Source organism: Triticum aestivum, chromosome 3A (genome assembly GCF_018294505.1).
Source record: "Triticum aestivum cultivar Chinese Spring chromosome 3A, IWGSC CS RefSeq v2.1, whole genome shotgun sequence".
NCBI classification, from domain to species: Eukaryota; Viridiplantae; Streptophyta; class Magnoliopsida; order Poales; family Poaceae; genus Triticum; species Triticum aestivum.
The window spans coordinates 739,400,567-739,472,655 of NC_057800.1; the positions used below are offsets into that span (position 1 = coordinate 739,400,567).

At 44.9% G+C, this 72,089-nt stretch overlaps 2 protein-coding genes across 3 annotated transcripts; one reads left to right on the plus strand and one right to left on the minus strand.

Moving 5' to 3' along the window:
• Window positions 1–8,086: 8,086 nt before the first annotated feature.
• On the minus strand, window positions 8,087–12,233 carry LOC123059614 (uncharacterized). Its single transcript, XM_044482141.1, has 6 exons — window positions 12,108–12,233; window positions 11,277–11,341; window positions 10,867–10,975; window positions 10,481–10,539; window positions 10,284–10,357; window positions 8,087–10,029 (listed from the first exon to the last, which is right to left on the minus strand). Exons 2-6 carry the CDS (start codon window positions 11,327–11,329, stop codon window positions 9,992–9,994), a joined length of 333 nt encoding a protein of 110 aa, XP_044338076.1. The 5' UTR covers window positions 11,330–11,341; window positions 12,108–12,233; the 3' UTR covers window positions 8,087–9,991.
• A 12,245-nt stretch (window positions 12,234–24,478) lies between these two features.
• Window positions 24,479–33,787, plus strand: LOC123063635 (villin-3). 2 transcript variants are annotated; one of them, XM_044487510.1, is made up of 23 exons: window positions 24,479–24,715; window positions 26,304–26,425; window positions 26,731–26,830; window positions 27,149–27,217; window positions 27,311–27,553; window positions 27,668–27,845; window positions 27,929–28,061; window positions 28,193–28,355; window positions 28,613–28,760; window positions 28,861–28,961; window positions 29,135–29,290; window positions 29,683–29,751; window positions 29,836–29,904; window positions 30,005–30,142; window positions 30,284–30,412; window positions 31,200–31,347; window positions 31,472–31,482; window positions 31,566–31,706; window positions 31,799–31,924; window positions 32,016–32,081; window positions 32,382–32,700; window positions 32,787–33,019; window positions 33,110–33,787. In XM_044487510.1, exons 1-23 carry the CDS (start codon window positions 24,608–24,610, stop codon window positions 33,221–33,223), a joined length of 3,084 nt encoding a protein of 1,027 aa, XP_044343445.1. In that variant the 5' UTR covers window positions 24,479–24,607; the 3' UTR covers window positions 33,224–33,787. The 2 variants fall into 2 exon arrangements, with proteins under 2 accessions (XP_044343445.1, XP_044343446.1); XM_044487511.1 differs by lacking the exon at window positions 24,479–24,715 and adding an exon at window positions 24,765–24,984.
• Window positions 33,788–72,089: the final 38,302 nt, after the last annotated feature.

Below are 72,089 nucleotides of genomic sequence, written 5' to 3' on the forward strand. Positions count from 1 at the left end.
GGATAATAAACGATTAACATGAACAATGAAATATAATATAATAATAACTAATTTATTATTGCCTCTAGGGCATATTTCCAACAACAAATACCTTCGGAGACACCTGTAGAGCACCTTTATAATCACCCAGTTACGTTGTGATGTTTGGTAGCACACAAAGTGTTCCTCCGGTAAACGGGAGTTGTATAATCTCATAGTCATAGGAACATATATAAGTTATGAAGAAAGCAATAGCAACAAACTAAACGATCAAGTGCTAAGCTAATGGAATGGGTCAAGTCAATCACATCATTCTCCTAATGATTTGATCCCGTTAACCAAATAACAACTCATGTCTATGGTTAGGAAACATAACCATCTTTGATCAACGAGCTAGTCAAGTAGAGGCATACTAGTGACACTCTGTTTGTCTATGTATTCACACATGTATTATGTTTCTGGTTAATACAATTCTAGCATGAATAATAAACATTTATCATGATACAAGGAAGTAAATAATAACTTTATTATTGCCTCTAGGGCATATTTCCTTCACGGACGCCGCGTCGGACAACAACAGCGCGAGCTCATATGAATCTTTGGTCGACGCCCTCCTGCCGCCGCTCTCTGTGTTGGCACCGGTGCCGCACTCCGCATTTTCGTCGACAAAGGGAAGGATGAACACCGGCGCCAGCAAGGTTGTCATCCCCTCTCTCTCTAATTTCTTGTTTTATTTTTACACCCTTGTCACTGTATTGCTCTCTGTTGCTATTGTTTTCTGAATGAAGTGAGCTGCTGATTTTTGATAAAATTTACTTGTTTGCAGATTCTTGTATGGGCAGAAGAAAGATAGAATTGACCTTGTGTACTGACTGTTGTATGGATGTCGATGGCCGTCACCTGTCAAAGGAGGGTAACGCCAGATGTTATGGAGGTGACGCACTCGGCCGATGAGGAGCTCTGGGTCAAAGACGGCGGTGGCTGATGAGAAGAGTCTGCTCGTTGAGGAGGTCATCCACCGTCATGCACATTCTTGGCTTCGGAAGAACTTGGACTTTTTGATTTGGTTCAGTTTGATTTGACTTGGTAGTTGTGGTGCTGTTAAATTATCGGATGCAACATTTGTTTCGCAGGTCTTTACTCCTATGGAGTCGCTGAGGTTGAAGTAGGAGAGGAAGAAAAGACGTCATTGCATATTTGGGTTCAGTGATAAATGCTTCCATATGTTCTTGATCCCCAGATATGACTTGCTTCTATATGTACTTTTCTTGCTGGTGGAACATAACTAGAACTAATATTTTGTGTGGTTTTACCATGTTCTAATTGTTGAAAAATGTTAGAATAAATCCGAGGCATACCGTCGATCTACCGAGGACCAAGCAATCACACCAGCACGACACCGAGATTTGTTAACGAGGTTCATCATCATGGCTACATCCCCGGGGCCTGACTACGGGCGCTCCTCCCCGTGACACCGTCACAATACCGCACCCCAGGCGCCCGGGCGCCGGCACACGCCGCCGGCTCCCCCGCGTGCCCGTGCTATTATGTTGGCATAGGTTACATCGTGTGTCTACCCCCGCTATATATGAGAGGCCTAGGATACAAGTGTCCTACTTGGACACGACTCCTACTCTGTCTACGCACCGTACGACTCCAAGTCCAACTGTAACCTAACTTGTACAATAATATTCGACACAACTCTAACAAACTCCACCTTGGCGAATATTCTCCACCACCTTGAATTCGTCCGTGCGTCAAACCTCAATGTACATTGGACTTGAGATACAACATGAGCACCGCAACTACTCCCAGACTCCATGTGACTCCACCTGCAACTGTAGTTCCTTCTCGTCTTCTTCACAGTCAACACTCGAGCAAAATTAAGTTCCTCATTACTCAACCTTGTGCTTCCAACTTCCGGAGAATCCGTTCAATGACATCACACACCGACCACTGTCTGCGTGAAAAAAATGAACAACTCGCATATTGGACGTCACATATTAGAGTTACCTGAACTCAACATCACCGCTCTTTCTTGACCGCTTGTTTGAAACTTGAAGGAATTGCACCGTCGCCCTGTGTCACCCTGAGTCAAATTCGCAGTTGTCTCACCCTTCTTCCGGATAGTCTCTGACATGTCCCACCGCTATAGCACTCCGCCTCCTTCTGTATTTGTCATCCGCACTTTGCCATGTGCACTGAACACCACAGAATATACGGCCATGTACTCTCTCAGCTTTTGACAATTCCAGACTCTACGTCACTTTCTCAGATTCTCCATGGTCAACTCCTGTCCATCAATCGGCACCGATAGACCTAGTCACCAACTTGAATCTGGTACTCGTCAACACTGCTTCAGCACCCCTGCACACTTTGTCTGACCACGTGTCTTACCACCAGTGCCTTGGCCTGTCGCTGTGTCCCGTGCTTACCGCACGCCTCGCCGCTATCACCGTGTCGAGCCTCTGCTGTCCTGGTCGAGTCTCCCGGGTAGCTAGCCCCCACTGCCTCAACCCCCACTGCAGAGAACCACCGACCATCACCGACCGATGCCGAGTATCACGTCTCCATCAGACCACTGGTATCAAGTCAAATCCACGTGTCTCTCGCTATCCCATTGAAATAGGCTTCGACTCTCTGTCGACTTACGCCGTAGCCCCTCCATCAGCTCAGAGTGAAATCGTCCGTCAGACTCCAGCTCCACCTTCAACATGACTCCATGTAGCTGGCAGTGCTACCCTGCGCCCTGTCGACTTCAAGCTCTCTCTTGTGTACACCGCCTTGAATCAACACTGCGCCATAGTCTTGTCGAAGCTGCACAAGCCCTCAGACCTGCACCACGTGTTTCCACGCCCCAGAAGCCGGCCACCATCAGCATCACGCTTCTATGTCGTCATCGCTGAAATCACCGCCGTCTTCTGCTTTGACCGACATCCCCGCCGATCCGTCAGACAGTCCAGTCCGACCCAGCCGAAATTAACCGACTGCAATCATGCTCCACCCCGCATCTTGTCCGCCCGCACGTCTCAGTGCATTGCTTGACGCCCTGTGTCTGCATGATCCCTCATGACGCGCACCAGGCTCCACAAGCCTTATACGCACGTCGCCCTTGCCGCACACGCCATCTTCCATGGACCTGCGACCGCGCCTTTATTTTCTGTACCGTGCACTTCTACCATCCCGTACATACATGTACCTGTACCAAGCAAATAGAGCCAATTGAAGAATCCCTCCAGTAGCCTTCTCGTGCGCACAAGATCAAAAAATCCCCGTTCATCCTTGCTCACGTGCAGCCCCGAAGCTTCTCCTTTCCTACTTTTTCTTTGCTTCCCATAGAAATATACACACAGATACCTGACGCCTTTTTTCCTTTAACAAATCTCGCACGCACTTGCATCCTTCGGCTGCACCCCATACGTACTTGACCCTGAGTCACAGCTCCTGGCTGCACCAACGCCGTGGGCCACTTGCTCACGCCACGAGCCCTCCTGCGCGCATACTGTTGGGCAGTACCTGTGCGCAATACTCGATTCTGGCCAGCTTCGGCCTTGCCCCTACTGCAGCCACATCAGCCGCACCGCCATGGGCCCTCCACTGCTGCACGCACCAGCCGCCGTTACCGCACGCATCGTGCGCTAGGGCTACGCAGCCGCTGTAGCGTACTCCGCGCCTCGTGCCATGAGAACCTACGCGAATCGATCTGGCTCGCCTTCCGCGCTGTGCCGCCGCTTCCACATCTGATCTGATCCCGCCGAGGAACACGCACTAATGAGCGACAACCTGCTTCGGCCCATGCATCTGCTTCCGATCGCTTCAGTACTCGCTGACTTCTCTGCTCGCTTTCCTGTTGCACGTAGAGACTATACCGATCTATGTCCAACTTTCCTCCTCTAGATCAACACCACCGCCTCAAATCGAACCTTACTCATGATACCACTTGTTAGAATAAATCCGAGGCATACCGTCGATCTATCGAGGACCAAGCAATCACACCAGCACGACACCGAGATTTGTTAACGAGGTTCACCATCATGGCTACATCCACGGGGCCTGACTACGGGCGCTCCTCCCCGTGACACCGTCACAATACCGCACCCCGGCCGCCCGGGCGCCGGCACACGCCGCCGGCTCCCCCGCGTGCCCGTGCTATTATGTTGGCATAGATTACATCGTGTGTCTACCCCCGCTATATATGAGAGGCCTAGGATACAAGTGTCCTACTTGGACACGACTCCTACTCTGTCTACGCACCGTACGACTCCAAGTCCAACTGTAACCTAACTTGTACAATAATATTCGACACAACTCTAACAAAAAAAATAGAATTTGATGCCCCTCTTTTCCCTTAACGATTTACTATTTGTCCTTCATGTGATGCTCATGTTACATATTTCAACGAGTGCTTCAGGATTACAGGAAGAAGTTGGAGTAAATCCTTGTGGCGTAGAATTTGAGGCATTAGTGAAACAATAATGAAGGCAACAACAACTGAGAAGCTTTTGGTTTTTGTTCGCTATCGTCTTCAATTTTTGTAAGGGCATGTGATGTCGTCACCGCATGAGGTGGGTAGTGTCCCGGCCATTGGGGACACAGACGTGGTCACCGCCAAGATCGCCTCGTCCTAGACTGCTGGTCATCCACCTCTGACCCTCCCGCCGTACCAGTTGCTTCAATTCAGTCCCCATCTCGCTCATGGACATCTATTACTTAATCAACAACGATAGGCGGAAGCTCAGTCTCGAGCATCATCTCAGACACCGGCGCCACCCACACTCACTACATAGGATCATGACTCCACTGCTTCAGCGCTTCACTGGCCACCATGTCTGGTCTAGCGAGGTATGTTCTGCTCTCTATCCTTACTCTCCTTCCCGTTCCTGTCCACTCCCTTCCTCCGCTCTTTCTTTTTGCATGTGCAATGTTGTTAAGGTTCAACTGAGGGGAAAATATGATGGATAGTAAGGAGGAGGTGGGGGACCGGGAGGAAATTGCTGAAGCTGGCAAGAAAGCTTCATAGTTATGTCAATGTTCAAAATTTTGTAGCTAATGATTATTTACCCCTGTTTGTGTGATGTTATGTAAGTGATTCTCTCTCTCCTTTTCTTTCTTTTCCACATCTGAAAACTGCAGATATTGACTGTGAGATGAAATTGTCATTGTTCATAATTTAAAGGTTTGACACAAGGCTGGAGCCAAGAATGCTAGCTTCTTAATGCTACTTCACGGGTTGCCATGTCGATGTTCATAATTTAAAGGTTTGCCCCTTTTGGACAGAGATGGTCGCGTCAAAGGTGTCAATGGCACAGGTTCTTCGCCATGTCAGGCCTCTCCTGTGCCTACCTCATGAAGGTACGCCACCAATACATCGAGTTTCCACTAGTTATACTTCTTTACCAATGTAAAGTAGTTAACTGATGGGTTCATTGTATACTCTTTGGGAATCCATTGAGCTGGTACTACATAGACTGAGAACGAGCTGAAGAAAATGTGAGCCATGGGAGGAGAGATTTACTGGAGCAAGGTGAACAATGGTGGCAGCGACAAGATGGGAGATGTCGGAAATGCATGTTTTTCGTTCTTGGTGCCTTGGCTGTCATACACAAAAGTGGATGGGAAATCTGTAAGTTATAGTAAATATCATGGTATTCCTCTCATGCACCTAGTCATCGCATATACCCTCATAACCTTTGCGGCTCCGCCTTTACTATTCGTCGTCTTCTATGTTCCTGACAAGTAGTATTGACTTCTCTTTATTTTGAACCATGTCTGCCAACCATAGACGTAATCTAACTCGTTTGCTATTCTTTTCAATAGGCAAGTTACTTCTTTCAGCAATTACTTTTAGGAGTCAGCTACTGCCATTTCATGGTATGCTTTGCTTTTTGAAAATCGTCAAAGGAAACAAATGCAAAATCCAATTGCGCATGAATTAATGCTGCAAATGAAGGAAATGTGTCACTATGATGTTTAACTAGAAAGCACCCTCCTGGATGGGAATCCAACACCTCGAGTGAAAAAAATGTGACTTTGCTTACTCAGCGCATGAATTAATGCTGCAAATGAAGGAAATGTGTCACTATGATGTTGAACTGGAAAGCACCCTCCTGGATGGGAATCCAACACCTCGAGTTAAAATTTGCGACTTTGCTTACCCAAAGGTGCTAATAGTTATGTTTCCTGGATTGCTAGAATTGACCTGACTTTGACTACTTGATCAAGCTATCGCATCAAGGTTTCAAACTGATTTGCTGCATTCCAAACAAAAATCAATCGTTGGTACTCCAACATACATAGCGCCGTAAGTTTTTTCCGAGAAAAGAATAACAAGGTAAGTTCTGCGTGTTACAGTATGCGATTATTTTCTCTAAATTTGCAGCAAACTTTTTACTGATAAGAGAACAAGGTAAATAGTGTGTAGTAATATTAGTAATAATTGTAGATGTAACTCAAATTATGATGCAATTTAGAATTGAGTTGAAGGAGATTTTCAATTCTACAATTTTTATTCAAATATGAGTACCTAGATTGTTTACCATGTAGGCAATACACTTCTTTAGAAGATCATCATCATATATTTTTCCATTGAAAGAGAGCAGCATCCATTGGAGGATCCGCGACTCTAAAAGGAAAAGGTCTGAGTACACTTACTATTATCAAAAGAAATAGCTCCATTCACGGTGCTCTTGGGAACTAAAATAAACTTAATGCTAATGATTTTATTTCAATGGTGATGACACCTGCACATGTATGTCATGTTTCTTTAGAAGTTTTAAATTTCCATTTAATGCTTAGGATTAAAAAGAGAAATTTTAAGATACCTGACTACATTCAAATATTCATGAGTAAGCGCACAACAACTTAGCATTTCGTATTTTTTTTAATGAGAAACAAGGTCAACCTTGATTATTCAAAAAATAATAAGCATTGACTTTTTTTGCTTTGTTCAGCCTTCTCAATTAACACCTTGTATGATGACTTTTCTGGGTTATGTCTATGAATTGTTCTCGTCATTATCGATGCACAGTGCGATAAAGAAGCCGGTGGTGAGCCGGGGCTCGTGAATTTATTTTGTTTCCGTGTGGCAAGCTCCTTCTGTTGCGTTGCTCATGGGTGTGGAGCCATGGTGACCGAGGAGTTTATTGTTCAGGCCAGGCTTTGCCTCAAAGCTGAGGGTGCGACAGACTTCTGATGCTATTCAAGATCTTGAAAGAAGGTTCTTTGAAGATAGGTACATGTCCAAATCAATGTGAGCTGATGCTAGACATACATTTTATTATTGTTTCACCTAGCTTCTGGTGTAGTAGCATCGACATGATTTGCAATGATGTTCTTGCTTATATGGATTTGACAGTTGCATGTTTGTTATTCATTCATGCTGCACAATACCCCAGTGTTACTTTAGAATGAAAGGAAGCCTGAGCTTTATTCAATTGTCTACATGGACAGGTATTGAGCACATTTTGGATGAATAGTTGGATGCCTGGATGCATCACAATTAGATATCCCTAAAAGTATTTTATTTGGTAGGACAAGGTAGTTCTCTAGATTATGCAAGTTCTCAAGAAATAAAAAAGATGTTGCAACCATTTATGCATGTACAAGCAACATGAAGCGTATATTGCCTGTCACCTATAATGGTTCAATGTTTCTGTAGAACCTTGAAGTTTGAGCATGATTGGTTCGAACGATGAATGGAAATTGACCACATTTACTTGCTGGTCTGAAACTCTGAACATCAGTAAGGATGTGCTGGAACGAGTGTTCTTCAATGTGTGTATCCCCCTTAACTCCTTCAGGTGTCTCCTCTGGTGGTCCGTATTACCTGCGTTGCCATTCTCACCCAACAATGATGATGATGTTGACAACAACACACTCAGTTGGAACTCCATCATGGAGATTGATATGTGAGCTAATGTCCCCATTGCCATGGAGCTTTCCTACATTGATATGCACTAGTGATTGGGGCGCGCCCTTGGCGCGCCGCTTGAGCGGAAGTTCTGCGGTGCCAGGTGAGATAGCGCCCCTTTCAGTTTACTGTTTAGGCCATGCTTGGCATATGTTCATGTAACGGTTTTTTACAACACAAAAAGCTGACAACGAGCAAAATGAATCTTAAAGAATAGCTATGCAAATTATAACAGATCCAAGAGAGCAAGAAAACCGCGGTTTATCTATGTATTCAGATCTGGTAGGACCTGCGGCAACTATAAAGAAAATTAGATTACAGCTGAGCTGTGTCGTTTTATAACTAATCTGAGCAAATCTGAAAGCTAGCACAATTAACCCCGGCCAAGTATGCAGGGCACGGCTGCCCCTAAATTCGCAGCCATCGGCCAGACCTTGCCTGAACCGGCTGCTTCGCTCCACCTTCACTCCGAGTAGTCGCTGCAGCCGGCAAGCGTGGCTCCTCCTCCGCCACCACAAGCGCCCAACCCTCTCTCCAAGGCCACCACCCCCTGCTTCCTCCTCACACTCTAGGGTGTGAGTCGGGAGCTCCTCTCCCACAACAATGCACACCCTGACTAATCTGTACATAACAAAATAATAGTCCATAGCAATGCACACAATCTATGTGTAAATCATCAAGTTTACATCATCATCGTGAACCCGCTTAGTCTTCAGCACGCGCCAAATAGTCATCACAATTCTTGCAGGCATAATGATGAGCAAAGACAGAAAGGAGCCCAAACAGACAAAGAACCCTGCGACAATTAGCTGCAGCATTGATCACAATCAAACATCTCCCCGTTATTGCAGAACATGCTACATCTAGAGTTACTAAACCGAATCATTTAGCTCTTTTTTGAATATGGTAATCGAATTCATCCTTTTCAAGAAAAGTTCAAAGGAATTGTCTAATACATTATTTTTGTTAATTTATTAAGTACTGCCAAAATCATACCACTTGTATCTATAGGGCAGCCCCAGTGCATGTAGCTCCCGCTTGCGCAGGGTCTGGGGAAGGGTCCGACCACTTTGTACCACTTGTATCTATCCTTATCTTAAAAGGGATATGAATTTAATCATATTCATTTCAGTTAAAAAATGTGGTGATAACATGGTTCCAGAAATATTACAGTAACTTATGCATATTTGATTTGTCTCCAGCAATGCGGCAAACTATTCCAAATAATTTAAAATGGCCAAACATTTGAAATAATTAGTATGACCCTAAAATTACAAAAAAAATCTTATATATAGGGTACAATGAAGGGAGCATATTTGCAAGTATGAAGTATCTGAATGGTGAATTGTCACATCACTCGACTTCTGCAATATTATCACATAGTTGAAAAGAGGTGTAAACTCATACATTGAACTAATTCTGCGTGTAATTGGAAATCTGACTAAAAGTTGTTTTCATCTACAGCCACTACAAAGCAACAATGATTAGGAGCAGTTAAAAAGAAATGCAAATCCACATGCTGGTAATGATATCCTTTAAAAGTTTCCATAAAAATCATGAACGGATTACCTCATTGATTTTATTTATTTGCTTCGACTTTCTGACTTACTGTTGGTAATGATATCTTTTAAAGGTTTCCATAAAAATACATAAACAGAGTACCTCACTGGTTTTAATTATTTGGTTCGACTTTCTGAGTTACTATTTCCACCCATTTGTATCGTCTTGCACAAGTCGTTTGATGAGCTTATAGAGGATCAGTGCATCCTTATTTTCTTACTTACAAAATGCAGGTAATGATATGATTATCTTTAGGTTCTATGATAATTTTTATATATTCCGACTAAAACGATGATGCCGGTGTTCTTTCTAAACCACAATACACTTTATTTCTCATGATCCTCCAAATTTGGCAGGACGCAAAAACAGCAAAGTTCTAACCAACACTAATAATGAAACAACGTCACGACATGAAAGAGAAGTGCAAAAAACTAAGTACTATGTCCTGAAATCCAAACGAACAGAAATCTATACCTCCGGGAATGTTGTTGTTCTCCTTGATATACTTGTCCCAGTCCAGCGACTCGTCCTTCTCCAGTTTTTTCACAACACCGTTCGCCTTCCGTTGAGGTGATGCCTTCCTTTTCCATTGAGGTAAAGCTTATGAAATGTTAGATGGTCCAATTCAGTTGATATTGACAAACTACGGCACGTTAATTCCATATAAGAAAATGGTATTGACTGTAGGAACCAAATTGCAGTACCAAACTCTCACATAGATTCGAGATCATTAGATGAGACAAATCACAAGAACGGAAATTTATAAATCAACATCAAACAAATTTTGTAGCAACAGAGCCTACACCAGTATATCTTGAAAACAAAAGCAAATCACCTCGAGCCTTTTTCTTATAGGTACGTGCAGACCCATCACTCCTCCTTGTCTTCTTCTTAATTTTATAGCAGACCCTGCTCACCAAATAGAGGCCACACCTTTGATTTCAGTATCTTATCAAATTATTGCGAAGGACTAATGATCTATAGCAGCTACAGAACCATTTTATTAATCAACCTATAGAAGTACACGGTTACCTGATTTGTCCCTTGAGATCATCGGCGAGGGACGGTGACAACAAGGTCTTCAAGGACGCCTAAATATATTAACACTGCAGCAGTTCAGTTTCTGTAAGTGGAACAATGAAAAATCTTATTGTGTATGCCTAATTAATCTAGTCGCAATATGTAACCAGAAGTCTTTATCCACACAAAACAGGGAGGCACACTTTCTTTGGGTCCAATTTTCACAAAATGTTCTTAGTAATTATAGAATGCCACCAATTTAACTGAAGTAAAACTAAGCATGTATGTGCTCTGACTATCATAAGTGCTAGTAAAATCAGTAACTAACTACATATACCAAAGTGTACAATGCTCCAGGTTTGCTAGGGAGACAGGCACAATGGACAGAGGACATGCACCTGAAACATGTTGGGAGTTTGCTTCGGTCTCCCTCTCAACCCAGAAACATATTCAGCAAACCTCTGTGGCTCCTCCATGTTAAGCTTTCCACCTATATTTGACAAACACCTAAAACGATGGAATTAACATCAGAGATAAACCATAAGTTCTAGGCAAAGAAAAGAGAACTATGAATAAGACAGTGTTGTCAAATTCAGTTTGATAGCTCACATAACCTTTAAAATCATCAGAGTATCAGAATATGGCTACCTTCAAGAAACTGGAAGCAAAGAATTATACTCTTGAATATGACAACACAACAGAATTCAGGAAATTTTAGCCTATCGAATGCATCACTCACGTTACTGGGTTTAAACATATAATTATCCAGATTAACTATTACATATCTTGAGAAACACATTAGCCTTACATTCTCCCCAAAGAACACTTCTGGCTGTACAGGCTATGTACAATCAAATCCATCGATAAGCTAACCTGCACGACAGAAAGAGAATCTGCATAAACATCCAGTCCTAGAACTGACAAAATCTACACACAAACAAATTAGCAACAACCGCTCAATTTCATATCCTGCGATAAATGAAACACGAATGAGAAATGCAGAACAGCCTCCTAAATGCTGCAAATCCAAAATCCAATCAGATGTCTGATCGACGCAGGCAGAGTGGAACCATTGAACCAAGCAACCAAATCAGAGCCTCGATCGGACCCAACAGCGAGCAAGAAATGAACCTAGGGTGTCACAGCCTGACCCTTGATTCTGTGTTGTCGTTCTTTATCTCTACAGTTGAATCCAAATTACTACTATGACATGATAACGTATACTTGATCTAATGGAGGGTGTCAGAGCTTTTTTTGCGAATGAACTATATGAGCTTTCTGTAGAACATCACAAAAAATAGTGCAGCAGAAGAGATAACAATTCTTGCGAACAATATGAGCTTTCCGTAGAACACCACAAAAAATAGTACAACATAAGAAATAACAATTCTTGCGAACAATACTCAAAATCTTAACACATCAATCGATACAAGAATGCAACAGAACATGGCTGTATAGAAATTTGAATTAATTAATTACGAGAAAATAAAGGAGGAAACAAGATGGGACGGAGTGAACGGGATGGTAGAGGATGGAGTCCTTCGCTGTCTTGTAGTAGAGGAGGCTACTGGAGATTGGGCGTCTCCTCATCGCTCCTTGTCTGAGAAGAATAAAATAGGCAAAGGTGTGTGAATCTCACCTTGATCCCTCACCAAGCCACTCCCTCTGCATGTCTGACACTCGTCATCGCCGAGCCAGCGAGCCTTGCCGTCCCTCGACCAAACCGCTCCCTCTGTCTGTCCCGCGCTCGCGCCCAACCGCCGACCCCGCCTACATCAGCCCCTCCCCGACCCTTCCGCCTGTAGCCGCGGCGCCCGCCTCGCCCCTGTCGCCGCCATGGGAGCTGGTTTGCCGTGGTAACGAGGAAGGGAGATTGGAGGCGCGGCTGTGTTGACGAGGGAGAGATGAGGGAGGGATGTGGCGGCTGTCTGACGAGGGAGGGAGGGAAGGAGGAAGAAGTGCATGGGCTGTGGGATTTGGGGGGCTAGGGTTTGTGGGTGGAGGTGTTTTTTCATCCCTTTTTTCTCCTGCAGAAACGGTACCTACTGGTTGCACATATGGAAATTGTGTTTAATGTCATGGAGATTGTGTTTGTATTGCACATATGGAAAACGAATCTACTGGTTGTATTTCTCTCTGCCTTCTTCCAACGATGTTTTTGTTCTATTCTTTTTTTGAGAGAGAGAAATGTTTTTGTTCTATTCTGGTTGGAGCAAAGGACTATACCAAGTGAAATGATATGCAAATTTCTGGATTATATTGCTTCACCAATGTTGTGCACATGGTAACCTTTCAAAGTTTCATAAAGCTCTCATCCAAATATTTGTAAGACTTGTAGTGGAGAACACTCTTCTACGTTATTTCTTAAATAAACATAAGCGGTGCATTCTCTGTCTAGATCAAAGTCAGCACATCAAATATTGAGTACTATGATTTGATGTGTAAAATTGATTTTTTTTATTCCATGGCAACGCACGGGCATTAAGCTAGTGCAACCAATCTGCCATATTTTACGCGAAAAGGGAACTAATCTGCCATATTTTCTTCTTTTTGAATGCAAAAGTATACCATATTTTCGGTTACAACTGAGTGCGTACGTGCCCTATATACCAGGACGACTGGACGGATCGTGTGCTTTAGTTTACGGCCAGCCACCACAAAGCATCCAGTCCACGGTTGAGAATTAGTCAATCATGGACGGCGCCGGCGGCGAACGGCGGTGGGCCGACCTCCCCGGCGACCTCCTCGCGGCCGTGCACCTCAGAGCCGCCTCCGCTTACGACCGCGCGCGCTTCGCCGCAGTCTGCACACCGTGGCGCGCCGCCGCGACCAGGCACCGGCCGCTGCCCGCGCTGCCGCTGCTGCTCCTGTCCACGGGCGACGGGAGGCGCGACCGGGAGGCGCGGGCGTACAGCCCGGAGGACGGCAGGGTGCTGCGCGTGCCGCTGCCGTGGTTCCCATGGGGCAACCGTCTCGTCGGGTCCTTCGACGGCGGCTGGATCGCCACCGCGTCCGGCTCCGAACGGCTCCTCGTCGTGAACCTCTTCACCGGCGCTCGGGCGCTCTCCGCGAGACAGAGTGCCGTCGTGTGCGCGTGCCCGAGATCCGAGTGCGGTGAGCCATACGATCAGCGGGTCACCACCGACCAGATCTCCGTCCGGAAAATCGTCTTCTCAGAGGACCCGTCCACCGGCGGCTGCATCCTCGCCGCGATGACATCCTGGTGCAAGATTGCGCTGTGCAGGGTCGGCTGCCCGGACAGCGGGTGGACTACGCGAGGGTGCGGCACGAATAGGTATAGCTGTCTCGTGGACATTGCTTTCTGCAACGGCGTGCTCTATGGATTTAGGTTCCATGAATTGCTCAGGTTTGATATAGGCGTGAACGAAGACGGCGCACCAGTGACCACCTTAGTTCATCGCCTAGACATCAATATGAGCACCTTGCGCATGTCATATGTGAGTTGCGACATCAACTACATCTTTGAACTTTGCGGCAAGCTGGCAATAGCAGTGCGAGTCTGGTCTCGAGACGGCAGCCACAGAGCTCATTTTTACAGGGTTTTTGAGCTTATGGACGATGGCAGAACACCGTCGTCACACAAGTTTAGATGGGCAGAGGTGATGAGCTTGGGCGATCAAGCCTTCTTCCTGGGGCCATCTTGTTGCAAGGCGGTGCATGTGTCAACCGCGAACAGACGCGGCGGGGTGGAGGGAAACCGCATCTACTACTCCCAGAAACACTCATCTCTCCACGATACTATGGAGTGCTTGGCGAGGTTGGACGTCGGCAGTTGCACCGTGTTGTCTTGGGAAAGTGAAAGCGTGCATCACTTGGAGAGGATAATATCACAGGGATACTTTTACCGCAAGGAGGATGGAGTTAATGGTTATAATAGTTCTGTGTAGCTTCTGCCTCCAGACTTTTAATTCCTATACGATCCATCAAGTATGTACTGCATGTTTATCATGTCTATCTAGTATTCATATTCTTTTCATAAATGGTGTTGCTAAATCTCAGTTGAAGTCTCAGTCGACGAGATTAACCATGCAAATTGATTAATCTATGTTTGTAGTTGGTGTATAGTGTTGTTCAAAAACATACTGGGCTGAGGTTGGAAGCGGGCACGGTGTCCGCTATGTGGGTTTTTTAACTTGCTTTCCTGTCTGGGCTGTGGCCTCTGGCTTGCAGTCCTTTCCATTTTTCTCTTTTTAGTTTTTCTATTTTCTCTTTGGTCTTCCATGTAAATAGTTGTATTTTCTTTATATTTTTTTTCTATCTTACGGTGGAATCTTAAGGACGCAGCACACTATGTGTGTACACGTGTACTTGTCTAGCTTTTTCCATGTTCTAAAGAAAAATCTGCCTTTTTCCTTTTTTATCCTTTTTCATTTTAGTGTATTTATTGTTTTTATTTTGTTCTATTCGGTTGCTTTTATTTTTATTTCTATTTCTGTTCTTATTTTTGTCTTGCTTCTTTGGAGATACATCTAAAATTTTGTAGCACATAATTTTGTCACACACACATGAAACGAGCGTGCCTCTCCCCCACTTCCTGGCGCTGTCCACATCAACATGTGGCGAGCGCTCCAACAAGCGGAGGAAAGGGAGACGCCACCACCAAGCATCCCATCATGGAGAGTTGCCTCGTCATGGCTGGCGCTACTCCTGGATGCCTCTTTCGTGCAGGGGCATCGCGGGATGTGGTGATGGGCATGCAGTGGTTGCCTCTGCTGTCACCCACGGAGCCGGCAAGAAGGCATGTCGCCATGGATCTAGCCATGATGCCGACAACGGACCTTGTGGCAGCACATGGAGTTTTCTAATACATATAAGCCATTGGTTGGCACTTGGCGGACGATGCATGGCCACCGGAGCATCCCCTCGAGATTTCAGCGATGTCGGTGACCTTCCTCCCTCGTCTATACGGGTTTGCAACTGTTGCAATCATGACAAGTGAAGGAGATAGCACATAATGAATTCGATTGGGTGGTGCATATCGAGTACCCAATCTTGAGCTCCGAGGTGAAAGCCCTAGGCCTGACCTACATGGCAATGGCAGCGTTTTTGGCAGCGTTAGCCTGGTGAAGGCATTGCTTTTATAGGGTTCAAGCTTATGGACGATGGCAGAACACCGTCGTCGCACATGTTTAGATGGGCAGAGGTGATGAGCTTGGGCGACCAAGCCTTGTTCCTGGGACCATCTTGTTGCAAGGCGGTGCATGTGTCAACCGCGAACAAACGCGGCGGGGTGGAGGGAAACCGCATCTACTACTCCCAGAAACACTCATCTCTCCGCGACACTATGCAGTGCTTAGCAAGGTTGGACATCGGCAGTTGCACCATGTTGTCTTGGGAAGGCGAAGGCATGCATCACATGGAGAGGATAATATCACAGGGATACTTTTACCGCAAGGAGGATGGCATTAATGATTCTAATAGTTCTGTGTGGCTTCTCCCTCCAGACTTTTAATTTCTATAATCCATCAAGTATGTACTTCGTGTTTATCATGTTTATCTTATGTAGAAGAAGTATTCACATTATTTTGACAGATTTGTCATTCAAGGAGCTATCACTACAAGTATGTATATGTGTCTTTTATTTTTTCGAAGACATAAAAGCCGGAAAGGAACTATTATCAATAAACTCATAGGTTTTCTCGAAATGCATACATTCATGCGAACATGTGTAGTATTTGATGATCTGATGGTTAAATTTTGTGACTAGTTAAGTTCATTAGCTCAATGACCATGTAAGTGTGATTTTAAGCATGTGTCATTGCTAGTAATGTGAATAGTTTGACAATTTTGATGACGGTATATCTTTGTGGGGCTAGATATATATGGGACTCAAATAAATGAAAACAAAATCTGATTACCAAACACTGAACTTTAGTTTATCACACACCAGTTTGGGCACCGAGGATTCTGATGATGAGTGGCGGGAGGACGAACCGAGAAAAGGCTAAGCAATATTAGTACAGAAATATCACCATTTAAGTTCGTCGTAATTTTACAATCAAATTTGCTAATTCTCATCTAGTAGAATTAACAAAGTCTCATCTAACTCCTACACACTACTTAATTAACTATATAAACCAAAAAAGGAAAAAAAATCTCTACCAATCTCCATGCAAAATCCAATGGTGTAGGAGTTAGATGAGACATAGTGACGGTATCCCGGCTAAGGGACCTCTCATCATGACGGTGGACCCCTTGTCGATTTCGTCCTGGGCCACTTTGCTGAAGATTTCAGAAGGCTTGATGTGCAAGACAAGAAGCTGAGATTATGCAGGGCTCTACCTCCTCATATGTAGCCGGTTAGAATCCATGTACCCTAGGACCCCCGGTATGCTATATAAACCGAGGGGCCAGGCTCGTAAATTGACAAGTTACAATATCTCGATACTTTATACTCTAGATACACTCATATGCAATAAAACACAAGCAGGACGTATGGTATTATCCTATCTGGAGAGCCTGAACCCATTCCCTTAGTTTACACAAAATATTAGGTGCAATTTTCAATGACATAATATCAACTAAAATGTTTTTTTGTTCACTATCAAAGGAGTGGCCGAATACCATTTGAGCAGTAGAATTATGTGCAACTATGAAAAAAGGAAATCTTTTTTTTTGGGGGGGGGGGGAGACCATCATGGGTAGCTTTACTAAACTCAAAAATAGTTACATCGTTCACCAGTTGGCTAACTAGGAACTTAGGAGGTTCGTTAGTCCAACTGTCATCACATTTATTACAAAAACTAAACTTTGCTAGCTCATGAGCAACTGAATTTGCTTCACGAAAACAATGAGAGAAGATGACCTTTCCTATCGATATAGACAAATCTATGCACTCGGCGAAGATCGCTGCAGCTGCATCCCACCATTGATCTTGTCCTCGACAGCAATTGATGACGTTCAACGAGTCCGACTCCGCTTCTACTCTGTTGAAACCCAAGGAGTTCGCCAGAAATAATCCATCTCGCAATGCCATTGCTTCAATAGTCACAACATCTGCTGCCAATGATATAAATTTACAAAACCCTGCAATGAAATTTCCTCTATCATCTCGTAGCACACCTGCAATAGAGCATGCCCCCTCATCCGCATGGAATGAAGCATCAACATTAAGTTTTATGAACCTTGGCTCCGGTCTCTTCCACCTATGCTCCACCAGTGTTCCTTTCTGCATCACAGAATTTGTATAGTTTTTCACTATTGCCAGAATAGAGATGTGCCACCTGAAGTTAGGAGGAACAGAATCATGATGAGTGTGTCGTCGATGCAGCCACCAGAGATACCAGCATCCGGTCGCAATCACCTCCTTTTCCTTCAAGTTTGGCATCATTAGCAAAGGTTGGTCTGACTCCAGCAACAGAAGTTCCAGAATCGCCGACCCCGATCTATCCACTTGTACAGCGAAGTCAATATGCTCTGATAGACCCAGCCCGGCCAATAGGCCCTTTGCTAAGCCGCATTGGAACAGCATATGACGCAAATCTTCCACCACCACCCCCCTCCCCTGTGACACACTGGGCATGCACCATCGACAGGTATATGTCTATTAGCGGGAATGGATTTCACTGGGATGATTCCTCTCAATGCCCGCCAACAGAAGATTTGAATTTTCCGTGGCACTTGAAGCTCACATAGCTTCTTCCAAATCGTTGCTTGCATGTTACTAGTTGACGATGAATTTCGAAGATATTGACCTCTATACTTATGCGACGATTGTTCATGATATGCACTCTTAACCGTGGATCTCCCGTGCTTTGTCCTTGCTGAATTTCTAAATGGTAAATTTCCAGCCTTATCAGATCGTTTGTACACGGAAAATAATATTTGCTTAATTACGGGCCATGTTAGTGTGAATTTTCACTTAAATAAGGCATGCAAAATACCACTCTCAAATAATGTTCTGTGGTGAAACGTTGACAACCACGAATAAGTACGTGATTACAATATGTTGTAGAAACTACGTATACTAACAACAATAGGAGCGCCTGTAGGAGCAACTGGAAATGACAGACGATCATTAGCTTAAGACGGTAATAAGATGGAGGGTTATAGATACAAAAAGTTGTCTGCTGAACAATGTACCATGTACCTTTGTTAGGAAAAATAACACATACCTGTAATGAACAAACCCTGTGTGCATAATTCAAAATTTCCGATTGTAAAATATTGTCAGACAGACATCATTGTGATATTTTCGGAATTCAAATACAACCATCTATGCATAGTACATATGTAATAAGCAACGATCGATCAACTAATATATGTATATTTACAATAATTGGGGCGGAGGACGACCCACTCGTTGTGGCAGCGGCTGTCGCGGGTGGCCAAGCAGAAGGTTCTTATTATCCTTGGTGAAGTCGCAGGTGAGCTGTTGATTCATGTTGCCAAACGGTCCAGGGTGGATTGTGTGGGAGATCGCCGGCAGTGCAGAACACGGCACCTCCTTCGACTGAGCGACAGCGACAATGCAGAAGGCGCACACGGCAACCAAGATGGTGAGCACGACCAAGAGTAGCCGGGTGGCATAGCGGCGCGGTTACTTGAAGTAGTCGGAGTTGCTAGGTAGGTTGAAAATTTCTCGGGGAAGGAAAGACCGTCGGCAATCAAGGGAGCCGAAGGCATCATCGATGGGCCGCGGAGTTTGGGAAGGAAACTCTCCTGGTCCGAGTAATGCTACACCTACATAAAACACATTGTTCTAAAAAACATAAAACACATACGTAATGTAATGTAAACAGCAACGTGGTGGGCTAGGATTGGAGAGAGGGGGAGGAGGAGGCCCACCCCCATTAAAATCAGGTGGGAGAGGATTTAGTTTAGGCAGGTTATGTAATCTTTCGTACCTTTTTACGTAGATGTAGCATTATTCCCCCAATAATCCTACACCTACAAAACAAGTTACGAAAGGCTACATAATTTTCCTTCCACAATTCTCTTCGGCCCTCTGATTTTAAGTGGGGTGGGCTCCTCCCCCCCCCCCCCCCCCCCCCCATTAATTACGTAAAAGTTTAGCTCATTCAGCATTGCTCTTATTTCCCTTGGTCCTCACTTCATCTAATACGCTTCCGTCAGATGGGCTTGCAACACAGAACGGCCCACGTAGTCCAATCAAGCACAATACTCCAAAAGAAAACTAGCATAATTGTCTCAAAGAAAAACTACCATAATAGTTGCCCTTCGGATATTAGACTCATGTAGTGGCGACGGTAGCGCTTAAATATAATTCTACGCTCATCCAAATCCAATGGTCAGCGACAGCCAAAAATAATAATCAAACGGCTCCAGATGCTAGTTGCATGAGAGAACAGGGATTAGGGGCAGTTTTACGGTCCTAAATATAACTTTGTGCAGCTGGATATGTGTGTGGGACTCTAAACAAAAAAACAAAATATGGTTAATAATGTCGAACATTAGTTTATCGCACACAGTTTGGGCACCTAGGATTCTGATGATGAATGGCGGGAGGACGAACTAAAAAAAGCTAAATAACATTAGTTTAGAAATATCACCACCTAAGTTCTTGTATTTAAAAAATATATACAAATATACTAAGCTGACCCGTTAACAATGGTTATTATTTTCCTGCAAAAAAATGAAGGGATTTTTCAAGGGAAATAACCAATGTTTTTTATTCAGAAGTAGAAATCATACTCCCTCCGATCGGAAAAAAGTGTCGTAAATAACATTAGTTCAAAGCGACATTTTTTTTTGGATAGGAGGAAGTAGTATCATATTTTTTTTTGAGTTGAAGGAAGTAGTATCATTTTGGCGGAGTTGGCTCAACTCCTAGAGCTTATGGGCCAATATGCATGCCCAGTTTTCACTCGCTCGTTGCAGTAGCGAAGGCCCATTCCAACTGTACTCCCACCCCGTTTATCTTTACTGGGCCGCCCAGTATAGTATATTTGTTTTCTCTTTGCATACTAAATTTGCGTCTTCTTTTTTTTTGGCAGAAAGGATCCTAAATTTGTTAATTCTCGCCTCGCCTGGAGTTGTCAATTCTCATTCATGATGCCTGATGACTCGATGCATGGTCCTATGGCGCTGGTTTCCAAATAGTCAGTAGGTTTGATTATTTGGATCGAGTACGAGCAGGAGTACGAGGGGGCACCCAGCCAACCAAGCAAAGAGCCGGCTGTCAAAATTTCTTTCTTTTTTTTTTGAGGGAAGGCTGTCAAAATTTCGGGTGGGCAAGTTTTGGCACCAACCGGACATACATACGTACACACTACCCAGCGCAGCAGCTGCTCGTATCCACAGGTTCAAGTGTTCAATGCGGCACGACAAGGAACGGCAGCATTTTTTTATAAAAATGAAAAACATTTTTTTTCGGGGAAAGTTTTCTTTTTCTTTTGACCAGGGATGGACATGGCCGCACGTTGGTTCGATCCAACATCCATTTTTCCTAGTCCAGCACCACCTTTCGGCTCCGTCCGTCCCGCACCATTTTTCCTCTGCCTCTCCCTTTTTGATTGAATGAATTGATGGACCAAACAGCTCAGCTCACCACGACGGTGCGGTGCCACTCCATCCAGCTCATCTATCTCTTTTTTGCTTTCCTTGGCAATCACAAGCCTAGCCAGCCAGCCGATCCAACCCACATCATATATATCAATCAAAAGCAAACCGACCAATTAATCAAGCCTTGTTTGTCTCAAAAAAGAAATTTAATTAATCAAGCCTTGTGGCATGTCTTCCGTAACTTTGGCTACTCCTCGGTTAGCTGGCTGCCCACCGCCCGGATGTCGAGCGGTGGCCAAGGGAGCTGCGTTAGCTCGCCACCGCACAAGCGGGCACACCATGACGACGAGGCCGGGAGCTCCGCCATTCGCCAGCCGGTGGAATGGCACCGCGTGCAGGCACGGGAGCGCGGCGACAGGCCGGCAGGTGTGGAGGGACCTCGACCGCCTCCATGAGATCCTCTGGCCGACCACCAAGCGCCTCCGCGAGGCGAAGGAGGCGGTCTCCACCGAAGAAGAAGGGGCCACCCTGCGGCTAGAGGCGGGCAAGGAAGAGTACGACTTCGCCTTCGCCCTCTCACCTCCGCGATAGAGTTTCACCTCCATGTTAACAAGGATGAGTAGTTACATTAGGTTTTAAATCTAGTATGCTTCAAGTTTGTGATGAACTATGTTTAAATTGCGAAGAAGTATGGTGGCCAGAACCATTATATTTAAATTATGCAATATGCTTTACAAGATATGTTCTGTCGTGCCGCACGCGATAGCGCAAAATCGATTTACAGTATCTCGTAAATGAACTTTGTACTACCGCGGTTTAGCAAATCTGCTAGAGATGTTCTAAGCAACATCCTTTCATTGTGTCCCCTTTCTCTCTTCTATGAATAATGGAAAGGGCAACAAGGGGTTAGGGCATCTCCAACGGCGACCCCAAATCGGACACCGGATACGTTCGCGGACCGTCAAACAGTGATACAGGAGCAGACCATCCAACCCTGCCCCGCAAACGTCCGTCTCTTTTTTCTAAAACCCGCAAGCTCGAAATAATGGCATATCAAATCGTAGTTGAGCTAAACATGCTCAAATGCATCAGTAATTCTAATTTAAATATTACAACCCAACAGAGTTTTCAAACCAGAGTAGTTCAAACTTGAATTCAACTAGCACATATGTACTAGTTGTCTCCTTAAATCGTCAACAGATGTTCAATCAAATCTTACTTTAGATCATCTACAGCCAGATGCCTCAAACCATCCCTCATGCGCCCGCGAACGCGCCCGGTCAATGACCAGATAGGAGAGAAGGAAAAACGTGACCCAACCGGACCCCTCATATCATCCCTATACACCCGGACTGTCCATGAACCCTCATATCCATCTCAAATATGGGGAGGATATGAGGGCTCGCAGACGCGCCGAGGCGTTCCTCCACATAGGACGCGGCCCCACCGAACTACATTTTCTCTTTATTTATCCATTCTTTTATTCTCTCTCTTCATCTTCACTAATCACGTGCAATTTGATCAGACATATGAGAAAAAAAATGAGGAATGTGGCTGCGCAGACGGATAAATAGGGGCTCAAAATGGAGGCGTTTAAGGGGTCATATTTGCTATGTCCGGCTGTAGATGCTCTTAGTAGCTCGATGCCGAATTTGTTGATGCATTTGAACAAACTCATCAAACATGGCCAGATTATGCTCTGAAAGTTCAATAGGATCAACCATGTTCTCAAATTCAAGAGTTGCGACAACATCATCACCCTCATGTTCCACGGTCATTTTGTGCATGATCATACAATATGTCATCATCCCCATGTTGGCAAAAATTGTCAGCAAATAAAGCATCAGGGCAAAGTAGTCGTCCATCAGCGTCGGATGGTAGCGTGCCTTCCTCCGGTTGAGCACTCGACGGCCCTTGATCGACCCATTGAAATTGAGAACATGTTTTTTCGCACGCCCCGCGTCTGCAAGGAGCGCCTGCATCATCGTTGTCTCATTCGCCTGATCCTCCTCGTCGGATGACTCAATGAAGTGTTTGTATATGTACTCCATATTCAAATCCATTGCTTCAAAGAATAAGGGACAAAAAAATTAGCACATGCATTTCACCAAACACTTTTGTCGGGCATTGTGAGTATCGTAGAGGCGGATGGTACCTGCGCGGTGGACGGAGGAGAGGTGTGGTCCGGCAGTGGAGGAAAAGCAGTGTGGGAGCTGGGTGTTGCGATGGAGGTCGCCAAGCTCTGGGACGGGTTTGGCAGGCGGCTTGGGAGGTGTAGCGGCGACGTCAGCGAGAGAGAAAACAGATGCAAAAAAGAGCGAAAGATGAAGACGTGGGGCCCGGGAGGGGTTTTGGGTGGGCCGAGGGTGTCGGAGTCCTAGTGTCTGTAGTTCGGACTCCCTCAAAGCCCCATAGTTTAATTTCGGTTTGCGGGAAAAAGGTCGTCCAGACGGGCCAGCAGACGGATACAGGGCCACGCGGAATAGTAAAACACGTCCGGACCATGTGTTTCGAGCAGTTGCGGGCGGCTTGAAGGTCCGCTTTGGAGATGCCCTTATATATCTCTTCAAGGTGTTAGCTCTACAATGTAATTATAAACCCACCTATCATGGGTAATCCTTACATGAATGAAAAACGTCGCTGAAGATTTCATAGCGCATTTGAAATATTTGTTTATGAAATAATAATAGCAGAGACAATGGATCAAGTTGAAACTGATCCAATTTAACACCACTCCTATGCTGAAGGAAGGCGGCTGTGAATGGTGTTTTTTTGCTTTTCATTATTTTGATGGATAGATACCGCTACAAAATTTTCAATGGTTACCAAATAAGGTTAGACTAGATTTCACGCCATTAACACATAGTTGCGGAATTGATGCCCACTCAATGCCGCGTCCAAGTGTTCAGTCGTCAGGAGCCCAACCGTCCTTCATGTGTGAGCAATGTTGTCCATAAATTTTGACACCAGCGGTCGTGCTAACTTTAAATTGCTTCCTTGGTCTTACTAACTGTACAACAACGAACCGCAAAAGCACTAGTTGTCGGCGTGGTTTGGCTCCATACTAGCCACGCGTGTAATGGATGGCCGCATACTTGCCGATGCACGTCGATGGTTATAGTGTTTCCGCGCCATGCCAACGGCATCGTCGTGCGGATAGCACCACACATCGGCCGGCAATCGCAATCGTTGTTCTCACGCCGGACCAACCGTCTCTGACGCTATGTCACGCGAACGGGTGTCTGGGGGGGCACGCTAACTAACATGGTAGCACGTGCCGCCGGAAGGCGGATCCGAACAATTTTAACCAAATTGGTGAAGCCTTTTTGTGTTATGAGAAATATACCTTCTCCCCTCACTTCCAAAATTCCAACAACCCCTTTTCTTTCACTTTGGCAAAAGCCCTTTTCCACCAACTCCTCCTTCTATTCCACATTCCACACACTCACACGCCGCGGCCGTCTGATTCCATTATTTGTTTTCTTCCTAAAACCACATTACAGCGCAGAGCCCCAGACAATTCCAACCCCAACCCCCTGTCCTCGTCGTCCTCCCCCGTCCTCCTCCGTAGTGGCGAGCACGCCTCCGCCTCGCCTCGCCTCACCTCGCCCCCAGTAACTCGCCACCCCCTCCCCCTCCCCCGCCCATGGGCGGATGATTGACGGGCCCGAGCCCGACCGACCAAGCGCAACCGCCAGCGGCGGTCAGCGACAGCAACCGCAGCTCCGCACCACGATTCGACCACGACCGGCCCCTCCCCAGGTGCGTGCGTGCGACCAAATCCGAGCCTCCCGCGAGCTCATCCCCCCTCTCTCTTTTTTTTTTTTTTATATACTCGGGCCGGAATGGGGTGGGAGATTTGTTTTGTTTAGCGCCGGGTGCGGGGTGGGGCTTGTTCAGCCAGCTCGCCTGCTCGATCTCTCGCCGCGCCGGCCGTTGCGGGTGTGGGGTGCGGGTGCTGTTTGCTGCTGCTGCGCTGCCGGCCGATCTGGGCCGCCATGGCCGCCGCCGCGCCTGGGTCCGCCAGTAAGGTATGTACGCGTCTGTCTGTCCGCGTGTACGGGCGGCGATCCCCTCCCGTGATTTGCCGTGTCAACGAGGTCGGGGTCCGGCCTGATCTGCCACCACCGACCCGCTCTGAATCTCTCCCCCCTCTCTGCTAGTCCACCGCCGCCTCCTCGCCGTTGCTGTCCCCTCTTCCTCGTCGCGGCGCCGCGTTCCTGCTCTGCTGCCCGCAATGGCCTAGGCTGTACTCTGTTAAACCCCATCGGCCTGGATCCATCTCTCGATCCGCAGTTTCCGGGTCCAGATCCGCCGCCCCTGTTCCTCTGCCTTGCAGATTCCGCTCATTAACCGCCACTCCTCACATGGTTTGCCCGTCAGGAACTCAGGACCGCGCCCGGAGCAGAGATGGTTCTGTCAGGAGGATTCTGTGCTCAGGAGCTTCTACAGGATCCTCGTGGCTGCCTTTTGTATTTACTATACTGAGCTTGACGTGGATGGATTGCTTGTCAGATCCTAGGATGCCATGCCTGGTAGTGACTTGAATTTTGCCTTGGAGTTGGTGCAAACGGCGACAGATTGCTTCGTTTGACTTTTCTTCGCTGCGTTGATGAAATTCGGCATCTGGAATGGGCATACTTTCTGGCTTCAGCACAAGGATATCCACAGCCTGGCGGGGCGACAATTAGGCGGATTGAAGCAGCTTCATTGAACACCGGAGATGCGTTCACATCTTGTCTGTGTTACAGACACATTGCAAAGGATGCCCACTTCTGTCCGGAATAATTCAGTGAATTTTAGCAATTGGATATGAGCATCTCTTAGTGTATGCTTGAAGTCGGTTGACATTGGATCTTATTGTACAGTACCTACACGATCTCAGGAGATGTAGCTTGTTGTTGGAGCTGCAATGCATTGGAGCTGACCTGAAGCTTAGCAATTGCCAACTCTTGTTGTTGGAGCTACAATGTATTGGAGCTGGCCTGATGTTTAGCAATTGCCAAACATTCCAAGGATGTTCTTCTTGTCTGCTGCCCGCTTGCCCCTATTATCTCAAGCTTTTGGTGTTGTGTTTCTCTTGGTTAACTGTTTGAGTAGGAAACAATCGTATGCTTTTCTATTCATCTGTTGTTTGACTCATCTGTGTTTTTACTAGCTATCACTAAAGTAGTGATCTAAATGCTCTTATATTTCTTTAAAGAAGGATTAATATATATATATATAAATGTAGTTTACACTCTTATGGATATTCTTCTTCCAGATTTTTATAAATGGGCTTGCCCTGAGCTGCAAATCTTGTGTTGTTGCAAATGGAATTTCAACCAAGTTTATGAATTTCTGTTTTCAGCACACCTTCTCTTCGCTCTTGAAGCAAAAGCCAGGAAGGACTAGTCCGCCGAGATCCAGGGGTACTATGGCGATTTCAATGAGGGATGTAGATCCTGCCTTTCAAGGGGCTGGTCAAAAAGAGTATCCTTCAGTTGCCTATTTCGCTACCGGCTTACATTGTCATTTTCACTTATCTTTACCATATTGTTCTATCCTACGAATGTTATATATCTCCATCTATCATTACTGTCATGCACAATAGTTTTAAATTACCGATGCATACCCAGTAGGGAATGTTTAGTACACATAGGTCAGCTTCATGTTTGATGAATGGAAGTCTGCGAGAAAACATTGCACTGGAAGTACGTGAATATGTTAGGTCAACATTGTGTTGAAATTGCTTACATATAGGTTGTCCCTGCATAGTTATTCTTAACAACCCTCAGTGGACTGGAAATATGGCGGATTGAGAAGTTGCAAGCCGTTCCTGTTCCCAGAGAATCACATGGAAATTTTTTTGCAGGAGATTCCTACATAATACTAAAGGTACTACCACTCCTTCTCAAATTATAGGCGTGCCCAAGTCCATGATTAGTTCTGTTGTGCAGAGCTGTTTGATGTCAGCAATTCAACTGGTCTCATCCCTTCATTTTTATAAACTTGTAACCTTACTAAATATCGATTTATCCTGCATCTTTTCTTGCCATAATGATGTTATCCTTTATACTTGAAGGAATTATTTCCCTTTTATTTTTATTTATTTCTGCATATTATCTATGCAACATAATAATGTTGATGCTAATGTCATCACCGTAATAATGTTGATTAAGACTAATAATTATTTTGTCATTGTCACTGGAACAGACAACTGCCCGTAAAAATGGTTCTTTTCAGCATGATATCCATTATTGGCTTGGTAAAGATACCAGTCAGGTATGCTATTACATTTTAAGCTTTCATCCTTTTTGTCGATACCCTAGCTAATGAAATAGCAAACTTATTTGTTGCATTTTAATTAATGAACAGGATGAATCTGGTACAGCTGCAATCAAGACTGTGGAATTGGATGTTGCTCTTGGCGGACGTGGTGTTCAATACCGTGAAGTACAGGGAAATGAGACTGAGAAATTTCTTTCCTACTTTAAACCCTGTATTATACCAGAGGAAGGTGGAATTGCATCTGGTTTCAGGCACACTGAAATCAATGAACGGGAGCATGTAACACGATTATTTGTCTGCAGAGGAAAGCATACAGTCCATGTCAAAGAGGTGGATACTTTTTTCTGTGTTCCCTGTAGTTTTTTTCTGAATGTATTTGTCACTCTGTTCTTTCATGGTGATGACTACCAAATATGTATGTCACATTGCGCTTTTCCTCAACAGGTTCCTTTTGCAAGATCATCACTCAACCATGATGACATATTTATTTTAGATACAAAGTCCAAGATATTCCAATTCAATGGATCGAATTCTAGTATTCAAGAGAGGGCTAAAGCCCTTGAGGTTGTGCAATATCTCAAAGACACCAACCATGAAGGAAAATGTGATGTAGCTGCAGTTGGTAAGTTCACTCTTCAGAAAACACTTCTTAAATGGACAAAGTAATTTTCTTCTTCCAGGATTATAATTTACTCTTTCAAACAGAGGATGGAAAGTTGATGGCAGACGCTGATGCTGGTGAATTCTGGGGTCTCTTTGGGGGATTTGCTCCCCTTCCCCGAAAGACCTTTTCTGAGCCTAATGGAAAAGATACTGCTTTCCCTCCAAAGCTGCTCTGGTAATATATCACTGGAAATAAATCCCAGAAATTTCATTTCTAATACCCAATGCACTCTCTTCTAAACATGTGGTTCTGTTGTGTATCTGTTTTCCCTTCTGATACAATATTCCATTCTTTGATATTTTCAGGGTCAACAAGGGCCAAACAGTTTCTGTGGATTATGAAGTTCTAACAAAAGCGCTGCTAGATTCAACAAAATGCTACATTCTAGATTGCGGATCTGAAATTTATGTCTGGATGGGTAGAGAAACAGCGCTTGAAGATCGGAAACAAGCAGGATTGGCAGCTGAGGTAAGATTTTCTCCTTTCTGCTTCTGAACAGGACGAATTTGATGGTTGCTGATAATTTACAAGCTCAAATTAATGTCATGCCATACATTATTCAGAAATTCTGGTTCATAGCCATATTAATTGGTTACCACAACTTAAGAAAAGATAGACATGCCATCACTATGCTGATGTACCAAACATTTTGTTTCTGGAACTGTGGCGGCGTATTGCTTTGGTTAGGCCCATTTTTCCATGATGGTGTATTGTCACTTCTGTAGGAATTACTTCGTGAAGGAGATCGACCAAAATCTCACATTATTCGTCTCATGGAAGGATTTGAGACGGTTATATTCCGATCAAAGTTTAATAAATGGCCCAAGAAAGCTGAGGCAGTTGTGTCAGATGAGAGCAGAGGAAAAGTTGCAGGTTAGCATTGATGGTTATTTTTGTTATTAGTCACGGTTATTATTGTTTATTTTCCTTTATCACTATTAAAACTTGTTGACACATCAATTTCCTTTTGTAGCCCTTCTTAAACGCCAAGGATTTAATGTTAAGGCTGTAGCAAAATCTGCTCCTGTGAAGGAAGAGCCTCTACCTCAGATTGACTGCACAGGGAACTTGCAGGTCAGTTGAATTTCCTTTTTTGCTAATGGTTTTGTGACCAGACCTAAAACAGTTATTGCTGTCGCATTCTTGTTTGTTGAAATGTTGTGAGAAAAACACTTGTACCATGGAACAAGATTGTTGCTAAAATTCCATTTCGACATACATAATCTGAAGTTGAGTAAGTCTTACAGGTTTGGCGCGTAAATGACAGTGAAAAGACTTTTCTTTCATTCTCTGAGCAATGCAAATTCTACAGTGGAGATTGCTATATCTTCCAATATAGCTACCCTGGTGATGATGGGGAGGAATGTCTTATTGGTACTTGGTTTGGAAAAAAGAGTATTGAGGTAATCTTTAACATTTACTTTCTTTTGTAGTAGCATGTTAGCATGTTCCTGAAACAGTAATGCTTAACAGTCATCCAAATGTACTGGATAGATGACTGATTAAGAGGAATCAGTGAATATTGAGTTATCTTGCCTCCCGGGTTTGTTTTCTCTTTGTACAGTAGAGTATAATCTACTAGATTTATGACAGCAATCACTGTCCTTTGCGAATTTGGAATTTTCGCCATGCTGTGCAAACCACTACTGTATCAACGATGCCTTCGTGCTATTTTAAGTGCAAATGTATTTAGCATTCTTTTGTATTGAGAATATGGGGGTGCCACATTTGTATTCTCAAGCTCTCAAGCTGGTGAATAATTATCTAAACACATGTTTTGTTTTGGTGAGGACAGGAGGAGAGGGCTGCAGCCACTTCACTTGCTAATAAGATGGTTGAGTCTCTAAAATTCCAGGCAGTTCTGGTAAATAAAAATCAGCTTTGTTTGAGACTCAAATATCCGTAAAATCTTGCTTGACTCTCAATCTCAATAATCTGGTTATCACAGGTTCGCCTTTATGAAGGAAAGGAGCCCATTGAGTTTTTCCCAATATTTCAGAATCTGGTTATATTCAAGGTCAGCCTTCACTAATTTGTTTGGTTAAGCTTCACTGTCCTACTTTTGTCAAGACACCTTTCTGCTGCAGACCTTTACATTTTTTTTTTGGAAAAACCAGGGTGGTGCTAGTACTGGGTATAAGAAGTTTGTCTCAGAAAATGGCATTCAGGATGATACATATTCAGAAAATGGGGTTGCACTTTTCCGGGTTCAAGGTTCAGGACCAGATAATATGCAAGCAATTCAAGTTGATGCGGTACTTTCTGTTTCGGTCTATCTTCACTGCACAGGGCATTATGTTTATGCTATGACCACTTCTTTTTGTAACTAATGCTATGACCACTTCTTTTAGCCCGTATTCGTACATGTTTAACTATGATATGGCTTTTCTTACCAGGTGGCACCATCCCTGAACTCTTCGTACTGTTACATACTGCATGATGGAGATACGGTATTTACATGGATTGGGAACCTAAGCTCGTCAATGGACCAAGAGCTCGCTGAGAGGCAACTAGATGTGATCAAGGTATGACTTATGGGAAATGCCCTTCAATATAATCATTTCATGCAAATGCATTTGATCGTTCATGTAGCTGTTGCCACATCAACTTGATCGACTTATATTCAATATGACAGTTTTTTGTTTGTCAACCGTACATAACTTAAGTGTTCATGATCATCAGTGCGATTAAACATTTTTTAAAATAATATGGATACTATAGTCACTAAAATCCATCATGTCATGTTAAAATTATTCATATTTTCTTGTTTCTTTGGTACATGACTATCTTGTACTCCCAGCGTATTAGATTTGTCAAAAGTCAAACTTTGTAAAGTTTGAACAAATTGATATTAAAAAATATCAACGTCTACAATACCAAATAAATATAATATGAAAAATATGTTTCATAATGGATATAATTATATATATTTTGTATTGTGAATGTTAATAATATTTTGTGTAAACTTGGTCAAACTTTGGAGTTTGAATTCAGACAAACCTAATATGCAGCGTAAAAAGAACGGAGTGAGTACAGTGTGATTTACATATTCATGAAACATAAATTATGTTTCCTGATTTTGCTGGTGCTTTTTCCACAATTTTCATGTAGTTATTGCAGTAAATATTCGCCATCTGACATGTGCTTCCTAGTCATATCTGGCCAACTTCAGTATCACCTTAAATGCATGTTGTTGTGGTAATGTATGTTTGTACTTTATGCTAGCATGGTTTCAGTTCTGATTGCTCTACACTATCAATATACCAAAACTTCGATTATTCCCATCCTTCTCATCCAATATATTATGTGCAGCCAAATCTCCAATCCAGAATGCTCAAGGAAGGATCAGAATATGATCAGTTCTGGAAGATACTTGGAATAAAATCCGAGTACTCCAGCCAGAAGATTGCAAGAGATCCAGAAAGTGACGCTCATTTATTTTGTTGTACTTTTTTGAAAGGTAAGAAAGTGTTTATAAAATTTCTCGCATCCATTTGTCTTCATTATCATTCAGTATGTAATGTGCTTATCTGTGTTTTCCTTTTGAATTGGTATTCTCTGTGGCGTACATTGGGCTAATGAAGGGGTGCTTAAGGTGAGCAATTCTAAAGTTCATATGTACTTTGACTAAAATAAGATAATGTGATGAAATTTAATGGCAGTCGCCTGATATTGCAGGTTAGAGAGATATTCAACTTCACACAAGATGATATGATGACAGAGGACATATTTATTTTGGACTGTCATTCATGTGTATTTATATGGGTTGGACAAAATGTGGACACAAAAATACGTGCACAAGCTTTGAGCATTGGAGAGGTACGTTATAATTTCATGGTTTTCTGTGTGGAGAAAGCAAATTTCCTTTTTTTTAGTTTATGTTGGATTCATAAAACTTACTTCTCTGCCAGAAATTTCTAGAACTTGACATTCCAATGGAAAACTTATCACGAGAAACACCACTTTATGTCATCAATGAAGGAAGTGAGCCCCAATTTTTCACCAGGTTCTTCACTTGGGATTCTGCAAAAACAGCCGTAAGCCTTTTCCTTGTAGGTTTGTGTGTTTTCTCTTCCATGTAACTTCAGGAGCTAACCTCATTGTGTTTTGTCTTATAAATCGTCTCAGATGCATGGCAACTCATTTGAAAGGAGGCTGTCTATATTGAAGGATGGAATAAAACCAAGAAGAGATGTAAGATTCTGTACCTTCTGATTTTTTTAACCTCCTAAAGTGTCTCTCAACCTGGTAAGTTAGATGGTTGTGAACAAAGGCTAGCTTGACTGCATCTGCATGTCCAGCATAGCTATTGTATATTTCTCCAGTTATTGCAGCATTCCCCATCACGTTTAATGGACACTTTGTATTGTGTATAAACATACTAGGTGACTGATTGGCCTTATCAGGTGGCAAATGCATGCATTTTCATCAGCTCAATAGCCAAATATTTTTTTCTCTTAGAGTAAGGTTAACTCTTGGTTATATAATTTGCAGAAACCTAAAAGAAGAACAACAACATCATCGCACACTGGAAGATCAAGTGTGCCTGATAAATCTCAGCGGAGAAGTACGTCTTTCAGCCCCGATCGTGTGAGAGTTAGAGGAAGGTCACCGGCATTCAATGCATTGGCTGCAACCTTTGAGAATTCAAATGCCCGAAATCTATCAACCCCTCCACCAGTTGCAAGAAAATCATTTTCGAAGTCTTCCTCCCCTGATCCTGTAAAGCCACCCCAGAGAGCTGCCTCGATCGCCGCAATGTCTGCTTCTTTCGAGCGGCCTAGACAAACTCTGATACCAAAGTCAATTAAAGGTACGCTAACATCCTCAGCTAGTAGTAGATACATTTCTGCGTCGCAAGCACAATTCTCTTACCTGCTATGTTTTTTTGATGTCAAGTGAGTCCTGAGGTAAAGAAACCACAATCTGAAGCAAGCAAACCTAAGCCAGAGGAAGACGCCAAAGAAAGTACCCCTGCTGTGAAGGATGGGCAAACTGTGACTCCGACAATACAGGAAGATGTAAAGGAGGATCAGCCCGAAGACGAGGAAGGGCTTCCTACATATCCGTATGATCGCTTGAGGACATCTTCAAGCAATCCTGTCACAGACATTGATAGTACCAGGCGTGAGGTACGCTGCTGCTGCTCTTCTGACTGAATCATCTAATCCTCATCCAAACCTAACAGTCTAACACTAGTACACTGGCACATTGCACTGCAGACGTATCTATCTTCGGCAGAGTTCAGGGAGAAGTTTGGCATGACAAAGGAGGCTTTTGCAAAGCTACCAAAGTGGAAGCAGAATAGGCTCAAGATCGCACTCCAGCTCTTTTAAAGTCTTCTGCTGTCAAATATGCAGCAGTTAATGTCTGCTTGGTGAAAGTAAGGACGGCGAGATTGTTTTTCAAAGGCAAATCTCAAACACGAAGATCTCTCTCGCACATGTCGTAATGTTAAGAAGAGACATCGGTAAGTGTAAGCCTATCTGGGTCAAGGGGACCCTTGGTAGGCGTCGGAGGGGCTGGAGCAGTGAGTTTTGAGCTGCCCATGCCCTGGAATTGTGTGTTGTCCACTGACGAATTCTCCATGTCGTGTGTCGGGTCACTGCATTGGTGGTCCAGTCACACACCCTAATTCTTTCCTTTCCAAGGTCACCGGTTTGGTTGTGAGCTTGCAATGCTTTTTCATCGCCCTCTTTGAAACCTCACCATTTGTTTCATTCTTTCATGCTGTGTATGGTTTCCTGACACAAATAATTATGTTACATATATGGTGTAAGAAGTTAGGTGATGGGATGAACGCCCCTTATGTTGGAAAATCCAGGCGATGTACGGGAGACGGGCGTCTTGCCCTTGGAATTTGATCTTTTAAGTGGTAATTAGTTATTCATGCGTGCAAATTTTGTCTTTATGATTCCTGCGTGCAAATTTTTTTATCAGATTCTGTGGTTTATACTGTAAGACGTGGACAGCGGCAAAAAATATATTACTCCATCTGATCGATATTACTTCCATACTAAATAAAGTTGTATTAAAGCAGTGGCAAATCATATTAAGGGAATATTAATAAGAAAAAATAGTCCCAGACAAGCTGAGCGCCGTCCTGGGGGGCTCCTATACGGCCCATACCGCGCTGCGAACGAAGCCAGCTGGGTTTTTTTAATCTTCTTTTTCTTTTGTTTTTCCCTTTTCTAAAATAATTTTGGATATTAAGTTCTAAATTTCAGAAAAAAGTTGTTAATTTTGAATAAAGCAAACAATATTTCAAAACAATATTTATGATTTCAAAAAGATGCTTGGGAATTCAAAAAATGTTCATGAATTTTAAAAATGTTCATAATTTCAAGAAGTTTTCACGGTTTCAAAAGAATGTTTGCGAACTTGAAAAATGTTCATGAATTTTTAGAAGATGTTCATGATTCCAAAAAATTACTCTTGAAATTAAAAAATGTTCATGAATTCAAAAACATGTTCATGATTTAAGAGAATGTTCACAAATTTCTAATATATGTTCATGAAATTTTAAAAATGTTCGTGAGTTTTAAAAATTGTCCATGACTTAAGAGAATGTTCACGAATTTGTAAAAACAAAACCACGATTTTTAAATAAAATGTCATCACTTCAAAAAAGTTAATGATTTTAAAAAACCACGAATTAAAATATTTTCGCAAATTAAAAAACAAGAATAAAAATGAAACAAAAAAATGAAAGAAAAGAAAAACGAAAAGGAAACAGAAAAAGGATCAATAAAAGAAGAAGAAAAAATGGAATAAGGAAAAGAAAGAAAAGGCCGAAAGAAACAATAAAAGAAAAACAAAAAAACCCGGTTCAGGGAAGGTTCTAGAACCTTCCCAAAACCGGTTGGGGGTGAAACCCCGAAAAGGGCCGGAGCACAGAAACAGCAGCGTGCGAAGTGGGTATGCGCTATGCCGCTTGCCACTGATCTACGCGCTATATCAGAAAGGCCGTCCTCTTGGTAAGGCCTAGCAGATATCAGAAATGCCGTTTTTGCACCGTTCATCATGTACGGTTACAGGCTCGCGCCACCAAAGTTCAGCTGTGAACAACATCCGAAGCACTATCTTAAAACCGTTTATCTCATGTTAAAAAAAATGTCCATGCAATTTTTAAAAATATTGATAGCATTCAAAAAATGTTTGTGAAATTTTTGGAAAATGTTTATACAATGTAAAAAAATGTTTGCACAATTTAAATACAATATTTTATACCATTAAAGAGTTTACGTGACAGTTTTAAAAATGTTCATGTGTTTCAAAATATATGCTCATGACATTTTTTTATGTGGCGGTGAGGTCAGAGTAGAAGACATCTTAAAGGGACTGATCACCTTGTGTAAGGGCATCTCCAGCCGTTGGCCCCCCAGGAGGGGCAAAAAATTGCCCCTCGGGCGCACCGGCGCTAAACCGCGCACTGGGGGCGTGATGCCCCCCAGTTGCGCCCCCCACGGGTTTTTAAAATGTTCAAATTCGGCGCAAACATAACGCAAACACGGGCGAGTTCGTTCAAATTTAAACATATTTTATAAAAAAAGAAAAAAACTACCGCGGGCTACCCCCGCCGTCTTCCTCGCCGCCCACCTCGCCGCTCGCCCACGCGGTTCTACATGCCGAGGAGGCTGCAGAACCGCGTGTAGTCACCGCCGCCGTCGTCGTCGTCGTCTTCGCCCCTGCCTACGCCTTCGCCGTCCCTGCTGCATCCCTCCCACGGTTGGCGCGGCGGGTTGGACGGTCGGGGGGCGTCGTCCTCGTCGCTATCGAGGACGACGACACCGTCCTCATCCTCGCGCCCACGTTTGCAGGCGGCGATCTCCTCCAGGGCCCGGCGCTGCCGGATCATCTCCTCGCGCAGGTAGTCGTCGCGCGACCACCGCATGGCGTCCTCGTCGGAGAAGCCGCGCGGGCTATCTCCTCGTACTCCGGGGGGAGGCTGGGCTCCACCTTGGGCTCGACGAGGGCGCCGAAGCTGCGGGTACGCACGCTGACAGGCGTGTCCTGGGGCTCCGGCTTGACGGGGCGGAGGTGGAGGCAGGAAGAGCCGCCGGACGAGGAGGACACCCCGGTCTCCATGCGCCTCGACATCCAGGAGCTTCCCCGGCGGCGTGAGAAGGATGGGGGAGCGGGGTACTCGAGGCGCGGCGTGTTGCCGCCCTCGATGTACTCGAGGACGGACTCCAACGTGCGCCCGGGCACGCCCCACCACCGACGGCGTTGAACCTGCCGGAGGGCACGACGCCGTTGGTGGCCTCGAGCTGCTCATCGTGCCGGCGGCGGAAGTACGGCTCCCAGATTGGGCTGTCGGGGACGTACCGGGGCCCCTCCCTCGCCGCACGCGACAGGGACGAGCGGATGCGTGCGATCTCCGCACGCCGCGCCGCGCCGGTGGGTACCGGGGGCACCGGCACGCCGCCGGCGCTGATCCTCCACGCCCCGGGCACCCGTATGTCCGGCGGGACCGGGTACTCGGCCTCAAAAAGGAGGTGAGCCTCGTCCTCGTGCAGATGACGGCGCCCGAATCCGTTCGCCGCCGCGCCATCGCCTGGGAAACGCTCGGCCATGCTTTCTCAACTGGTGATGGCGAGAGGAGGAAAGGGGGAGAAATGAGCGCGTCGTCGGTGGATGATCGGGGTGAGTCTCTCCGGCGCGCTTGTAGTCGGCTTTTATAGGCGGAGACGCCGCGTGGTAGGCTTGGCTGGCATGCTACGCGTGGCGTGATTGTGTGGCAGCCGAGGGACGCGTCGCCCAGCCTTCACTGCACCGCCCGTGAGGCATCAATGGAGGCTGACCGGCGCGGCAGCGCGCGCCAGCTTTGGCATTGATTCGCCGCAGGAAACGAGGCGATGAGGACAACGAAGGGGCGAGAAGAGAGTAGAGTCGCTGACGCGGCGGGCCTGCGGCTCTTCGCGCCAAAAACGATTCGCCCAACGCCCCCGAGCGACCCCCAGCGCGCCGGGTTCGGGTTGGGTCCGCCGGCGCCAATTTCTGCCCGAGCCGGCGAAAACTGGGCTCTTGGGGCGCGACTGGGCCGATTTTTTTGGCGCCGGCGGACGAAAAAACGCCTGGGGGGCCTTCTTGGGGGCGCGGCTGGAGATGCCCTAAGGCCAAGTAGCGTGCGACGAGCTTATGTTCTCCAACCTCTCCTTCTAGGAGGGGCGCAGGGTTGCGTTTTCTTCGGATCCGTTATTACGCTCTTACAATAAGTATTTGAGTTCTTTTATGACTAATGTGAGTTTTTGACCTTTTACACACTTTCACCTATCCATATTTTGCTAGCCTATACGATACCGTGCATTGCCCATTCTCACTCGAGACATGGTGCTAACCGTGGCCGGTATATCCAAACTCTATGGAAGAACCCCTTGTTCTCATGTACATAAAACACCTATCTCCTCAAAACATCCATTATACTACTTATTATTGCATTTTCATGGCTATTCCGAGATATATTGCCATGCAACTTTCATTTTTTACTTTACTAGATGACCCGTTACGTCAATTGACGCAGAGACCAACTGCATTCCAGAAGTTAAGCAAACTATTTGAAGGATTTTGTCTCCAGTTTTGTGCAAATGATTATGTTCATACTATATTTTTATTTTCCCTGACAATGATCATTGCGCATGACTTTCTTTGATGATTTGTTTCTGACAAATGACCTGCTGCATCATTGGCGTAAAGACCAACTTCTGCCCAGAAGTAAAGAATTTGAAACATAAAATGAAAATTAAGTGAACTATTTGAGGAAACCAACTGCAGCCATCGACACAAAGACCAAATTTAGCAAAGAAGCGAAGCATCTAATACCAGCAAAAATTTAGGTTAGCTATTTGAAGGATGTTTCCCGTGAATGGTCTGCAAGTGAGTATGTTCGTATTGCATATGTATTTGCCTTTGTATATTTATCAATGAAAATGTTAGAGTTGTGTCGAATATAGTGTACAAGATAGGTTACAGTTGGACTTGTAGTAGTATTGTGTTTAGATAGGATATGAAGTCGTGTCCTAGTAGGACACTTGTATCCTAGGCCTTTCATATATAGCGGGGCTAGACACACGGTGTAACATATGCCAACATAATAGCACCGAAACGTAGGGGAAGCCGGCGGCATGTGCCGGTGTCCAGGGCGACCGGGTGCGGTATTGTGATGGTGTCACGGGGAGGAGCGCCCGTAGTCAAGTCCCGGGGATGTAGCCATATCGGTGAACCTCGTTAACAAATCTCGGTATCGTGCTCATGTGATTGCTTGGTCCTCGGATGATCGATGGTATGCCTCGGATTTATTCTAACAAGTGGTATCATGAGCAAGGTTCGATTTGAGGCTGCGGTTGTTGATCTAGAGGTAGTGACGAATTCATCAAGATGGATCGTCATCGGTGCATGCTTGGCGAGGAAATTTTGGTTCGGCTGGATCGGATAGCCGTGTCCTGCAAGCAATCGGTGGAAGTGTTTGGAAATCTGCGAGTTGACGCAAGCGGCGGCAGCGGAACGTGCAGAAGCGGGAGACAGATCGAGTCAGGCAGCACGAGTGGTAGCGGTGCACCACGCATGCGGCAGGAGGAAGCCTGGAGCAAATCGAGCGCTCGATCCGGTCGAGCGAGGCGGCTGCCGTATGGGAGGATGCGCGTTGCGTGGACAAGGCGAGGCACAAGCTGGCCAGGCCGGCGAGTGGGCTGGGCTAGCGGAGCTGTAGCTGGGCTGCGGTGGAAGGCTGGACGGCCAGACCCAGGTGATGGGTGACTTTTGTTCACGTGTACGTGTGCGTAGCTGAGTTACGTTGTGGAGCCGAATGAATAAGGCATCGTGGATATTTGTTTGGAATAAAAATACGGCACAAAGGCTTAGTCAAACCGTGATGCTTTCATGGAAAAAGTAAAGAAAAGAAAAGCCCAGCTACAGACGTGTGATGAATTAGGAGTTTGAGCTAGCTTAGCTTTGTTGATCTGATTTGGTATGTTCGCACGGGAAGGCTATGGGGCTTTGCTTTGGTTTCTTTGTTGGTACACATTTGTGCACGGATGATGGTGGTCAAGGTGATGGCTTGAGGAGTCTGGAATGTGTCTGCAGTCGGGGAAGTTTGGCTGGGTCAGACTTGTCAGTCTGATGGATCGACGCGAGTCGGTTGGTATAGAAGACAATGGTGGGATCAGCGACGACGATATATGAGCGTGATGCTGATTGTGACCGACTTCTGGGGCGTGAAAACACGTGACACATGCTTGAGGGCTCGTGTGGCTTTGACAAGACTATGGCGCGGGGTTGATTTAAGACGGTGCACATGTGAGCTTGAAGTCGGCGGGGCGCGAGGGTGGACTGATCATCTACCATGGAGTCATGTTGAAGGTGGAGTTGGATTGAGGGGCTGCGGTGTAAGTGCACAGAGAGTCGAAACCTATTCAGCTGGGCAAAAAGCGAGTGACACGTAACTCGGACTGGAGCCCAGTGGTCTGATGGAAGTGTGAAACTCGTCACCGGTCGGTGATGATCGGTGGTACTCTGCAGTGGGGGTTGAGTGGTGTGGGTTCGTGGCCCTTGAGACTCGACCGGGACAGCGGAGGTTCAACGCGGTAATAGCGGCGAGGCGTGCGGTATGCACGGTATGCACGGACATGGAGACGGGCCAGGGCTCTGGTGGTCATACATGTGGTGAGACAACTGCGAATTTGACTCAGGATGACTATAAGCAACGGTGAAATTCCTTCAAGTTTCAGACAGGCGGTCAAGAAAGGAGCGGTGATGTTGAGTTCAGGTAACTCTTATGTGTGACATCCAATATGTGAGTTGTTCACTTTCACGCAGGTCAGTGATCAGTATGTGATGGCGTTGGACTGATACTCTGAAAGTTGGGAGCACAAACTAGAGTAACGTTCCTTAATTTTGCTCGAGTGTTGACTGTGGTTATGAAAAGAATGGACTACAAGTTGCAGGTGGAGTCATATGAAGTCTTTGGAGTGGCAGCAGTACTCATGGGATAAGCTCAAGTCCAATGTATATGAAAGTTTCACGCATGGACAAATTCAAGGTGATAGAGAATATTCGTCAAGGTGGAGTTTGTTAGAGTTATGTCGAATATAGTGTACAAGGTAGGTTACAGTTGGACTTGTAGTAGTATTGTGTTTAGATAGGATATGGAGTTCTCATATATAGCGGGGCTAGACACACGGTGTAACATATACCAACATAATAGCACCGGAATGCAGGGAAAGCCGGCGGCATGTGCCGGTGTCCAGGGCGACTGGGTGCGGTATTGTGACGGTGTCACGGGAAGGAGCGCCTGTAGTCAAGTCCCGGAGATGTAGCCATATAGGTGAACCTCGTTAACAAATCTCGATGTCGTGCTCATGTGATCGCTTGGTCCTCGGATGATCGACGGTATGCCTCAGATTTATTCTAACAGAAAAGAAAGATGATCGTTGTGTATGTCTTTCTTTGGCCGACCAAGGCAACCCAACGACCTGGTCGATAGAAAGGCTGGCCATAGTCCGGATGATACGCGGCCCGAACCATCAGAACCGGGGATTCCTACTCCAACAACTAAAAGGCTACTCGGGAGCATCCGGGCAGATCACAGAGTCCAAATACCGGACAGACATATGAAAGCATGGTATCCGGCCAAGGGCATGCGATGGCAAGAGGCCGTGGCATGACCTGACAACCACCGGGCATGAACCAAACATCCCGGCAGGATGCGACTGAGGCAGACCACACACAACACAACAGGCACCCGACATATGCTACAAAAGCACGCAAAGCTGCCCTTCAGCAGCCTTTGTTCGCCGCGAGCGTTGCCAAGGGCCTCCTCTAGTCTTCGAATCGCCAAGTCGTCCGCCATATATTTCAAAAGATGCTTCATGAAGAATCTAATGAAACTAATTTGGTGTTGTATATATTGGTATAATTTTCTATGGACTTGGTCCAACCTAATTTTATAGACTTAGGACAATTGAAACGGAGGGAGTACTTAATTGTGAGCATGAGACACAACACAGATATTGGTATATTTTCGAATCGGGGGGAGTACATTAGTAAAAAAGAAATACCACCATAAGTTTATAAGACTATAGCCTGTCTATGAAATGACACACAACCTGGTCATCTGTCTTATATTTTTATTATATCAACCTCATAGGTAATTATGGGCCAATACCACAAAGTCAATACTAGCTATAAATTTGGAGGGATAATCCACATGCCACCATCTAAACAGCCCTCCTTGAAGTATCCTACTGACCTGATCCTTTTCACGTAATTGCCATCACCAGTGACTTCATTAGTTGTGCCGTCTCTCTTGTAGTATGTGTGGTCAACATTGTCATTCGAGATTGTGAAGAATACATTGTCACTAGAGACAACATTGTTCTGATCTAACCAACAATTATGTGACTAGTAGATGCGATTTCTCTTCACGCCGCCTGGCATATTCCCTGCCACGTGCACCGCCTTCGAGAATGTCTCCCCCAAAAACAGTGCATGGTCACCCAAACTTGTCACCTCCAACCACTTGTGCTTGTAACATGTATTTGGTCCATAAATGTCGACGCGCTTGAACACCTTGAAGAAAGGGTCAAGGTTTGGCAACCACTGGCGCCTCAGTGCCATGGCAAACTTACCCTCTAGATCAAAGATGTAACTAACATAGTCCCTGTAGTTTCCCTCGCTGATGCTGCAGCCGATCCTTCGACTGACTAGCCAATGCGTAGCCGCAATGACTGGTGCACCATCCTCATTCATGCCAATCTCAAATTTGATGATGTGCCCATCGTAGAGTAGGCTATAGAGCTCGCCGTTCCAGAATAAGATGTGGACAATCGGCTTGTTAGGACATCCTTCCACCGACCACCCAGTGGTCGGACATCCAACTCTACAGAGCGCGATGCTGCAGTTGTATGTTAAGGCGGCAAGGATACACTCGCCTGAGGTGGGCGGCCCCGAGAAAACAACTTTCAAGATTTCAACCTGGCTGGAGCCGCCATGGTACCGGCTCGTGCAGGAGATACTCGCCTGCTTTTTGTTGAGCGTCACTTCGGCGCCAGAAAAGAGGTTCACGATCCTGAACGGGTCTGCTAGGGAGGACGCGACCCAGCCTCCATCGTGGCAGCCGACGATGCACTTTACCATGTCTTTGCTCGGGAACTCTAAGGGCACGATGGCGCCATCCTCGGGGCAGTGAAGGAGAGCTTTCGTCCCACTGCAGTCCCGAGGCGAGAGGAGCAGCCACGGGAGTGCCGGCACGGGCGGGGCGCAGCGCGCGGCGGCACGCCACGACCGGCAGACGGCGGCGAAGCGTACACGGCCGAGTTGGGAGGCGATCATGTGGTAGACGACTGCGAGGAGATCGTCAGGAAACGTGGCTGACCAGCCCTGCCGTGCCGTATGCGCGCGCTTAGTTCCCGGTTCGTCTCCGGTGGCGGCCATGGTTCACGATCTATCGATCACGTACGTGTACTAGAGAGGCATACATTGAGGAAGATATACTATTTTTTCAATGCAATCGGGAAAGTGGAAGGTATGTCTATAATTTGTTTGCACGGAATTTTTCCATTTACGACTATTTAAAAAAAATAGTTGTGTTGTGCATTCTGGTTATCATTTACCATGATAGAATGTTACACTTCCATGCAAACAATTTCAAGGAAATGCTAAAATTAATAAACTTGGAATTGGAAATTATGCCCTCAAACATCGTTGTGGAGGAAAATTATTGTTGATGGATACGCTATTGTACTAACATTGCATGAGAAGGAATTAAAAAAAAGTGTCTATTATGACAATCACTTATTTATGAAGTAAGATGGGAACCACTCCATGGAAATTTAAGGAAATTCACTCTCACTTAACTATATGCACATTATTAATATTTGCATTAAATATGTATAAGTCACTATTTTTTTCAAATAGTTGGATTGTGGGTTTAAGCTTCTATGTATTATATTGCTGAAAACAATAGCAATTTTATTAGCATGCTAACAGTACCAAAGGAAATTATATATATTGTGTGTTTTGTCATTACTGCCAAATCTTATAAACTTTCACTAGTAGAAAAGGGGGCAACGGTCCAGGCCGGGTCAACCCATTAGTCCCGGTTCAGTCCAGAACCGGGACCAATGGGGGCATTGGACCCGGTTCGTGAGCCCAGGGGGGCCGGCCGGGCCACGTGGGCCATTGGTCCCGGTTGGTGGGACGAACCGGGACCAATGGGCCTCGCTCCTGGCCCACTACCATTGGTCCCGGTTGGTGGCTTGAACCGGGACCAAAGGCTCCCCTTTAGTCCCGGTTCATGCCACCAACCGGGACCAATGAGGTGCCTATATATACCCCCTCGCGTAAGAGCAGAGCACACTGCTCTGTTTTTTCTGGCCGAGGGGGAGAGGGCTTGGTGGTGCTCTAGCTCACCTCCTATGCACACAAGGTGTTCGATGGAATGCCCGAGCCACACTACTTAAGCTTTCTCCTCTCCAAGCTCGACCTCCAAGCTCCATTTTCCTCAATATTTGTCTAGGTTTAGCGGTCCGTCACGCCCCGTCCCCGTCTTCACCGCCGTCGATCACCCGCGCCGAGCTCATCGCCGGCACCACCGTGGTGAGCCTCTTGTTCTTATCTTCTTTCTGAAAGGAAAAATATTCTTACTTGTATGTTTACATAGATACTTGTATTATTTTCTTACTTTTATTATTGCATCTTATATAGTGCGATGGTTTTGGTATCCGCCCCCGTCGGCCCTCGTCCTGTCTATGATTCGGATGTGGTATATATATTATCTTTATAACTATTGGTTCATTTATTGTTTATGAAAATTATGCCGACCAACGTGACATAGATTTTATTTATGTAGGATGTATGTGAATCGGAAATGCCAACCGACCCTATTGTCGAGAGGTTAAATTTAGTTGAAGAAGAAAACAATTTGTTGAAGGAAAAAATAAAAAAATTGAGGAGGAGAAGATGATATTGGAGTTGCATGTTGCGGATGTCGTCGATGATCACAAGATCAAGATGGATGCAATGCGCTTGAAGATTAGAAAGATTAGAAAATATGCCATTCATACCGAGGCTTGGTATCATTATGCCGTTGGATCAATTGTTACCTTGGTTGCGATTATGATCGCATTTGTTTTCGCATTGAAATGTTTTACATAGTTTCAATGTATGGTTTAATTAATTAGATGCTCTGGAGAGCTATATGTTGTTAGATGAGAACTATGTATGTACTTTGGTTTTAATGTGATGATGAACTTCTATTAATTTGGACACTTAATTATATATAATGCACGCAGATGAACCGGCAATGGATGTACGGTGACAGACACACCTCCGAGTACATTAAGGGCGTGCATGAGTTTCTCGATGCGGCTGAGGCAAACAAGCAGAATGGTTTTATGTGTTGTCCATGCACTGAATGTGGGAATACGAGGTCTTACTCTAACCGGAAAATCCTTCACTCCCACCTGCTTTACAAGGGTTTCATGCCACACTATAATGTTTGGACGAGGCACGGAGAAATAGGGGTTATGATGGAAGACGGCGAAGAAGAAGAGTACGATGACAACTATGTGCCCCCTGAATACGGTGATGCTGCAACGGGGGGAGCTGGTGAAGATCAAGAGGAACCAGACGATGTGCCCAATGATGCTGCAACGGGTGAAGCTGCTGAAGATCAAGAGGAACCAGACGATGTGCCCGATGATGATGATCTCCGCCGGGTCATTGTCGATGCAAGGACGCAATGCGAAAGTCAAAAGGAGAAGCTGAAGTTCGATCGCATGTTAGAGGATCACAAAAAAGGGTTGTACCCCAATTGCGAAGATGGCAACACAAAGCTCGGTACCGTACTGGAATTGCTGCAGTGGAAGGCAGAGAATGCTGTGGCTGACAAAGGATTTGAGAAGCTACTGAAAATATTGAAGAAGAAGCTTCCAAAGGATAACGAATTGCCCGACAGTACATACGCAACAAAGAAGGTCGTATGCCCTCTAGGATTGGAGGTGGAGAAGATACATGCATGCCCTAATGACTGCATCCTCTACCGCGGTGCATACAAGGATCTGAACGCATGCCCGGTATGCGGTGCATTGCGGTATAAGATCAGACGAGATGACCCTGGTGATGTTGACGGCGAGCCCCCCAGGAAGAGGGTTCCTGCGAAGGTGATGTGGTATGCTCCTATAATACCACGGTTGAAACGTCTGTTCAGAAACGAAGAGCATGCCAAGTTGATGCGATGGCACAGTGAGGACCGGAAGAAAGACGGGAAGTTGAGAGCACCCGCTGACGGGTCGCAGTGGAGAAAAATCGAGAGAAAGTACTGGGATGAGTTTGCAAAGGACCCAAGGAATGTATGGTTTGCTTTAAGCGCGGATGGCATTAATCCTTTCGGGGAGCAGAGCAGCAATCACAACACCTGGCCCGTGACTCTATGTATGTATAACCTTCCTCCTTGGATGTGCATGAAGCGGAAGTTCATTATGATGCCAGTTCTCATCCAAGGCCCTAAGCAACCCGGCAACGACATTGATGTGTACCTAAGGCCATTAGTTGAAGAACTTTTACAGCTGTGGAATGGAAACGGTGTACGTACGTGGGATGAGCACAGACAGGAGGAATTTAACCTAAAGGCGTTGCTGTTCGTGACCATCAACGATTGGCCCGCTCTCAGTAACCTTTCAGGACAGACAAACAAAGGATACCACGCATGCACGCACTGTTTAGATGACACTGAAAGTATATACCTGGACAAATGCAGGAAGAATGTGTACCTGGGCCATCGTCGATTTCTTCCGACCAACCATCAATGTCGAAAGAAAGGCAAGCATTTCAAAGGCGAGGCAGATCACCGGAAGAAGCCCGCCATGCGTACCGGTGATCACGTACTTGCTATGGTCAATGATTTACACGTAATCTTTGGAAAGGGTCCCGGCGGACTAGCTGTTCCGAATGACGCTGAGGGACACGCACCCATGTGGAAGAAGAAATCTATATTTTGGGACCTACCCTACTGGAAAGACCTAGAGGTCCGCTCTTCAATCGACGTGATGCACGTGACGAAGAACCTTTGCGTGAACCTGCTAGGCTTCTTGGGCGTGTATGGGAAGACAAAAGATACACCTGAGGCACGGGAGGACCTGCAACGTTTGCACGAAAAAGACGGCATGCCTCCGAAGCAGTATAAAGGTCCTGCCAGCTACGCTCTTACGAAAGAAGAGAAAGAAATCTTCTTTGAATGCCTGCTCAGTATGAAGGTCACGACTGGCTTCTCGTCGAATATAAAGGGAATAATAAATATGCCAGAGAAAAAGTTTCAGAACCTAAAGTCTCATGACTGCCACGTGATTATGACGCAACTGCTTCCGGTTGCATTGAGGGGGCTTCTACCGGAAAACGTCCGATTAGCCATTGTGAAGCTATGTGCATTCCTCAATGCAATCTCTCAGAAGGTGATCGATCCAGAAATCGTACCAAGGCTAAGGAGTGATGTGGCGCAATGTCTTGTCAGTTTCGAGCTGGTGTTCCCACCATCCTTCTTCAATATCATGACGCACGTCCTAGTTCATCTAGTCGACGAGATTGTCATCCTGGGGCCCGTATTTCTACACAATATGTTCCCCTTTGAGAGGTTCATGGGAGTCCTAAAGAAATATGTCCGTAACCGCGCTAGGCCAGAAGGAAGCATCTCCATGGGCCATCAAACAGAGGATGTTATCGGGTTTTGTGTTGACTTCATTCCTGGCCTTAAGAAGATAGGTCTCCCTAAATCGCGGTATGAGGGGAGACTGACTGGAAAAGGCACTCTTGGAAGTGACTCAATAATATGTAGGGACGGATATTCTTGGTCTCAAGCACACTACACAGTTCTACAGAACTCTACCTTGGTGACCCCGTATGTCGATGAACACAAGAACAGTCTGCGCTCCAAACACCCGGAGCAGTGCGACGACTGGATTACATGTGAACACATCAGGACTTTCAGCAGTTGGTTGGAAACACGTCTCAGAGGTGACAACACTGTTTGTGATGAGCTGTACTTGTTGTCCAGGGGACCATCTTTGACTGTATTGACTTACAAAGGATACGAGATAAATGGGAATACATTTTACATGATCGCCCAAGATCAAAAGAGCACCAACCAAAACAGCGGTGTCCGCTTTGATGCAGCAACCGAGAGCGGAAAGGACACATATTATGGTTACATAGTGGACATATGGGAACTTGACTACGAACATGATTTTAAGGTCCCTTTGTTTAAGTGCAAATGGGTCAATCTGTCAGGCGGCGGGGTATAGGTAGACCCACAGTACGGAATGACAACAGTGGATCTGAAAAATCTTGGGTACACTGACGAACCGTTCGTCCTAGCCAATGATGTGGCACAGGTTATCTATGTGAAGGACATGTCTACCAAACCGAGAAAAAGAAAAGATAAGGAAGCGAATACATCATACGATGAGCCAAAGCGCCACATAGTTCTTTCAAGAAAAAGGGATATCCTGTGAGTGGAGGGCAAGACAGACATGTCTGAAGATTATGGAAAGTTTCATGAAATTTCTCCCTTCAATGTCAAGGCTGACCCAAGCATCCTGGTAAACGATGAAGATTATCCATGGTTACGGCGCAATAAGCAAATGACACAAGCGAAGAAAAAGTGAAGACTTTCTCCCGCAACTATTATGATGATACCATGCCAACTTTGTAACACACGAGTATGCTATGCCAACTTTTTCAGAGTTCATTTGAAAACTATGAATTTAGGTCGAATTTTCTCTATAGGTGCATCTACATTCATTTTTTTAGTAAAGTTAATCACAAACTTGTGATTCACACAAATTTCAAAGAATTCAAATTTTAACTATTCAAATTTGAAAACTAATGGCACTAACAGAAAGTTTATAATTTTTCTAAAACTAATGGCACTAACAGAAAGTTTATAATTTTGCTGACCTAAAAGCAAAAAAGAATTAAAAAATAAAGCAAAAAACAAAAGAAAATAAATAATACAGAAAACAAAACAAAAAAACTGAAAAAATAAAAATAGCAACAATAAGTATTTTGTTGTAAGTAGAAACAAAATAAAATAAATAAAGCAACAAAGAAAAGAAAAAAACTAAAAAAGTGTTTTCAAATTTGAAAAGTAATGGCACTAACAGAAAGTTTATAATTTTTCTAAAACTAAAAGCAAAAAGAATTAAAAAATAAAGCAAAAAACATAAGAAAATAAATAATGCAGAAAGTTTATAATTTTTGTGACCTAAAAGAAAAAAGAAATCACTAAAAAACTATAAGTATTTTGTTCTAAGTAGAAATGAAAAAATAAATAGCAAAAAAGAAAAAAATGCCTATAATATTTGTTATGACTAACTAAAATTACCAAATTGAGTATAATGATAAAACACAGTAATATTAAATAGCAAGAAAAAGAATGACTCAAAAATCAATTTTTATAATAAAATTATTCATAAACTAGTGATTCACACAAATTTTAAAAAATTCAAATTTAAACTATTCAAATTTTAAAACTAATGGCACTAACAGAAAATTATAATTTTTGTGACCTAAAAGAAAAAAAATCACTAAAAAACTATAAGTATTTAGTTCTAAGTAGAAATGAAAAAACAAATAGTAAAAAAAATGCCACCTACTTGGCCACCACGGCCTGAATACGACTAGAAGCCCATCCATGGGCCATGATTCAGGCCCGCAGAAGGCCCAGCAGGCCCACAGGCATAGCGGTGTGAGATTAGGCCCAAAGGCCTGCAGTTCTGAGGAGTTCAATGGAGAGGGCGGGGCAGCGCTTATAAACAGGTGCGGCCGCTCTTCAGCTAGCGAGGTGGGACTAAACATCCCACCGCATCATGGCTTTGGCAGGCGCAGGCCTTTGGTCCCGGTTGATGGCACCAACCGGGACTAAAGGGGGCATTGGTCACGGTTCGTGGCACAAACCGTGACCAATGCTCCCCTTTAGTCCCGGTTGGTGCCACCAACCGGGACCAAAGGCCGCCGCTTCCCGCCCTTTGGGCTGCTGAAAAGAGGCCTTTGGTCTCGGTTGGTGGCGCCAACCGGGACTAAAGGTGGCATTGGTCCCGATTGGTGCCACGAACCGGGACCAATGCTCTTGGTATATAACCAGGACTTATGAAAATTTCAGTTTCTCATCGACCATTTGCCCCCGACGACGCCACCAGGCTGCCCCGACGCCGTCCGCCGCCCCTGCAGTCGCCCCCGACCGCGCCGTCGCCGTCGCCCGTGCCTCGCCGTCGGCCGTGCCCTCGACCGACGCCGCTCGCCGCTCGCCGCCCTGCCCTGACGCGCGTCGTGCGCCCCGGCCCGCCCGTCGTCGTCGCCCTGCCCCGCCCATCGCCGTCGCCCCTGCCCCGGCCGTCGCCGTCGCCCCTGCCTCGCCCGTCGCCGTCGCCCCGCCCCGCCCGTCGCCCCGCCCCTGCCCCGCCCGTCGCCGTCGCCCGGCCCGCCCGTCGCCGTCGCCCTGCCCCTCCGTTGGTCCGGCCCCCATGTATATGTTCGTATTTTGTATTTTGCTTTTTTATAAAAATGTATATATGTTTGTATGTTCTCTATGTATATATGTTCATATATGCAAAAGTTAGATTTAAATATTTAGAAAAGGATTATCTATATATGTTCTCTGATTTAGTACATTTTAGGTTAGTTTCATTTCTAGAAAAGTTTTATATATTTAGGAGAGGAAAAAGGAAAATAAGAAGAGGAAAAAGGAGAAGAAGAGGAGAGGAAGAAAAGGAAGAGGAGAAGAAGAGGAGAGGAAGAAAAGGAAGAGGAGAAGAAGAAAGGAATAGAGGAGAAGAAGAAAAAATAGAAAAAATTTCTATTTTTTCTTCTTCTCCTCTATTCCTTTCTTCTTCTCCTCTTTTTTTCTTCTTCTTTTTCTTCGATCTTCAACTCTATTCCTTTCTTCTTCTCCTCTTTTTATTTCTTCTTCGTATTCTTATGTTTTATCGGGTCTGTCGTCATCGATATAACCCTCCCGATAACTTCAACACGAGGGGGGGGGGGTCGATATACCCCTCCCGATAACTTGAACACGAGGGGGGGGGGTCGATATACCCCCTCCCGATAACTTCAACACGAGGGGGGTCGATATATATACCACCTCCCGATAACTTCAACACGAGGGAGGGGGGGCCGATATACCCTAAATAGCAAGTATCGTCAGTGTGAGATACATGTGGCCGTCGGTGTCGGACAGTACATCCACGTCCCACAAGTGACGCGTGCGTCGACCCGCGTCACTTGTGGGACGTGGATGTAGTGTCCGACACCGATGGCCACATGTATCTCACACCCACGATACTTGCTATTTAGGGTTTCCTCTACCGCTCGGTGACCCTGACCCTCGAGACCCTCGTTCCCGATAAAAAAAGAGGAAGAAGAAGAAAAAAAAGAGAAGAAGAAAGAATTCCGAGTGGTAGAGGAAACCCTAAATAGCAAGTATCGTCGATGTGAGATACATGTGGCCGTCGGTGTCGGACACTACATCCACGTCCCACAAGTGACGCGGGCTTCGACGCCCACGTCACTTGTGGGACGTGGATGTAGTGTCCGACACCGACGGCCACATGTATCTCATGTTGGAAATATGCCCTAGAGGCAATAATAAAAGCATTATTATTATTATATTTCCTTGTTCATGATAATTGTCTTCATTCATGCTATAATTGTGTTATCCGGAAATCGTAATACATGTGTGAATAATAGACACCAACATGTCCCTAGTAAGCCTCTAGTTGACTAGCTCGTTGATCAACAGATAGTCATGGTTTCCTGACTATGGACATTGGATGTCATTGATAACGAGATCACATCATTAGGAGAATGATGTGATGGACAAGACCCAATCCTAAACATAGCATAAGATCGTATAGTTCATTTGCTAGAGTTTTCCAATGTCAAGTATCTTTTCCTTAGACCATGAGATCGTGTAACTCCCGGATACCGTAGGAGTGCTTTGGGTGTACCAAATGTCACAACGTAACTGGGTGACTATAAAGGTATACTACGGGTATCTCCGAAAGTGTCTGTTGGGTTGACACGGATCAAGACTGGGATTTGTCACTCCGTATGACGGAGAGGTATCACCTGGGCCCACTCGGTAATGCATCATCATAATGAGCTCAAAGTGACCAAGTGTCTGGTCACGGGATCATGCATTACGGTACGAGTGAAGTGACTTGCCGGTAACGAGATTGAACGAGGTATTGGGATACCGACAATCGAATCTCGGGCAAGTAACATATCGATTGACAAAGGGAATTGTATACGGGATTGCTTGAATCCTCGACATCGTGGTTCATCCGATGAGATCATCGAGGAGCATGTGGGAGCCAACATGGGTATCCAGATCCCGCTGTTGGTTATTGACCGGAGAATCGTCTCGGTCATGTCTGCTTGTCTCCTGAACCCGTAGGGTCTACACACTTAAGGTTCGGTGATGCTAGGGTTGTATAGATATGAGTATGCAGTAATCCGAAAGTTTTTCGGAGTCCCGGATGAGATCCCGGACATCACGAGGAGTTCCGGAATGGTCCGGAGGTAAAGAATTATATATAGGAAGTGCTATTTCGGGCATCGGGACAAGTTTCGGGGTCACCGGTATTGTACCGGGACCACCGGAAGGGTCCCGGGGGTCCACCGGGTGGGGCCACCTGTCCCGGGGGGCCACATGGGCTGTAGGGGGTGCGCCTTGGCCTACATGGGCCAAGGGCACCAGCCCCAAGAGGCCCATGCGCCTAGGGTTTCAAGGAGGGAAGAGTCCCAAAAGGGGAAGGCACCCCTAGGTGCCTTGGGGAGGAGGGATTCCTCCCCTTGGCCGCACCCCCTAGGAGATTAGATCTCCTAGGGCCGGCGCCCCCCCTTGGCCCTCCTATATATAGTGGGGAGATGGAGGACTTCTTACCTTGATCTTTGGTGCCTCCCTCTCCCTCTCCAACACATCCTCCTCCTCCATAGTGCTTGGCGAAGCCCTGCCGGAGTACTGCAGCTCCATCAACACCACGCCGTCGTGCTGCTGCTGGAGCCATCTCCCTCAACCTCTCCTTCCCCCTTGCTGGATCAAGAAGAAGGAGACGTTACGCTGACCGTACGTGTGTTGAACGCGGAGGTGCCGTCCGTTCGGCGCTAGGATCTCCGGTGATTTGGATCACGTCGAGTACGCCTTCCTCATCCCTGTTCTTTGAACGCTTCCGCTCGTGATCTACAAAGGTATGTAGATGCAATCCAATCACTCGTTGCTAGATGAACTCCTAGATGGATCTTGGTGAAACCGTAGGAAATTTTTTGTTTTCTGCAACGTTCCCCAACAGTGGCATCATGAGCTAGGTCTATGCGTAGTTCTCTTGCACGAGTAGAACACAATTTGTTGTGGGCGTTGATATTGTCAACTTTTCTTGCCGCTACTAGTCTTATCTTGCTTCAACGGTATTGTGGGATGAAGCGGCCCGGACCAACCTTACACGTACGCTTACGTGAGACCGGTTCCACCGACTAACATGCACTAGTTGCATAAGGTGGCTGGCGGGTGTCTGTCTCTCCCACTTTAATTGGAGTGGATTCGATGAAAAGGGTCCTTATGAAGGGTAAATAGAAGTTGACAAATCACGTTGTGGCTTTCACGTAGGTAAGAAAACGTTCTTGCTAGAACCCTACTTCAGCCACGTAAAACTTGCAACAACAATTAGAGGACGTCTAACTTGTTTTTGCAGCAAGTGCTTTGTGATATGATATGGCCAAAGTTGTGATGAATGATGAATGATCGATATGTGATGTATGAGATGTTCATGCTATTGTAATAGGAATCACGACTTGCATGTCGATGAGTATGACAACCGGCAGGAGCCATAGGAGTTGTCTATATTTTTTGTATGACCTGCGTGTCATTGAGAAACGCCATGTAAATTACTTTACTTTATTGCTAAACGCGTTAGCCATAGTAGTAGAAGTAATAGTTGGCGAGCAACTTCATGGAGACACGATGATGGAGATCATGATGATGGAGATCATGGTGTCATGCCGGTGACAAGATGATCATGGAGCCCCAAGATGGAGATCAAAGGAGCTATGTGATATTGGCCATATCATGTCACTATTATTATTTGATTGCATGTGATGTTTATCATGTTTTCATCTTGTTTGCTTAGAACGACGGTAGTAAATAAGATGATCCCTCATAATAATTTCAAGAAAGTGTTCCCCCTAACTGTGCACCGTTGCGACAGTTCGTTGTTTCGAAGCACCACGTGATGATCGGGTGTGATAGATTCTAACGTTCACATACAACGGGTGTAAGACAGATTTACACATGCAGAACACTTAGGTTGACTTGACGAGCCTAGCATGTACAGACATGGCCTCGGAACACAGAAGACCGAAAGGTCGAGCATGAGTCGTATAGAAGATACGATCAACATGAAGATGTTCACCGATGTTGACTAGTCCGTATCACGTGATGATCGGACACGGCCTAGTTAACTCGGATCATGTTATACTTAGATGACTGGAGGGATGTCTATGTAAGTGGGAGTTCATTGAATAATTTGATTAGATGAACTTAATTATCATGAACTTAGTCTAAAATATTTACAATATGTCTTGTAGATCAAATGGCCAACGTAGTCCTCAACTTCAACGCGTTCCTAGAGAAAACCAAGCTGAAAGACGATGGCAGCAACTACACAGACTGGGTCCGGAACCTGAGGATCATCCTCATAGCTGCCAAGAAAGATTATGTCCTACAAGCACCGCTGGGTGACGCACCTGTTCTCCCTGCAGAACAAGACGTTATGAACGCTTGGCAGGCACGTACCGATGACTACTCCCTTGTTCAGTGCGGCATGCTTTACAGCTTAGAGCCGGCGCTCCAAAAGCGTTTTGAGAGACACGGAGCATATGAGATGTTCGAAGAGCTGAAAATGGTTTTCCAAGCTCATGCCCGGGTCGAGAGATATGAAGTCTCCGACAAATTCTTCAGCTGTAAGATGGAGGAAAATAGTTCTGTCAGTGAGCACATACTCACAATGTCTGGGTTACATAACCGCTTGACTCAGCTGGGAGTTAATCACCCGGATGACGCGGTCATTGACAGAATCCTTCAGTCGCTTCCACCGAGCTACAAGAGCTTTGTGATGAACTTCAATATGCAGGGGATGGAAAAGACCATTCCTGAAGTATTTGCAATGCTGAAATCAGCAGAGGTAGAAGTCAAAAAGGAACATCAAGTGTTGATGGTGAATAAAACCACTAAGTTCAAGAAAGGAAAGGGTAAGAAAGCCTTCAAGAAGGACGGCAAGGGAGTTGCCGCGCCCGGCAAGCAAGCTGCCAGGAAGAAGCCAAAGAATGGACCCAAGCCCGAGACTGAGTGCTTTTATTGCAAGGAAAGTGGTCACTGGAAGCGGAACTGCCCCAAATACTTAGCAGACAAGAAGGCCAGCAAAACGAAAGGTATATGTGATATACATGTAATTAATGTGTACCTTACCAGTACTCGTAGTAGCTCCTGGGTATTTGATACCGGTGCAGTTGCTCACATTTGTAACTCAAAGCAGGAGCTGCGGAATAAGCGGAGACTGGCGAAGGACGAGGTGACGATGCGTGTCGGGAATGGTTCCAAGGTCGATGTGATCGCCGTCGGCACGCTACCTCTACATTTACCTACGGGATTAGTTTTGAACCTCAATAATTGTTATTTAGTGCCAAGTTTGAGCATGAACATTGTATTAGGATCTCGTTTAATATGAGATGGCTACTCATTTAAATACGAGAATAATGGTTGTTCTATTTATGTGAGAGATATGTTTTATGGTCATGCTCCGATGGTGAATGGTTTATTCTTAATGAATCTCGAGCGTAATGCTACACATATTCATAGTGTGAGTACCAAAAGATGTAGATTGATAATGATAGTCCCACATACTTGTGGCACTGCCGCCTTGGTCACATAGGTGTCAAACGCATGAAGAAGCTCCATGCTGATGGACTTTTAGAGTCTCTTGATTACGAATCATTTGACACGTGCGAACCATGCCTCATGGGTAAAATGACCAAGACTCCGTTCTCAGGAACAATGGAGCGAGCAACCAACTTATTGGAAATCATACATACTGATGTGTACGGTCCAATGAGTGTTGAGGCTCGCGGTGGCTATCGTTATGTTCTCACCCTCACTGATGATTTGAGTAGATATGAGTATGTCTACTTAATGAAACACAAGTCTGATACCTTTGAAAAGTTCCAAGGAATTTCAGAGTGAGGTTGAGAATCAACGTGACAGGAAAATCAAGTTCCTGCGATCAGATCATGGAGGAGAATACTTGAGTCATGAGTTTGGCACACACTTAAGAAAATGTGGAATAGTTTCACAGCTCACGCCGCCTGGAACACCTCAGCGTAATGGTGTGTCCGAACGTCGTAATCGCACTCTATTAGATATGGTGCGATCTATGATGTCTCTTGACGATTTACCGCTATCTTTTTGGGGGTATGCTTTAGAGACTGCCACATTCACTTTAAATAGGGCTTCATCGAAATCCGTTGAGACGACACCATTTGAATTATGGTTTGGGAAGAAACCTAAGCTTTCGTTTCTAAAAGTTTGGGGATGCGATGCTTATGTCAGGAAACTTCAACCTGAAAAGCTCGAACCCAAGTCGGAAAAATGCGTCTTCATAGGATACCCTAAAGAAACTATTGGGTATACCTTCTACCTCAGAACCGAAGGCAAGATCTTTGTTGCCAAGAATGGATCCTTTCTAGAGAAGGAGTTTCTCTCGAAAGAAGTAAGTGGGAGGAAAGTAGAACTTGATGAAGTATTACCTCTTGAACCAGAAAATGGCGCAACTCAAGAAAATGTTCCTGAGGTGCCTGCACCGACTAGAGAGGAAGTTAATGATGATGATCAAGATACTTCTGATCAAGCTCCTACTGAAATTCGAAGGTCCACAAGGACACGTTCCGCACCAGAGTGGTACGGCAGCCCTGTCTTGGAAATCATGTTGTTAGACAACGGTGAACCTTCGAACTATGAAGAAGCGATGGCGGGCCCGGATTCCGACAAATGGCTAGAAGCCATGAAATCCGAGATAGGATCCATGTATGAAAATGAAGTATGGACTTTGACTGACTTGCCCGTTGAGCGGCGAGCCATAGAAAATAAATGGATCTTTAAGAAGAAGACAGACGCGGATGGTAATGTGACCATCTATAAAGCTCGGCTTGTCGCTAAGGGTTATCGACAAGTTCAAGGGGTTGACTACGATGAGACTTTCTCACCGGTAGCGAAGCTAAAGTCCGTCCGAATCATGTTAGCAATTGCCGCATTCTATGATTATGAAATATGGCAAATGGACGTCAAAACGGCATTCCTTAATGGTTTCCTTAAGGAAGAATTGTATATGATGCAGCCGGAAGGTTTTGTCGATCCTAAGAATGCTGACAAGGTGTGCAAGCTCCAACGCTCGATTTATGGGCTGGTGCAAGCATCTCGGAGTTGGAACATTCGCTTTGATGAGATGATCAAAGCGTTTGGGTTTACGCAGACTTATGGAGAAGCCCGCGTTTACAAAAAAGTGAGTGGGAGCTCTGTAGCATTTCTCATATTATATGTAGATGACATACTTTTGATGGGAAATAATATAGAACTCTTGGACAGCATTAAGGCCTACTTGAATAAAAGTTTTTCAATGAAGGACCTTGGAGAAGCTGCTTATATATTAGGCATCAAGATCTACAGAGATAGATCAAGACGCCTCATAGGTCTTTCACAAAGCACATACCTTGATAAGATATTGAAGAAGTTCAATATGGATCAGTCTAAGAAGGGGTTCTTGCCTGTGTTGCAAGGTGTGAAATTGAGCTCAGCTCAATGTCCGACCACGGCAGAAGATATAGAAGAGATGAGTGTCATCCCCTATGCCTCAGCCATAGGTTCTATTATGTATGCCATGCTGTGTACCAGACCTGATGTAAACCTTGCCGTAAGTTTGGTAGGTAGGTACCAAAGTAATCCCGACAAGGAACACTGGACAGCGGTCAAGAATATCCTGAAGTACCTGAAAAGGACTAAGGAAATGTTTCTCGTTTATGGAGGTGACGAAGAGCTCGTTGTAAAAGGTTACGTCGACGCTAGCTTCGACACAGATCTGGATGACTCTAAGTCACAAACCGGATACGTGTATATTTTGAATGGTGGGGCAGTAAGCTGGTGCAGTTGCAAGCAGAGCGTCGTGGCGGGATCTACATGTGAAGCGGGGTACATGGCAGCCTCGGAGGCAGCACATGAAGCAATTTGGGTGAAGGAGTTCATCACTGACCTAGGAGTCATACCCAATGCGTCAGGGCCAATCAAACTCTTCTGTGACAATACTGGAGCTATTGCACTTGCCAAGGAGCCCAGGTTTCACAAGAAGACCAGGCACATCAAGCGTCGCTTCAACTCCATTCGTGAAAATGTTCAAGATGGAGACATAGATATTTGTAAAGTACATACAGACCTGAATGTAGCAGATCCATTGACTAAACCTCTCCCTAGAGCAAAACATGATCAACACCAGAATTCCATGGGTGTTCGATTCATCACAATGTAACTAGATTATTGACTCTAGTGCAAGTGGGAGGCTGTTGGAAATATGCCCTAGAGGCAATAATAAAAGCATTATTATTATATTTCCTTGTTCATGATAATTGTCTTTATTCATGCTATAATTGTGTTATCCGGAAATCGTAATACATGTGTGAATAATAGACACCAACATGTCCCTAGTAAGCCTCTAGTTGACTAGCTCGTTGATCAACAGATAGTCATGGTTTCCTGACTATGGACATTGGATGTCATTGATAACAAGATCACATCATTAGGAGAATGATGTGATGGACAAGACCCAATCCTAAACATAGCATAAGATCGTATAGTTCGTTTGCTAGAGTTTTCCAATGTCAAGTATCTTTTCCTTAGACCATGAGATCGTGTAACTCTCGGATACCGTAGGAGTGCTTTGGGTGTACCAAACGTCACAACGTAACTGGGTGACTATAAAGGTATACTACGGGTATCTCCGAAAGTGTCTGTTGGGTTGACACAGTTCAAGACTGGGATTTGTCACTCCGTATGACGGAGAGGTATCACTGGGCCCACTCGGTAATGCATCATCATAATGAGCTCAAAGTGAACAACTGTCTGGTCACGGGATCATACATTACGGTACGAGTAAAGTGACTTGCCGGTAACGAGATTGAACGAGGTATTGGGATACCGACGATCGAATCTCGGGCAAGTAACATATCGATTGACAAAGGGAATTGTATACGGGATTGCTTGAATCCTCGACATCGTGGTTCATCCGATGAGATCATCGAGGAGCATGTGGGAGCCAACATGGGTATCCAGATCCCGCTGTTGGTTATTGACCGGAGAGCGATCTCGGTCATGTCTACATGTCTCCCGAACCCGTAGGGTCTACACACTTAAGGTTCGGTGACGCTAGGGTTATAGGGATATGTATATGCAGTAACTTGAATGTTGTTCGGAGTCGCGGATGAGATCGCGGACGTCACGAGGAGTTCCGGAATGGTCCGGAGGTAAAGAATTATATATAGGAAGTGCTATTTCGGGCATCGGGACAAGTTTCGGGGTCACCGGTATTGTACCGGGACCACTGGAAGGGTCCCGAGGGACAACCAGGTGGGGCCACCTGTCCCGGGGGGCCACATGGGCTGTAGGGGGTGCGCCTTGGCCTACATGGGCCAAGGGCACCAGCCCCAAGAGGCCCATGCGCCTAGGGTTTCAAGGAGGGAAGAGTCCTAAAAGGGGAAGGCACCCGTAGGTGCCTTGGGAAGGAGGGATTCCTCCCCTTGGCCGCACCCCCCTAGGAGATTAGATCTCCTAGGGCCGGCACCACCCTGGCCCTCCTATATATAGTGGGGAGATGGAGGACTTCTTACCTTGATCTTTTGTGCCTCCCTCTCCCTCTCCAACACATCCTCCTCCTCCATAGTGCTTGGCGAAGCCCTGCCGGAGTACTGCAGCTCCATCAACACCACACCGGCGTGCTGCTGCTGGAGCCATCTCCCTCAACCTCTCCTCCCCCTTGCTGGATCAAGAAGAAGGAGACATTACGCTGACCGTACGTGTGTTGAACGCGGAGGTGCCGTCCGTTCGGCGCTAGGATCTCCGGTGATTTGGATCACGTCGAGTACGCCTTCCTCATCCCCGTTCTTTGAACGCTTCCGCTCGTGATCTACAAAGGTATGTAGATGCAATCCAATCACTCGTTGCTAGATGAACTCCTAGATGGATCTTGGTGAAACCGTCGGAAATTTTTGTTTTCTGCAACGTTCCCCAACATCTCACACCCACGATACTTGCTATTTAGGGTTACCTCTACCGCTCGGTGTCCCTCGACGACCCTCGTTCCCGATTAAAAAAAGAGGAAGAAAAAAAAGAGGAGAAGAAAGAGTAGAGGAGTTCTTACTCCTCTATTCTTTCTTCTCCTCTTTTTTTTCTTCTTCCTCTTCTTTTTTTTATCCTTGAAGCGTTGTTGAGGCCACCCCAAACCCTAGAGAAGTAGCGTCGAGGCCACCCCAAACCCTAGAGAAGCAGCGTCGAGGCCACTAATTAATATTAGTTCTACGTTTGCCACTAATATATCCATCTGTCATGTTTGAATAATAATTGCCATGTTGTAAATATTTGTAGAAACTATGGACACCGCCCGAGACGAAGTACAAGAAGAGTTGTTGGGGGACATAATTGCACGAGGAAGTGATGCCGTCTGCTCGTTGTTTCTCAACGACACCGATGGTCTGGAAGCAGCTGGCTATGATTATGATGGCTCCGGTGACCTAATGCCAGTGCAAGAAGGAGACCGTGAGGACGGCTCCGGTGACCCAATGCCGGTGCAAGAAGGAGACCGTGATGACGTCTCCGGTGACCGAACCGAGTCCGGCCAGGTATATATATTAGTTAAGCTTCTGCTGACTAGCTAATTGATGCATTCATTGTTTTGGTATGTACACATATTAATTAAGTCTTTGTTCTTTTTTCTAGCCCTCCGGATCGAGCACAACTTCGGTAAAGAGACGAGGCCCGAAGAAAAAGTTGAGCTCGGTTGAAAAGTTTGAGATCATAGCAATCGCGCCCGACGACCAACCGATTGAACCCCTTCGGACAAAGAGCGCATTTGTTGCTCAGTGCGGGGTTTAGGTTAGGGACAAGATCCCGATCAACATCCAACAATGATTAAAGCCGGCTATAGAAGACCCTGAGGTGTCTTATGTCAATGATATGCAGAAAAATGATCTTTGGACTGAGCTGAAGTCAAATTTCACCATACCGCCAGAGGATGATCCGCAGAAGCCAGTCAAAGAGCAATTAATCAAGTCTTTTGCTCTTAAGAGGATGGCAGAACTATTCAGGAGGTGGAAGAAAGAGCTGAATAAGTTTGTCGAAAATAAAGAGACACAAGAATTCAAGGGCAGATATGAGAAGATTAGAGATCACTGGCCCGCATTTGTGGCCCACAAGACATCGGAAAAGAGTAAGAAGATGTCAGCGACAAACAAGCAAAATGCTGCAAAGAAGAAGCATCACCATCGCACGGGGTCAGGTGGCTACCTCGTAGCCCGGCCTAAGTGGGCCAAGACTGAGAATGATCTGGTTGATAAAGGGATCGAACCAAAGACAATTAACTGGCCAGACCGTTGCCGGACTTGGTTCTTCGGGGCTGGTGGAACCTTGGACCCTGTATCAGGGAAGTGCATTTGGACGAATGATCAAATGGACATACCAGTCAAGAAGCTTCAGCAGTATATCGAAGCAACGTAGCAAGGGACGTTCGTTCCAGACAGAGAGAACGACGAGCTCACAATGGCCCTCGGGAATCCTGAGCACCCTAGACGGACACGAGGCACGCCTGGCTCCATTCCGTGGAAGGTTAGATTTCCGAACGCATGCGGTTACAAATGCCACGAGAGGAGGAAGAAAGTGAAGCAGACCCAACTGCAGGCGCTGCACGCTAGGGTAGAAGCGATAGAGGAACGAGAAGCAAATCGCAGCAAACGAACTGCCGAAGCTTCCCCTGAAGCTACCCTGCCATCTCAGCGGAGAAGCAGCGTGGCTTCCACCGAGCTGCTTCCGCCGGAGCATGTCTTGATAGCTCCTGTCAGCTATCCCGTGGATGCTATCACGAAGTCTCAAAATTGCCACCTTATGACGCAATGGATTAATATGAAGGTCAAGACGGCTGTTGGCTCTGTTTTTCCTACTGAACCCGGCGCAACTTTTCACTGCCGGCCGATTCCAGAAGGATATGCTAGGGTGATGGTGGATGAAATAACGGAGGGATTTGAGGACCTCCAGCTTGACCGCCCTACCGGTGAAGGGGAGACTCGGCTGGGTTCTAGAAGGTCAAGGCGGCTGTTGGCTCTGTTTTTCCTACTGAACCCGACGCAACTTTTCACTGCCGGCCGATTCCAGAAGGATATGCTAGGGTGATGGTGGATGAAATAACGGAGGGATTTGAGGACCTCCAGCTTGACCACCCTACCGGTGAAGGGGAGACTCGGCTGGGTTCTACTCTCAAGACTCCATGCCTATGGCGGAAGGAGCTCATCAACCTTTTGAACTGGACGCCTCTTCCTCCTCCTCCTCCTCCGGCGAGTCAGGGCACTCCGCCTCCTCCACCGCCTCCTCCTCCGGCGAGTGACGATCAGGGCACTCGGCCGGCTCCTTCTCCTGCGCGTGGTGACACTCCGCCTCCTTCTCCACCTGCGCCGGCGCGCCCGAGCAGCCAACCTCCTCCTTCTCCGCCTCGTCAGCAAGGGCGGAAGAGACCTGCCGCCGTTCCGGCTGCTCCGGCGCGTCGTAGTCCTTCTCCTCCGCCTCATAAGCAAGTAAAGAAGACAACCACTCCGTCTGCTCTGCCGGCGTCTAGCAATACAACCAAAGGCGGGAGGACATACAGATTCGGTCCTTCTCTCAAGACTCCAGAGAAGTTACCATACGAGAGGACCCCGGAGGAGAATGCCGAGATCGCACAAGAAGAAGTGAGGAACTTCTTTGAAGGGGTGAAAGCAAAGAAACATCCACCTCCGGAGGAGAAGGTAGATCCGGTGAAAGCGAAGCGCACTCTGGCTGCCCTGACAAAACCACCCAAGTCTCCGCCAAAAGGAAACTATGAGCGCATTATTGGAAAGGAATTTGCCGAAGCGGAGCGGTCGGGAAGTACTATCAGTGATCAAAGGCTGAAAGAACAACGAGCTGGGAAACAAATTGCCCAGCTCGGCGAACAAGCGAAGCAATCGTGCCCCCCGCTCAAGGTGCCTAGCGACATCGTCGCTATTGATCGGAGGATGATGCCCAGTTATAGCAATCTTGGAGATTACCTGCCCGACGATGTACATTATGATTTCATGGAGGTGCAGATACAAAGCTACGAGTACGGGAAGCCTCTCGTCAAAGATGAAAGATCTCTATCAACGATGATGCGAAGATTGCATGATTGGTACTTGAAAATCTGCAGAGAGTCTGGGGGGAGGAGTACTTTGTATGTGAGAGTTAAAAAGAAGCATGACCTCGTTGGAATTGATCTGTTGCCTGTTTCATTTGAGGAGTTCTTTCAGTTTTTCAATCAATTGGCCCTCGATAAAGCAACAGTCACCTGCTACTGTCTGTAAGTAGTACTATTTCTGTCATTAAGTCTCTCTATATAGCTCAGCTCTTTCATTGCATGTATTTATAATTATCCTCACTATATTATGCAGATTGAAGATCGTCGAATTGAAGAAAAGACAAATCGGTGATATTGGGTTCATTAACACAAATCTCATAGATGCAACTGAGGTTAAATTTCATGCCACAGATACCGAGGCCAACTTGCTACGATCGTTGGTAATAAATGAAAACAAAGCCATAATACTCTTTCCTTACAACTTCAAATGAGTGTTACTGTCTTGTGCATATTCGGTTTCCCTTATATATTAGTCAAGGTTATAGTAATGTAATTGATGAGTTATGCATGCGTGTGCAGTTTCCACTATATTCTCCTAGAGATTAAGCTTGAGCAGGGACTAGTAACCGTCTTAGACTGAAGACGAAAAGATCCCCAGGACTATGCGGACATGACTCAAATGCTCGAGAAGTAAGTTAAATCGATCATTATCCACCATATCAGCAACTTTGTTCATTTCCTGATCTATCAAGTAATTGTTTTCTTTGTCTGGCAGGGTTTGGAAAAAATTCACCAAAAAAGCTCCGGGACTCCCGAAGAAGCTGCAATTTAGACACTCAAAAGTAAGTACTATAGTAGCATGTTCCGCGCATCTCCTATTGATTCAAGCGCTAGTTTCATCAATACCATTTGGCATTCTTGCTTATCAGTTTGATTGACCTCTATTTCTTGTAAAGTGGTTGTGGCAGGAACAAGGGAATGATTTCTATGGATACTACGTTTGCGAGTCCATCCGCCACACGACCTGTGAGCGGGGCTACTCTGACGAACAATATGAAGTGCGTAAATAACAACATTCACAATTTTATTTTATTACCATCATTTGTGTCGATTTTCATTCATTCATATATATATATGTATTAACCCCCTTCTTCAAATTAGATGTTTCGGAAGCGGGATGAACTCCTAGCACCAGCTCGCATGCGAGCAATTCAAGAGGAATTGGCGGCATTCTTTCTTGACCACGTGATCGCTGAAGACGGAGAATACTATGTGGACCATGAGTCCGTATGTTAGGAGATTATATTTGTAAGAGATAATTATTGTATATATGTAGCCGGTAGTGTCGGATAGATATACGAAAACTTGTTGTTCGACCAATCTCTCGGAGAAGGAGAGGTGGTCGATATCACTTCTCTCTGTATGCATATATGTTCATGACGATCTTCTGTTTCCTTCATTTGCTTACTAGCTAGCTAGCGTGTCTCGTCCTCTCTATACGTATGTATAGTACGTAGCGTCGACCAAGCACGGACATAAGAGAGGACACTTCTCTCTATTAATTATAGCTAGCTAACACAATATATGAAACACCTAAATTAACCACCCAAAACCCCCAAACCCCCCCCCCCTTTCAAAAAAAACAAAAACCCCAGCCACAGAAATGCTGACGCGTGGATGCCTATTGGTCCCGGTTGGTGCCACCAACCGGGACCGAAGGCCCTCCTGCCTGGGCTCTGCGCACAGGCCACGTGGAGGCCCATCTGTCCCGGTTCTGGATTGAATCGGGACTAAAGGGACAGGGCATTAGTACCGACCCTTTAGTCCCGGTTCAGGAACCGGGACAAAAGGCCCTTACGAACCGGGACAATAGGCCCTTCTTCTACTAGTGTTTGGAATTGGAATTTTGCCCATGAAACTCCGTTGTGGAGGAAAAGTATTATTGTTATAGGACACTCTATATGCAACTTCACTGTGAAGGAATTTAATTTATGGTTCTATCTTGGAACACATTATTTATGAAATTCTATTTGAAAAAGGAAGAGTGGAAATATTGCTCAATGATAATATTAGTGCATTACGAAATTTCACACAATGGTCTATTCTTTCTTGATGGTTCATTGGAAGTTAGAAACCCGAATTGTTATTTGGGGAAGGTAACTCCATAGAGAGGAATGCTGATAATAGGAACACATGCTTAGAATTTATTTATTTTTTCATGGACGACTTGGTCACAAGTTCCGGAATTCAAAACTTTAGTGGGAGGAATTTGGTTTTCTGAAGCACGTATATAATGGGTATTTGACTTGCATACCTTTTCTGAAGGTGGAAGGAGATAAAAAGCTTCACATCATTCTTTTATATATAGTTATAGTAATTGTTTTCCGCTCCCACTAGAGGTAGGATTGTTTATTTCATTTTGCTCATCAATGATTGCACTTTATATGGTTATATGTTTACTTTTCACTATACAAGTTGGAAGGTACACTTATTGGTGGGGGAAGTACACTTCAGGAATATGCCAATTTAATACATAAATATCATGGAACTACTTTCTCCATCGTGATATATTGTATACTTCACAATTGAGTGGAGGAACTGAATATCTTTGGTACTCCCTTGTTATTTTTTCTAGAAGAAGCAGAACATATTGCAGTTATACTATTTTTATCTAGCACAATCACTCCTTATGGTTTGTAGACTGGAAGGAAGTATTTTGTTTTGGAAGGAAATTCTAAATTACTACAAAGCACACACCACGAATTTGCTAATTGTTATTCTAATGGATCAAGGGTATGTTTTTTGATCTTGAAAAGGAAAACTGGTGGAAAGTGGGAGCACAATATTTTTATGTATAATGGTGGAATTATTGGCAATTACACTAGAATACAATCTTGACACCAAAGGAAACTACAACTGAAACTCCTGACACTAACATGCTTAGGATAAGTGGGAGGAATTAACCTGGAATATCATGTCAGGATAATTGTTATGTGTTGTTGGAGGAGCTACTCTAATTTTTTTCCAGAGGAAGTCTCTTAAAAAGGAAATATACCCACTCTTGCTATTCAATTCTTCACACAAAAGGAAATATACTTTGTGGAAACTCTCTCGCTCTTTCTCCTGGATTTAGGGAAAGATGAACTAAAGAGATGGTTTGCTAATGGAACATATTCATGTATGATCTTATAACAAGCTTCACGTCAATGGAGTAGCAGGTCATCTACAAATGCAAGTGTGAAATATTTTTCATTATTACTGTATATGTTAACATTGTTTTGTTGTTTGCAACGATAAAGTCACATTGATGGAAGTGAAAGCTTGGTCATGTTTAACTTTCATATGGAAGGAACGTTTGAAGCTTCCTATATTTTTAGGAGTGGAATAACATAGGGTATTTTTCGAAACGTTTCCTATGGAAAATCACAAACTTGTTAAAGTACTTGGAACCAAACTCAGTGAGGAATTATGTTCGAACACCCGAGGACAAAGGGATAATAATGGTGTGGAAATTTATTGTATCTTCATTATACAATCATACCTTAGCTTTCGGAATTTATGCTCCATTCAAGTAGTGGAAGGAATGACGAGCAGCTAAGGGAATCTCACACATCATATAAGATTGTGGAAAGTGCATCGCAACCTGTCACTTGTTCCGGAATTTATATTAAAGGTAAACACATTGAGGAAGGTATTACTATATCTGCGAGATGAGAAATAAGTCCAGGTATGCATATTCAATTATTATTTTCAGTACTAATATGGTGCAGGTTCACTGACTGAAGTCAGGAATTTCTTTCAAAACATGGTTACTAATGGAACTTCATTTACGATTGGAATGCTATTTATGTGGTTTCAAAACTTTATTCAACATGGTTGTCATAAATTTTGACTCAATGTGGATTATTCAAATTATTGATATATCTGACTGGAAATAATTGATGCGGAATTTCACTTGAGGAAACAAAATACTCAAGGTGCCTATAAAGGTGGAATTACACTCGAGGAAATAATACTCGAGGCGCCGAGGACAGCTATGCTAAAATTATCAGGTGGAAACTAAAGGTCTCTAGAGATCTTAAGTGTCACAACAAGCAACCATATTAACGGAAGGAGGTATTTGGTAAGCATGTTAATATTATGGGCTTACGGATATTTGAATGATCGTTTTGGACAAGTGGGAGATGTTGGAATTATGTGTCCTACAACTATATTCAAATTACTTGGAATTGTTAATATCCGGAATACCTCACTACAATGTTGGGGATATCGCTTATCGGGAACTTATCGGTCGACCCATGATAAGGGGTAAATCGGCCAGTTTATCAGCAAATCGGCCGATTTATCGTCATATCGGTTGATTTATCGGCCGATATATCTTATTGGTCAGACACTAGTAAGCGATAAATCGGCCGATTTATTGGAATATCGGAAGATATCTTGAACAGTGCCTCACTATGAAATTATAAATGTATTTATGCATGGAATTATTGTACATGATTATCATGGAATTATCACTTGTTGGAATGTACTTAAGCTATATGCCTAAGGAAGCTGGTCGATCATCAGTGGAACACAATATGCTATATATATTGGAAAGACTACCCGAGTACACTGATGATTGGAAGGAGCTAGATCGTATAGTTAGATTACAGCCGTAATGTCGATCTACATAATTAAAGGAATTTGCACTCTATTATGGCGCGTTGCTCACAAGCGCGTGCTCCGTGGACACAATGGGTAGTATCCGTTAACAGACAAATTTAACCGTGGTTGGTAATTTGATCTGGACTCTATCCGGGAAACTAGTTAAAAAAACTAGGAATCTTATCTGTATAAGAGGTGGACTGTTTGGAAAGACAGTATAAAAAGGTCCCTATCCCCTAGCCTCAGATATGCAAATTGTGAGCGGCACCATGGATAAGCGCAGAGGAATTAGGAGGTAGACCGTAAACCCTAAATTTCTAACACGGTAAGCAACTCGACATAGTACCAAGTACCACCCATCCCATAGTGAGCTCGGACATTTCTCTTTCGTATAAAAAACAACTTATCCGTGGGTGTTCATCTCTCAAATCATCTAGCGGGGCAAACTTTGCTTCCTAATTCACCACTTCATTTAGCGGTGAAGACAGGACGAACGCTGTTGATGATGATGAGATGATTACGTCGGTAGAGTATCTCGTGAAGGGTGGCCGTCACGATAGCATGTGGCTTCTTCCTCCTAATATTTAAATAGCTGATTGTAAGGATCAGTATGCACATTTAACCGTGTTTCAAAACAAAATTAACTATATTTAGAAAAGAAGGTTCATGACTTCCCAATGAAAGGTTGTGTATCTCGAAGAAGTATTCACATGTTTTTTTTACACAAAGTACATAAAGTAAACTAAAGCTAAAATAAAATATGCAACAATTGTGGTGATGTTAAGAAAAATGAAAGCATACAAAGAATAAAATAAAATATTAACAAAAATTCAAAAGGAAATTTAAATAAAATAGAGAAAATACAAATAAATAAATGAAACAAGAAAAGAATAGAAGTAGAAAATTCAAAACTAGGGAATTAGCAATTCCTCAAACAAAACACATAGTAAAAATGAGCAAAACAAAAGCAAATCTAAGTGTTTTTTAACACAGTACAGACCCATGTGTTCAATACACGCACAAACACTCAACCATATTAACGCAAGCAGGCACACCCTATTCCTATGAGCACCTCCAAGATACGAGCCCACATAACATCTTGAGATTGACGAACTCGCCACAAAACGCCTTTGTAGTCAACGGGAACATTTTCTCCCACTGAACGGACATCGCCGAAAGGCTTGAAATAAATCTAGAAAAATACGACAAGGACTTGAATCTTGGTGGGTGGGTTCCACCACAAGGAACCTTAACCACCTACGCTACGCTCAGTTCGCAAAGCAAATGTAAATTTATGTATGCTCCGGGGCTGGCATATGTTTTTGCCACAAAATCTACCACACCACACTAAGGTCTTGTACTATGTAAGATGCTTAGATGGATGCTTAGTAAACTAAATCAGTTTTTTAAGCACCGGTGCTTATCTATATGGGAGGGGTGCCTAATTAAGTATCTACCCTCTACAAATAAGCATCAGTTCTTGAGAAAAAAACAATTTATTTCTCTAAGCATCTTGCATTGCACAAGGCCTAATATGCAAGAACACTAGATGAAAAAAGGAGTCTCATACCTAGATTTTCACGAGATATCTTTTCCTTGATGGCCATCTTCACATAGACACTTGAAACATAGAAAGTGCATGACATGGTTGCATTTTATAGCATGACGGAAGATGTGCACTGCGAAGAGGATATGAGGTATGGGACTTAGGGACCTTCAGAGCTTCAATCTTGCCATGTTAGCAAAGTAGCGTTGGCGACTAATCGAGAATCTAGATTCTATTGTGTGCATGTGTCCTTGGCAAAAAATATCTTCCAGATGATGACATTTTGAAGGCTAGACCTAAGAGTGGATCTTCTTACACATGGCAAACGCATATTTACAAAAATTCAAACTTTCAAAAGGGGGTGTATTTGGAGAGTGGGTATTGGACATAACACAAATATATGGAATGACCCATGGGTTCTGTCAAGCAATGAATGGAAGATCATTACACCTAGACATCATAGAATGGTATCCAAAGTAGAAGAGATTATGGACCCACATAATGGATCATCGGACGGAGTGTTGATTAATGAAATGTTTATCCAATTAATGTTGACTACATACTACAGAGCCCACTAAATGGACTTGGTATCAATGGCTTTGTGTCATGGCATTACACTAAGTGTAGGACTTTTTCTTTCCGCTCAGCTTATCACAGCGAATGGAATCATATATTTGGTCATCGTTTTCATATGGAGAATGTACAAGGACCAGTAAACCCAAACCCTATTTGGCCGGCAATTTGGAAAATGATGGTTCCCGGTAAAATCAAAATTTTCCCGTGGAAGTATTACATGAGGTGGTCTTCAGTACAACCCCCCCTAAAACGTATAAAGGGTAGGGGCGGTCATTTTCACACGCCGTATAAAAATACCCGCCCGCCGTAGGCGCGCCCGCGTCGCCGTACGGCGCTGTCGCGTACGGCCGCCCGTACGCGCCCACGTCCGCATGCACGGGCGCCTGTAGGCGCCCACGTCCCGCATGCACGCCCCGCCCGCGTCCGCTGCGTACGCCCGAGTGATTAAAAAAAAAAACGATCGGCGAACCCTATCTTCAAGACGCCTCACCCGCCTCCTCTCGCGCCGCCGCCGCAGCCGCCATCTCCGGCAGTACCTGGCCGACGAAAAAAAACGCACGCGCTGTGCGCTACGCCGACAACCGCCTCGGTCGGGCAGACGCCTCCGCCGCCGGCAGCTCGTATTCAGGGACAACCACCTCATGTCTGACGAAGGCAACGAGGTACGCGAGGCGCTGGCATAGTAATTTAAGAACGGATTTGAATTGAAAAGATGTTACGTGATGTTTGAATGGATATTTGATTATATATGAACGTGTATAGATTGAGGCTGAAATAGGATATGATGGTGATGATGGCGGTAGCGAGGACGGATCATTGTCATTGGATGAAGACGAACATGACGGCGAAAATTATATGAGTTTGGATGAGTCTTACAGTGGCAATGTAAGTGGTCTGCATGTTCTCAACCATATTAAATACAAGCATTTGTGATGACAATAACATGTTCGACTGTGAACAGATAGGAGGGGATGATGACAATGAGGATATGGATGTAGATGATTCATATGCTGAAAGCGGAAGCCATGTAGGTTTAGAATTATGTAGGTTATTTTGAAGTGAAATTAAATACGCATCAAGTCTTACATATCATATTTACAATTTGCGCAGATGGAAGTGGAAGGGTACTATCAGTGGATTTTTTCCGATGATGCCAATGACAAAAACGATATCGATGCATCTTATAATGACAACTCGAGCAAAGTAAGTAGTGGAAAGTGAATACATATGATAGTCCTTATACAACTACTTACTGACATATACCGTTCATTGTATTTTTTTCAGGACGAGGATGGTGACGCGTGCGAAAACGACGATGATGCCGATGGTGATGAGTGCAATTTTGATACTGGGTACGATGAATACCAGCAAGAATCACTGGACAGGCATTGGACGGTGATGTCCACGACGTTCAGGACAGACGAGGAGGCATATGATTTCTATAACGACTATGCAAAAAAGCGAGGCTTCAGCATTAGGAGGGACAACTTGAAATATAGTAAGGGTATCGACACACGTAGGCGGTTGAGGAGGTTTCTCTGTTCAAGGTCTGGGAAACGACATGCCAAGTTTTGTACCCTGGAAGGGAAGAAGCGCAGGCTGAGAGCGGAGACTCGGTGCTATTGTGAGGCCCATCTAACTGTGAAGGTTGACAGAGAGCGCTCCATTTGGTATGTCAGCAGTTTCAGCGATGATCATAGTCACACTCTTGCTAGACCAGATGAAGTTATATATCTTCGATCTCATAATCAGATAAAGGAATACCAGAAGCTCGAGATCTTAGCAATGGCAGGTGCTGGGCTCAAAAAACATTGGATTTATGACAACTTCGTTAGTAGGTATGGATCATATGCACTCGCTGGTTTCGAGAGGAGGAAGCTTTATAACATGTGTTATAGGGAGAAAATGAAGTTGCTAGCAAAGGGTGATGCGGACACTGCAATTGGTATCATGATGACGAGAAAGACAAGGGATCCAAACTTTTTCTTTGAGCACACTGTCGACGCAGAAGGAAAGGTGAAGAACATGTTCTGGTGTGATTCTCAGTCACGTCGGGATTACCTTGACTTTGGTGATGTAATCGTCTAGCACTTACAAGATGAATAGGTACGGAATGCCATTCATACCTTTTGTTGGTCTAAACAATCATCGTTGCACCACTGTGTTCGATTGTGCAGTTGTGTCAGATGAGACGGAGGATACATACGTTTGGGTGTTGCATACCTTCTTAAGAGCTCATTGTCAAAAGAAGCCAAGGTCTGTAATTACTGACGGAGACGCAGCCATGATAAGGGCCGTCAGGAAGGTCCTTACTGACGTGTGGCATCGACTATCTTCGTGGCATATTGAGAAAAACATGCAGAAACACCTCCACCACAAGTCCCTTAAGGAGTTCAGGTCTCTTATTTATTATGCCACTACACATGATGAGTTTGAGGCGAGATGAGCAGCTTTTAGAGCTAAATGGGAGTCGGAGAAAACTGAAACATGGTTGTGTAGGATGTACCGGAAGAAAAGGCTATGGGCTGCGTCATATCTGACCGGTGGGTTCTTCCTTGGTATGCGGAGTAACCAGAGGAGCGAGAGTCTGAACTCTTGCCTTCATATGCATCTTGACTCTGGCATGACAATTGTTGATATGGTTGTGCATTATGAGAACTGCATTGTTCGGCTCCGTGAGAACGAGTCACACGACGACTGCCTGTCCAAACAGACACTCCCTGTAGCAGTACTTGACGACTTCAAATGCATTGAAAAAGTTGCTGCCCGTGAGTTCACTGCGGTGAACTTTTACCTCTTGCAGAAAGAAATGAAGAAGGCAGCGGATCTTGAGATCATAGATAGACTAAGTGGAGCCGTCAGTAGGAGATTCATAGTGGCATGGAAAAATAACAGGCAACTGAGATTCAAAGTGGACTATACACCTAGTAATTCAGAAGAAACAGTGAAGTGCAGTTGTGA

Excerpts from the sequence above, each read along its gene's own strand:
- LOC123063635 (XM_044487510.1), top strand. The coding sequence starts at position 24,608 with ATGATTGACGGGCCCGAGCCCGACCGACCAAGCGCAACCGCCAGCGGC. Across the intron at positions 29,291-29,682 it reads TTGGAAAAAAGAGTATTGAG|GAGGAGAGGGCTGCAGCCAC; the intron begins GTAATCTTTAAC and ends TGGTGAGGACAG. Across the intron at positions 29,905-30,004 it reads AGAATCTGGTTATATTCAAG|GGTGGTGCTAGTACTGGGTA; the intron begins GTCAGCCTTCAC and ends TGGAAAAACCAG.
- LOC123059614 (XM_044482141.1), bottom strand. The coding sequence starts at position 11,329 with ATGGATTTGATTGTACATAGCCTGTACAGCCAGAAGTGTTCTTTGGGG. Across the intron at positions 10,540-10,866 it reads AAACTCCCAACATGTTTCAG|GCGTCCTTGAAGACCTTGTT; the intron begins GTGCATGTCCTC and ends TAATATATTTAG. Across the intron at positions 10,030-10,283 it reads CTATAAGAAAAAGGCTCGAG|GAAGGCATCACCTCAACGGA; the intron begins GTGATTTGCTTT and ends TCAATGGAAAAG.